Source organism: Somniosus microcephalus, chromosome 14 (assembly GCF_052327205.1).
Source record: "Somniosus microcephalus isolate GS21.2 chromosome 14, FLI_Smic_1.0, whole genome shotgun sequence".
Classification (NCBI taxonomy): domain Eukaryota; kingdom Metazoa; phylum Chordata; class Chondrichthyes; order Squaliformes; family Somniosidae; genus Somniosus; species Somniosus microcephalus.
In genome coordinates, this window is record NC_141000.1 from 107,287,697 (window position 1) to 107,359,785 (window position 72,089).

The 72,089-nt window shown below is 42.5% G+C and overlaps 1 protein-coding gene across 1 annotated transcript; it reads left to right on the forward strand.

Annotated features, from left to right (window-relative positions):
* Positions 1–20,097: 20,097 nt before the first annotated feature.
* LOC147107812 (uncharacterized) lies at positions 20,098–53,928 on the forward strand. Its single transcript, XM_086007142.1, has 7 exons — positions 20,098–20,736; positions 24,865–24,935; positions 33,026–33,251; positions 35,904–38,716; positions 43,660–43,881; positions 46,736–46,860; positions 50,849–53,928. Exons 1-7 carry the CDS (start codon positions 20,358–20,360, stop codon positions 50,853–50,855), a joined length of 3,843 nt encoding a protein of 1,280 aa, XP_085863268.1. The 5' UTR covers positions 20,098–20,357; the 3' UTR covers positions 50,856–53,928.
* Positions 53,929–72,089: the final 18,161 nt, after the last annotated feature.

The window sequence follows — 72,089 nt, forward strand, 5'->3', positions numbered from 1 at the left end:
AAGAGAATTCAAAGGATTTGCAACCCTCTAAGTGAAGAAATTCCTCCTCATCTCAGTATTAAATGCCCGAAGCCTTATCCTGAGACTATGTCCCCTAGTTCTAGACTCTCCAGCCAGGGGAAACAACCTCACAGCACCTACCCTGTCAATCCCCCTCAGAATCTTCTATAGCTCCAGGGTGACCAAGGCTGGGAATTCAACATCCAGGGGTATTCAATATTCAGGAAGGACAGGCAAGAAGGAAAATGCGTTGGGGTAGCATTGCTTGTTAAAGAGGAGATTAACACAATAGTAAGGAAGGATATTAGCTCTGATGATGTGTAATCTGTATGGGTAGAGCTGAGAAATACCAAGGGGCAGAAAACGTTAGTGGGAGTTGTATACAGACCCCCAAACAGTAATGCTGAGGTTGGGGATGGCATTAAATGGGAAATTAGAGATGTGTGCTATAAGTTCTATAGACTCTGGAACAGTTCCCATGTATTGGAGGGTAGCTAATGTAACCCCACTATTTAAAAAAGGTGGTAGAGAGAAAACGGGGAATTATAGACCAGTAAGCCTGACATCAGAAGTGGGGAAAATGCTAGAGTCCATTATAAAAGATGTAATAGCAGAGCACTTGGAAAACAGTGACAGGATCAGACAAAGTCAACATGGATTTACAAAAGGTAAATCATGCTTGACTAATCTACTGGAATTTTTTGAGGATGTAACTGGTAGAATAGATAAGGGAGAACCAGTGGATGTGGTGTATTTGGACTTTCTGAAGGCTTTTGATAAGGTCCCGCATAAGAGATTAGCGTGCAAAGTTAAAGCACATGGGATTGGGGTAAGGTACTGACTTGGATAGAGAACTGGTTGGCAGACAGGAAGCAAAGAGTAGGAATAAATGGATCTTTTTCCTAGTGGCAGGCAGTGACTAGTGGGGTACCGCAGGGATCGGTGCTAGGACCCCAGCTATTCATAATATATATTAATGATCTAGACGAAGGAACTAGATGTAATATCTCCAAGTTTGCAGATGACAAAAAGCTGGGTGGGTGTGTGTGCTGTGAGGAGGATGCCGAGAAACTCCAGTATGATTTGGACAGGTTGGGTAGATGCATGGCAGATGCAGTATAATGTGGATAAATGCGAGGTTATCCACTTTGGTGGCAAAAACAGGAAGGCAGATTATTATCTGACCGGCAATAGATTGGGAGAAGGGAAAGTGCAACGAGACCTGGGTGTCCTTGTGCACCAGTCGCTGAAGGTAAGCATGCAGGTGCAGCAGGCAGTTAAGAAGGCAAATGGTATGCTGGCCTTCATAGCGAGAGGATTCGAGTACAGGAGCAAGGATGTCTTGCTGCAGTTGTACAGGGCCTTGGTGAGGCCACACCTTGAGTATTGTATGCAGTTTTGGTCGCCTTATCTGAGGAAGGATGTTCTTGCCATGGAGGGAGTGCAGCGAAGATTCACCAGACTGATACGTGGGATGGCAGGAATGACGTATGAAGGGAGATTGTGTCGATTAGGCTTATATTCGCTAGAGTTTAGAAGAATGAGAGGGGATCTCACTGAAACTTATAAAATTCTAACAGGACTAGACAGACTAGATGCAGGAAGGCTGTTCCCGATGGTCGGGGAGTCCAGAACCAGGGGTCACAGTCTAAGGATAAGGGGTAAGCCATTTAGGACAGAGATGAGGAGGAATTTCTTCACCCAGAGAGTGGTGAACCTATGGAATTCTCTACCACAGAAGGCAGTTGAGGCCAATTCATTAAATATATTCAAGAAGGAGTTAGATATATTTCTTAAGGCTAAAGGGATCAAGGGATATGGGGAGAAGGCAGGGACAGGGTACTGAATTTGGATGATCAGCCATGATCTCATTAAATGGCAAAGCAGGCTCGAGGGGCCGAATGGCCTACTCCTGCTCCTATCTTCTATGTTTCTATGATTCAATGAGATCACCTCTCATTCTTCTAAACGCCGGAGAGTATAGGCCCATTCTACATAATCGTTCTCAACCCTCTCATCCCAGGAATCAATCTAACGAACCTTTGTTGCACTGCCTCTAAGGCAAGTATATCCTTCCTCAGATAAGGAGACCAAAACTGTGCACAGTACTCCAGGTGTGGTCTCACCAAAGCCCTGTACAATTGTAGCAAGACTTCATTACTCTTGTATTTATTCCAACCCGTTTGCAATAAAGGCCAACATGCCATTTGCCTTTCTAATTGCTTGCTGTACTTGCATGCTAACTCTCTGGCCGGAATTCTCTGGGGACAGGGGATGAGGGGTGGTGTGTGTTGGGGGGGGGGTGGGGGGGCGGTCAGCGGGTGGGATCAGTGGCAGGCCAGGTGGGAAATTAAAATTTTTGACAACAGGTCAGGAACCCGCTGTCATCCCATCGCAATGCACCTTTCCCAATGGCACGTCTGTGATCTCGGATTGGACCCATCCTGTAGAGGCGGGCGACCCAATTATAGCTATTATTGGCTTGTTGACAGTCCCTTAATAATGGTTTTAACCTTAACTTTTCACTTTACCTGCTCGTGGACCACGTCTGTTAACCTGAGGCGGGAGTTGAATAGCCATTGAATCAGTTGATTAGTTGACAGCTTGAAATGTACTATAAAAGCTCCCACCTCACAACTGGTCACTTTCCAAATGCAGAAGCTGTTGCTTACTCCATTTGGAACACCGACTGAGCTTTATGCTGGCTGTAAGTATTTGGTGGAAACTCTCCATCCAGTGTCACCTCATTGGAACAACATCTCTCACCATTGACAGATTGCTTCTTTCATCTCTACTTCACCTGCCATCTATTTTTTCAGCATGGATACCGTTTATACTGTTTCACCTTGGTCCTCAGAATCTGACCACGATCAGCCCCAACACCAGCAGCACCAGGCACACCAGCAGCACCAACAAGAACACCAACCTTCTCTGCAATCATCTGATGCTGCACAGGACAGAGGGTATCAGTACCTGACCACATTGTTGCCAGGGAGGCCAGGGATGGCCTCACCATGGCCAGATTTACTTCACCTGACGCTATACACCCTGGCTGCCACATGATGCGCCAGGTTGGCACCACCCCACACCAACACCATAAAGCATCCCTACAATGCCCAAGCCATTCCTTTCACACTCATCACCATTGCGGGGGGGGGTGGGGGTGTACCGTTATGTCTCACCATTCACTGCAACTCACTAAGCCACTTCCAAACGTTCACACAAATCTGTCCAAGAATGCACAGTGTTGAAAATAAAGGTTTCCAATGTTTGACAGCACATTAACAGAAACTTTACATGAACATTGGATAAAACACCCAAGTGGCTACCCTTGTGTGTTGTTAGTTGGTATGATTGGACTAGGATGAAGGTGAGTGTGAGGGGTGGCTATTGAGTTGGGGGATGTGATAATATAGAGAGGGATGGGTGGAAGTGCAAGGTAAGTTGTGTGAGTAAGGATGTGCAGGAGTAGGGTAGGAAAGACAGAGTGATGGGGATGTGATGAGAGGCACAGCAGGATGAAGGTGAGTGTGGCTTTGTACTAACGTTTCCTGATCTAATGAGATAATTGAAACACTTGCGGTACTGCACCTAGGTCCTCCTGACGACATCTCTGCTTGTGACCTCCTCTGTAATGTGAAACCAGGCTGTCTCGGTCTCCTGGGGAGGTCTCTTCCACCCATCAGAAGGGAAGAGGAACTCCCTGCGTGCTCTGACTCCCTCCATAAGCATATGGAGGGAGTCATGGGAGAACCTGGGTGCAGCCCTGCACCTCTGTGCAGTGCTTGTCAGTGTTTGCAGCACTTCAATGCTGTAGAACACTGACAGCACAAACGTCAAAAGTAAGGTGGCCATGGCCCATTTAAGGAAACCGGCTCAAAACGCGCCATGAATGATGTCACCAGACCTGCTCCATCTAATTGGGCCAGGAAACGCGCTGGGCGGTCTTAATAGGCCCCATTAAGGTACGTTCATTCTGTACGGCGGGATGGAGCCAGCAGCAGAGTCGGGACCCGCCACGGACATAGGCCGCACCCGACCCGCCAAGTTAAGGAAAATTCTGGTCTCTGTGTTTCCTGTACGAGGACGCCTAAATCTTTCAGAACACCAATATTTAATAGTTTCTCACCATTTAAAAAATATTCACTTTTTCTATTCACAGAATCACAGAAACCCCACAGTGCAGATAGAGGCCATTTCGGCCCATCGAGCCTACACCGACACATATCCCACCCGATCCCCGTAACCCCACGTATTTAATCCCCCTAACACTAAGGGTCAATTTTTATCATAGCCAATCAACCTAACCCGCACATCTTTGGACTGTGGGAGGAAACCGGAGCACCCGGAGGAAACCCACGCAAACACGGGGAGAATGTGCAAACTCCACACAGACAGTTGCCCGAGGCCGGATTCGAACCCGGGTCCCTGGCGCTGTGAGGCAACAGTGCTAACCACTATGCCACCGTGCTGCCCTATTCTTCCTACCAAAGTGAATAGCCTCACATTTCCCCACATTATACTCCATCTGCCATTTTATTGCACACGCTCTTAACCTGTCTATATCCCTTTGCAGGCTCTTTGTATCCTCCTCACAGCTTACGTTCCCACCTAGCTTTGTATCATCAGTAAACTTGGATACATGGCACTCGGTCCCTTCATCTAAGTCAAGGGGATATGAGTATAAGAGTAAAGACATCTTACTGCAATTACATAGGGCCCTGGTGAGACCACACCTGGTGTATTGTGTACAGTTTTGTTCTCCTTACCTAAGGAAGGCTATACTTGCCATAGAGGGAGTGCAACAAAGGTTCACCAGACTAGTTCCTGATTTGGGGGGATTGTCCTATGAGGGCAGATTGAGTAGACTAGGCCTATATTCTCTAGAGTTTAGAAGAATGAAACATACAAAATTCTTACAGGGCTTGACAGGGTAGATGCAGGGAGGATGTTTCCCTGGCTGGGGAGTCTAGAACCAGGGATCACAGTCTCAGAATAAGGGGTCGACCATTTAGGACTGAGATGAGGAGAAATTTCTTCACTCAGAGGGTGGTGAATCTTTGGAATTCTCTACCCCAGAGGGCTGTGGAGGATCAGTCGTTGAGTATATTCAAGGCAGAGATCGATAGATTTTTGAATAGTAAGGGAATCAATGGATGTGGGGATAGTGCAGGAAAGTGGAGATGAGGTAGAAGATCAGCCATGATCTTATTGAATGGCAGAGCAGGCTCAAAGGGCCAAATGGCCTACTCCTGCTCCTATTTCTTATGTTCTTATGTTCTTATTACTATAGATTGTAAATAGCTGAGGCCGAAGCACTGATCCTTGCAGCACCCCACTAGTTAAACCTGCGAACCTGACAATGACCCGTTTATCCCTACTCTCTATTTTCTGTCCATTAACCAATACTCTATCTAAGCTAATATATTAACCCCAACCACATGAGTCCTTATCTTGCATAGCCACCTTTTATGTGGCACCTTATTGAATGCTTGTTGGAAATCCAAATATACTACATCCACTGGTTCTTCTTTAACTACCCTTTTAGTTATATCCTCAAAAAACTCTAATAAATTTGTCAAACACAATTTCCCTTTCATAGAACTCCGATTCTGTCTAATTATATTATGATTTTCTAAGTGTCCTGTTACCACTTCCTTAATAATGGATTCCAGCATTTTCCCAACAACTGATGTTAGACTAACTGGCCTGTAGTTCCCTGTTTTCTCTCTCCCTCCTTTCTTGAATAACGGGGTTACATTTTCTACCTTCCCATCCACTGGGACCGTTCTAGAATCTAGGGAATTTTGGAAGTTCACAACCAATGCATCCACTATCTCTGCAGCTACCTCTTTTACAACCCTAGGATGTAGGCCATCAGTTTGTTGGCTTTTAGTCCTATTAGTTTCTCAAGTACTTTTTCTCTACTGATCTTAATTACTTCAAGTTCCTCGCTCTCATTAGCCCCTTGGTTCCCCATTATTTTTGGTATGCTTTTTGTGTCTTCTGCTGTGAAGACAGATACAAAATATTTGTTTAAAATCTATGCCATTTCCTTATTCCCCATTATAATTTCTCCTTTCTCAGCCTCTAAGGGACCAACGCTTGCTTTTGCTACTCTTTTCCTTTTTACTTTCTTGTAGAAGCTCTTACAATCTGTTTTGATATTTCTTGCTAGTTTACTCTCATTCTATTTTCTCCCTTTTTATCAAGTTTTGGTCATCCTTTGCTGGTTTCTAGAGCTCTCCCAATCCTCAGGCTTACTATTATTGTTCGCATCATTATAAGCCTCTTCTTTTAATCTAATACAGTACTATCCTTAACTTCTTTAGTTAGCCTCGGAGCGATCACTTTTCCCATGGAGTTTTTATTTCTCAATGCATATTCATTGAGAATTTTGGAATATTTCTTGAAATGTTTGCCACTGTTTATCTACCATCATACCTTTTAATCTAATTTCCCAATCTACCTGAGCCAATTTACCCCTCATACCTACGTAATTGACCTTATTTAAATGTAAGTTCTTTTGTGGAAAGTATTGTTTATTTTGTGTGGCTAAATACTGCTGATTCAGCTTGGATTAGAAAGTAACAGTGTTAATAGCTTGCAGATAGCAGAAACACAAACTAATCTGTTATCTGTCCAATAATTTGCCACCTATCAACTACTTAGAGGTCCAGAACCTAATAAAACAGTTGCACAGATGTAAATGACACTGAGCTTGCTTTTCATATTGGCCAAATAATTGGACTAGCTGACCATTACACGATTATAAATAGATGTGGATGTTCATATGGATATGGATGAGAAGAGCCAGTCAATCCTAGCTCAACAGTTTTCCATCACAGCAGTCAACCAGTTCTTAAATTATTCCAGGGTTTTGACTTTGCTACTCTATCCAAGTTATTTTCATCAATTGGCCACGCTGTGTGAAGAACTTACTAAATTTGCATTTCAGTAGTTTGAATCTATGCCCCTTGCTCTACTGTCAGCTTAAAGTTGTGTTTCACATTTACATTTTACTATCCAATATCTCCATAAGGTCATCTTTCAATTGCTTCTTTTCAAAGTAAAAATTCTAAATTTCTTCAGTCTTTCCTCATAGGAAAGGAGTTAGATATATTTCTTAAGGCTAAAGGGATCAAGGGATATGGGGAGAAGGCAGGGACAGGGTACTGAGTTTGGATGATCAGCCATCATCTCATTGAATGGCGGAGCAGGCTCGAGGGGCCGAATGGCCTACTTCTGCTCCTATCTTCTATGTTTCTATAGCTCAGTCCTCTGATACGAGGAATTAGTCTCATTACTCTTCTCTACACAGCCTGCAGGACTTGAATGTTTCCCTTATATTTCAGTAACCAGAACTGGAATCAGTGCTCAAGATGTGGTCTCACCGAAACATTGTACAGTTTAAGCGTGATTTTGTTTGAGTAGTACTTTACTGTTTTAGGTGTGTTGCTCGGTCAATTGGTGTTCTACAGTGATTGAACGTGCCGAGTGTTGAATCTACTAAAACCTTAAAAGGTAAATTAACTGGTCCCAGCTGGGATCTACGCTCAAAATAACACAGGTCAGTGAATCAGCACTACTATGCTGTAGCCCCGTCTCTGACCTGCACTCCGATCAGACATGGTGCCCAACTGGGAGTGAAGGATCAATGAATTTACCCTCAGAATTCTTTCAACTACACCATTAACTATTTTGACATTATTGGAATATGTGTATTGCCAATTTTTTTTAAAGTATAGTACGTTACTGTTTTAAATTGCAGCAGTCATTGTTTCACCCACCTATATATTTCGTACCAACCACTAATTATTTCAGTTTCACTCATCAGAGCTCTGGCTATTAGCAAAGTTTTGACAAGGTTCAGAACCTCAATTTAAGCACTTAGTTTTCATTTTGCCATTTTCATCTTCACTTTTACTTTTTTTAATCATCCTTGCTGGGCTGTTAAGTGGCAAGTAATATTCGTGCCACACAAGTGCTAGGCAATGATCATCTCCAACAAAAGAAAGTCTAACCAACTCCCCTTGACATTCAATGGGATTACCATCGCCGAATCCCCCACCATCAACAACCTGGGGATCACCATTGACCAGAAACTTAACTGGACCAGCCACATAAATACTCTGGCTACAAGGCAGGTCAGAGGTGGGGTGTTCTGCGGCGAGTGTCTCACCTACTGACTCCCCAAAGCTTTCCCACCATCTACAAGGCACAAGTATGGAGTGTGATGGAATACTCTCCACTTGCCTGGATGAGTGCAGCTCCAACAACACTCAAGAAGCTCAACACGATCCAGGACAAAGCAGCCCACTTGATTGGCACCCCATCCACCACCTTAAACATTCACTCCCTCTACCACCGGCACACTGTGGCTGTAGTGTGTACCATCTACAAGATGCACTGCAGCAACGCTTCTTCGACAGCACCTTCCAAACCCTCGACTTCTACCACCTAGAATGACAAAGGCAGCAGGCGCATGGGAACACCTTCACCTCCAAGTTCCCCTCCAAGTCACACACCATCCTGACTTGGAAAATTGTCGTAGTTCCTTCATCATCGCTGGGCCAAAATCCTGGAACTCCCTTCCTAATAGCACTGTGGGAGTACCTTCACCTCACGGATTGCAGCAGTTCAAGAAGGCGGCTCACCACCACCTTCTCAAGGGCAATTAGGGTTGGGCAATAAATGCTGGCCTTGCCAGCCACGCCCACATCCCCTGAATGAATTTTTAAAAAGGTGTTTTTACTGATAGCTGCAGTTACTAACAAAAGTTTATTTTCTATCAATGAAAGTCCCAGAGATTGGGGATATGTAATAGCCATATCCTTGAATTTAGAGATATGTATAGTGGTAATTCAATTATTATTCATCAAGAAACCCAGACATCCAGCATATTTTAGCGTTACTTTCTTTTTATTAAGTTTGCAAATATGTTTCTGTTCAATATGTTGATTTGTTGGAATGTGCAATTATAAGTTTGTTCAGAATGGACTAACAAACATTACTGCAATTGATTCTGTTTTACATAATAGACTAATCTATTTTCTATTAATCCCTCCAGAACTGTGGTAGTGGCTTTGCACCAGTATATGGAGCAATGTGTCTTCAGGCAATATAATGGCAATCTTTATAGAACATCTAACGAGTTGGCCAAGAAAAATAATGTTTGAATCAGGATATGCATCCAATCTGCCACATTTATACTTCAGCAACTTTAATCACTCCTGCTGAAGCTGAATCTACATTAAAACAGATTGTTATAGAAAATATAACCTTTGGCAAAAAATGTTTAATATATCAATCACTGATATACGCTGATGTGACAATATTTAGATGCTAAACAATGAAAACTTGAATAATTGGGGTAAAGTTTATGTTTCAAAGAGGGTTACACATTTAAAGGAGTAACATAATCACTGCACCTTTTAACAAGTTATTAAAATAACTGATCCATTTTATTAAAAATAACAACAGAAAATGCTGGAAATACTCAGCAGGCCAGGCAGCATCCATGGAGAGAGAAACAGAGTTAACGTTTCAGGTTTGGGACCCTTCATCAGAACTGGAAAAAGCTGGAGATGTAACAGATATTAAGCAGGTGCAGAGACAGCGGGGTGGGGGGGGGCGCGTTTAGGAGGGGAGGAAGGAATTGAAAGAATATATTGTGTTTATGTAAGAGGCAGGAAAGATAAAATGTTGCCAATGGGAATAGCAAAATCATACAGCATGAAAAATGGGGGCAGGGATAATTATCTGAAATTGTTGAACTCGATGTTGAGTCCGGAAGGCTGTAAAGTGCCTAATTGAAAGATAAGGTGCTGTTCCTTGAGCTTACGCTGAGCTTCATTGGAACAATGCAATAGCCCGAGGACAGAGAGATCAGAGTGGGAGTGAAGCGGAGAATTAAAGTGACAGGCGATCAGAAGCTCAGGGTCACCCTTACGGACTGAATGGAGGTGTTCCGCAAAGCGGTTGCCCAATCTGTGTTTGGTCTCCCCAATGTAGAGGAGACCACATCGTGAGCAGCGAATACAGTATATTAAATTGCAAGAAGTACAAGTAAATCGCTGTTTCACCTGGAAGGGGTGTTTGGGGCCCTGGACAGTGGGAAGGGAAGAGGTAAAAGGGCATATGTTGCATCTCCTGCGCTTGCACGGGAAGGTGCCAGGCAAAGGAGAAGGGCTGTTAGGGGTGATTGAGGAGTGGACCAGGGTGTCGCGGAGGGAGCGGTCCCTTCGGAATGCTGAAAGGGCATAGTGGTTAGCACTGTTGCCTCACAGCGCCAGAGACCCAGGTTCGAATCTGGCCTCGGGTGACTGTCTGTGTGGAGTTTGCACATTCTCCCCGTGTTTGCGTGGGTTTCCTCCGGGTGCTCCGGTTTCCTCCCACAGTCCAAAGATGTGCGGGTTAGGTTGATTGCCTATGATAAATTGACCCTTAGTGTTAGGGGGATTAAATACGTGGGGATAGGGTGGGATATGTGTTGGTGTAGGGGTTACGGGGATCGGGTGGGATATGTGTCGGTGCAGGCTCGATGGGCCGAAATGGCCTCTATCTGCACTGTGGGGTTTCTGTGTGTTTCTGTGTGTGTGTGAGGGGAAGATGTGTTTAGTGGTGGGATCATGTTGGAGGTGGCGGAAATGGCGGAGGATGATCTGTTGAATGTGGAGGCTGGTGGGGTGAAAGGTGAGGACAAGGGGAACCCTATCATGGTTCTGGGAGGGAGGGGAAGGGGTGAGAGCAGAAGTGCCGGAAATGGAACGGACACGGTCAAGGGCCGTGTCAACCACAGTAGAGGGGAATCCTTGGTTGAGGAAAGAGGAAGACATGTCGGAAGCACTGGTATGGAAGGTGGCATCGTCAGAACAGACGTGGCGGAGACGGAGAAACTGGGAGAATGGAATAAGGTCCTTACAGGAAGCGGGGTGGGAGGAAGTGTAGTCCAGGAGTCAGTGGGCTTGTAGTGGATGTTTGTCGAAAGCCGATCATCAGAAATGGAGACGGAGAAGTCAAGAAAGGGAAGGGAAGAGTTGGAGATGGACCATGTGAAGGTGAGGGAAGGGTGGAAATTGGAAGTAAAGTGAATGAACTTTTCTAGTTCAGAGCGAGAGCAGGAAACGGCACAGATACAGTCATCGATGTACTGGAAAAAGAGGTGAGGGAGGGGACCTGAGTAGGACTGGAACAAAGAATGTTCCACATATCCCATGAACAGGCAGGCATAGCTAGGGCCCATGTGGGTTCCCATAGCAACACCTTTAATTTGGAGGAAGCGAGTGGAGTCAGCAGAGAAGTTGTTCAATGTGAGAACAAATTCAGCCAGGCGGAGGAGGGTGGTGGTGGATGGGGACTGGTTGGGCCTCTGTTCAAGGAAGAAGCGGAGCGCCCTCAGGCCGTCCTGGTGGGGGATGGAGGTGTAGAAGGATTGGACGTCCATAGTGAAAAGGAGACGGTTGGGGCCAGGAAACTGGAAACTGTTAAAGTGATGGAGGGTGTCGGAAGAGTCGCGAATGTAGGTGGGAAGAGACTGGACAAGGGGAGAAAAAATAGAGTCGAGATAGGAAGAGATAAGTTCCATGGGGCAAGAACAGGCTGAAATGATGGGTCTACCAGGGCAGTCCTGTTTGTGGATCTTGGGAAGGAGGTAGAAGCGGGCTGTGTGGGGTTGGGTACTATGAGGTTGGCGGCCATGGAGGGAAGATCTCCAGAGGAGATGAGGTCAGTGACAATCTTGGAAACAATGGCTTGATGTTTGCTAGTGGGGGCATGGTCCAGGCGGAGGTAGGAGGAGGTGTTGGAGAGTTGGCATTCAGCTTCTGCACGGTAGAGGTCGGTTCACCAAACAACAACAGCACCACCCTTGTCAGCAGGTTTAACAATAATGTTAGGGTTGGATCAGAGAGAACGGAGTGCTCCAAGTTCAGAGGGAGGTAGATTGGAGTGAGAGAGGGGAGCAGAGAAATTGAGACGGCCGATGTCAAGTCAGCAATTAGCAATGAAAAGATCTAGAGAGGGTAAGAGGCCAGAGGGAGGGGTCCAAGTAGAATGAGAATTTAGAAAGCGGGAGAAAGGGTCAGCTGTGCGGGTGGGAAGACCACTGGCCAAAGAAGTGGGCACGGAGACGAAGACGACGGAAAAAGAGCTCAGCATCATGCCGAGCTCGAAATTCATTGAGATGGGGTCGTAAGGGGATGAAGCGCAGGCCTTTGCTGAGGACTGATCGTTCGGGGTCAGAGAGGGGAAGGTCAGAGGGGATAGTGAAAACACGGCAGGGGGTGAGATTGGACGAAGGGATGGGATCAGAGGAATGTGACTGGGAAGAAGGTTTCGGAGGGGCATTGGTGTACAAGAGCTGATGAAGCTTGCGATCCTTGACATCAGAAAGGAAGAAAAAAAGTTTTTGTTGAAGTGTCGGATGAGTCGAAGGATGAAATGGAACTGTGGACCTGGACAGCTTTGAGATAGAGTGCGCCGGTGTTGCTGAAGAGAGAGGTCGAGTGTGTTCATGTGGCGGCGCATGGCGTTAAGCGTGGATCTCAAGATGCGGCGAGAGCAGTAGTTCGAGGAATGATGAATATCGAGGAGATATTTGTAATCCTGGGTGGATCCAAAACATGAAGGGTGGAAGTTCAGTTGGAATCCACGTGGAATAACTAGGAACCGGAGACAGTTACTGAGGAAAGAGATGTGGCTGTGAAACCGAGTCTTGGCAGATACCTGATCAAACACGAGAGGGGAAACTGAAACCCCCCGCTGTCTCTGCACCTGCTTAATATCTGTTACATCGCCAGCTTTTTCCCGTTCTGATAACGGGTCCCAGACCTGAAACATTAACTCTGTTTCTCTCTCCACAGATGCTGCCTGGCCTGCTGAGTATCTCCAGCATTTTCTGTTGTTATTTCAGATTTCCAGCATCTGCAGTATTTTGCTATTGTGATCCATTCTATTAGCCATTTGCTTATCATGTTGATTTTCTTTTTGTTAAACAGAGATTACTGATGCCATCATCGTGAAGTAGAGTGTGATCAATTAATGAGCCACACCAGGTAAGGTCTGTTTGAATTGAGGTGAGTAGATACAGCTATTAATCCAGGTTGCTTCAGCATTCCTGCCATTTCAGATTTGGATACTAATAAAAATCCTGTTACACTGTTAAGCTCAGTAACTCTCTTCCAAGTAAATTCCTCTAATTATATCAATTGATAACTGATAACAACAGTAGAGATTCCTGCTCTAAGTGTCATGTATCCCATCAGGATTTAGAATCTTATAGTTAGAAACAGTGAGAAAGAGAAAGAATGAACTTGCATTTATATAGTGCCTTTCACGTCCTCAAGACGTCCCAAAGCATTTTACAGTTAATTAAATACTTTTGAAGTGCAGTCACTGTTGTAATATAGGAAACTAGTGGGGAAATTACTTGATATATTGCCATCTAATATAATGAAAGTGAATCAATACATTAAAATACTATACTATAATGAGAGTTAATAGGAGGTTATTTGGTACATTGGCATTTTGAATTTGAATAACATATACATGCATTTAGAGCTAATTTTTTTATGCATTCATGGGATGTGGACGTCACTGGCAAGGCCAGCATTTATTGCCCATCTCTAATTTCCCTTGCGAACGTAGTGGTGAGCCACCTTCTTGAACCGCTGCAGTCCGTGTGCTGATGGTACTCCCACATTGTTGTTAGGGAGGGAGTTCCAGGTTTCTGACTCAGCAACGATGAAGGAATGGCGATATATTTCCAAGTCAGGATGGTGAGTAGCTTGGAGGGGTACTTGGAGGTGGTGGTGCCCTTCTCCTTCTAGGTGGAAGAGGTTGCGGGTTTGGGAGGTGCTGTCAAAGAAGCCTTGGCGAGTTGCTGCAGTGCATTTTGTAGATGGTACTGCAGCCACGGTGTGCCAGTGGTGGAGGGAATGAATGTTTAAGGTGGTGGATGGAGTGGTAATCAAGTGGGGCTGCTTTATCCTGGATGGTGTCGAGCTTCTTGAGTGTTGTTGGAGCTGCACTCATCCAGGTAAGTGGAGAGTATTCCATCACACTGCTGACTGGTGCCTTGTAGATGATGGAAAGGCATTGGGGAGTCCAGAGGTGAGTCACTCACCACAATATACCCAGCATCTGAACTGCTCTTGTAGCCATTGTATTTGTGTGGCTAGTCCAGTTAAGTTTCTGGTCAATGGTGACCCCCGGGATGTTGATGGTGGGATATTTGACGATGGTAAAGCCATTGAATGCCAAGGGGAGTTGGTTAGACTTTCTCTTGTTGGAGATGGTCATTTCCTGGCACTTGTGTGGCATGAATATTACTTGCCACTTAACAGCCAAGCCTGAAAGTTGTCCAGGTCTTGCTGCATGCAGGCATGGACTGCTTCATTATCTGAGGAGTTGTGACTAGAACCGAACACTGTGCAATCATCAGCGAACATGCCCACTTCTGACCTTAGAATAGAGAGAAGGTCATTAATGAAGCAGCTGAAACATAGAAGATAGGAGCAGGAGTAGGCCATTCGGCCCCTCGAGTCTGCTCCGCCATTTAATGAGATCATGGCTGATCATCCAAATTCAGTACCCTGTCCCTGCTTTCTCCCCATATCCCTTGATCCCTTTAGCCTTAAGAAATATATTTAACTCCTTCTTGAATATATTTAATGAATTGGCCTCAACTGCCTTCTGTGGTAGAGAATACCACAGGTTCGCCACTCTCTGGGTGAAGAAATTCCTCCTCATCTCTGTCCTAACTGGCTTAACCCTTATCTTTAGACTGTGACCCCTGGTTCTGGACTCCCCTGCCATCGGGAACATCCTTCCTGCATCTAGTCTGTCTAGTCCTGTTAGAATTTTATAAGTTTCAATGAGATCCCCTCTCATTCTTCTAAACTCCAGCGAATATAAGCCCAATCGACCCAATCTCTCTTCATACGTCATTTCTGCCATCCCAGGTATCAGTCTGGTGAATCTTCGCTGCACTTCCTCCATGGCAAGAACATCCTTCCTCAGATAAGTCGACCAAAACTGCACACAATACTCAAGGTGTGGTCTCACCAAGGCCCTGTACAACTGCAGCAAGACGTCCTTGCTCCTGTACTCAAATCCTCTCGCTACGAAGGCCAACATACCATTTGCCTTCTTAACCGCCTGCTGCACCTGCATGCTTACCTTCAGCGACTGGTGCAGAAGGACACCTAGGTCTCGTTGCACTTTCCCTTCTCCCAATCTATTGCCGTTCAGATAATAACCTGCCTTCCTGTTTTTGCCACCAAAGTGGATAACCTCGCATTTATCCACATTATACTGCATCTGCCATGCATGTGCCCAATCACCCAACCTGTCCAAATCATACTGGAGTTTCTCGGCATCCTCCTCACAGCACACACGCCCACCCAGCTTTGTGTCGTCTGCAAACTTGGAGATATTACATCTAGTTCCCTTGTCTAGATCATTAATATTTATTGTGAATAGCTGGGGTCCTAGCACCGATCCGTGCGGTACACCACTAGTCACTGCCTGCCACTCGGAAAAAGACTCGTTTATTCCAACTCTTTGCTCCCTGTCTGCCAACCAGTTCTCTATCCAAGTCAGTACCTTACCCCCAATCCCGTGTGCTTTAATTTTGCACGCTAATCTCTTATGCGGGACCTTATCGAAAGCCTTCTGAAAGACCAAATACACCACATCCACTGGTTCTCTATTATCTATTCTACCAGTTACATCCTCAAAAAATTCTAGTAGATTAGTCAAGCACGATTTACCTTTTGTAAATCCATGTTGACTTTGTCCGATCCTGTCACTGTTTTCCACGTGCTCTGCTATTACATCTTTTATAATGGACTCTAGCATTTTCCCCACTACCTATATCAGGCTTATCGGTCTATAATTCCCCGTTTTCTCTCTACCACCTTTTTTAAATAGTGGGGTTACATTAACTACCCCCCAATCCATGGGAACTGTTCCAGAGTCTATAGAATTTTGGAAGATGACCAGCAATGCATCTACTATTTCTAGGGCCACTTCCTTAAGTACCCTAGGATGTAGATTATCAAGTCCTGGGGATTTATCGGCCTTCAATCCCGTCAATTCCCCTAACACCATTTCCCTACAAATACTGATTTCATTCCGTTCCTCCCTCTCATTAGACCCTATGTTCCCCGAAATCTCTGGGAGGTTATTTGTGTCCTACTTTGTGAAGACAGAACCAAAGTATGTATTTAATTGGTCTGCCATTTCTTAGTTCCCCATTATAAATTCCCCTGATTCTGACTGCAAGGGACCTACGCTTGACTTCACCAATCTTTTTCTCTTCACATATCTATAAAAGCTTTTACAGTCAGTTTTTATGTTCCCTGCAAGATTACTCTCATACTCTGTTTTCCCCCTCTTAATTAATCCCCTTGTCCTCCTTTGCTGAATCCTAAACTGCTCCCAATCCTCAGGTTTGTTGCTTTTTCTGGCCAATTTATATGTCCTCTCCTTGGATCTTATGCTATCGCTAATTTCCCTTGTTAGCCACGGTTGAGTAACCTTTTTTGTTCTATTTTTATGCCAAACAGGGATGAACAAATTCTGTAGTTCATCCATGAGATCTTTAAATGTTTGCCATTGCCTATCCACCATCAACCCTTTAAGTAACATTCCCCAATCTATCCTAGCCAACTCGCGCCTCATACCATCGTAGTTTCCTCTTTTTAAATTCAGGACCCTAGTCTCTGAGTCAAATACTTCACTCTCCATCTTAATGAAGAATTCTATCATATTATGATCGCTCCGTCCCAAGGGGTCTTGCACAACAAGATTGCTAATTAATCCTTTCTCATTACATAATACCCAGTCTAAGATGGCCTGCTCTCTAGTTGGTTCCTCAACATATTGGTCCAGGAAACCATCCCGTAAAAACTCCAGGAATTCCTCCTCCACAGTATTGTTACTAATTTGGTTAGCCCAATCTATATGTAGATTAAAGGCACCCATGATAACTGCTGTGCCCTTATTGCACGTGTCTCTAATTTCCCGTTTAATGCCATCCCCAACCTTAGCATTACTGCTTGGGGGTCTGTATACAACTCCCACTAACGTTTTCTGCCCCTTGGTATTTCTCAGCTCTACCCATACAGATTCCACATCATCAGAGCTAATATCCTTCTTTACTATTGTGTTAATCTCCTCTTTAACCAGCAATGCTACCCCACATCCTTTTCCTTTTTGCCTGTCTTTCCTGGATATTGAATACCCCTGGATGTTGAATTCCCAGCCTTGGTCACCCTGGAGCTATATCTTCGTAATCCCAATTAAACCATATCCGTTTACATCTATTTGCGCAGCTAATTCATCCACCTTATTACGAATGCTCCTCGCATTAAGACACAAAGCCTTCAGGCTTGTTTTTTTTAACACTCTTAGACGTTTTAGAATTATTATTTACTGTGGCCATGTTTGATTTACACCCTTGATTTCTCTGACTGCCACTTTTGCTTTTCTCCTTCCTGTCTTTCGCTTCTATCCTTGCTTCCCTTTCCTCTGTCTCCCTGCACAGGTTCCCACCCCCGTGCCATTTTAGTTTAAACCCTCCCCAACTGCACTAGCAAACACTCCCCCTAGGACATCAGTCCCGGTCCTGCCCAGGTGCAAATCGTCCAATTTGTACTGGTCCCACCTCCCCCAGAACCGGTTCCAATGTCTCAGGAATTTGAATCCCTCCCCCTTGAACCATGCCTCTCGCCACGTATTCATCTGAAATATCCTTCTATTTCTCCTCTGACTAGTACGTGGCACTGGTAGCAATCCTGAGATTACTACCTTTGAGGTCCTATTTTTTAATTTACCTCCTAACTCCCTATATTCAGCTTTTAGGACCTCATCCCAGTTTTTACCTATATCGTTGGTACCTATATGCACCACGAGAACTCGCTGTTCACCCTCCCCCTCCAGAATGCCCTGCAGCTGCTCTGAGACATCCTTGACCCTTGCACCAGGGAGACAACATACCATCCTGGAGTCTCGTTTGCGACCGCAGAAACGCCTTACAATAGAATTCCCTATCACTATAGCTCTCCCGCTCTTTTTCCTCCCGTCCTGTGCAGCTGAACCACCCACAGTGCCAGGAAGTTGGCTGCTGCTGTCTTCCCCCGATAAGCCATCTCCCTCAACAATATCCAAATTGGTATATCTGTTTGAGAGGGAAATGGCCACAGGGGACCCCTGCACTACCTGCCTGCGCCTACTACTCTGCCTGGCGGTCACCCATTCCCTTCCTGCCTGTGCAGCCTTTACCTACAGTGTGACTAGCTGATTAAATGTGATATCCACGACGTCTTCAGCATCACGAATGCTCCAGTATGTATCCATTCGCAGCTGCAGTGCCACAATGCGGTTTGCCAGTAGCTGCAGCTGGATAAACTTCCCGCACACATGGTCGTCAGGGACACAGGAAGTGTCCCTGATTTCCCACATAGTGCAGGAGGAGCATGCCACGGGGCCAAGCTTTGCTGTCACGACTTACTCTTCAATAATTTAAATTAAATTAAATCAAATCAATACCATTGAAGATGGTTGGGCCTAGGACGCTGCCATGAGGATCTCCTGCAGCGATATCCTTGGGCTGAGATGATTGGCCTCCAACAACCACAACCATCTTCCTTTGTGCTAGGCATGACTCCAGCCAGTTGAGAGTTTCCCCCTGATTCCCATTGATCTCAATTTTACTACGGCTTCTTGATGCCACACTCGGTCAAATGCTACCTTGATGGCAGGCTGTTCTACACTCCTCATTGAATGCTGCCTTGATGGTAATGGTAGAGTGAGGAATATGCTGGGCCATGAGGTTACTTGTTGTGGTGGAATACAATTCTGCTGCTGATGGCCCACAGCGCCTCATGGATGCCCAGTTTTGAGCTGCTAGATCTAGATCTAATGTACTAGAGATGAGTATTTTGTATAACTGTCTTGATAATAAGATGTTATAACAGATTCTGTTGGGTGATATGGAGTGCTTTTCTTCTTTGAGGTGGGAAGTTTGAACATTTAGGTCTTGTCAGTTATTTGGGTCATAGAAAGTACACTGCTGTCCAAGTTAAGGGCTTGTTCTTTTAGGAATATTTGTTATTCATTTACTAACATGTTACCTTTCCCAGTACAGAATATTTTAACAGTATCAGCCATGGCTCAGTTAGTAGCACTGAAGTCCCACTCCAGAGATTTGAGCACAAAAATCTAGACTGACGGCGCAGTACTGAGGGAGTGCTGCACTATCAGAGGTGCCGACTTTCAGATGAGACATTAAACCGAGGCCCCCGTCTGCTCGCCCAGGTGGATGTGAAAGATTCCATGCAGTATTTCGAAGAAGAGCAGGGGCGTTATCCTTGGTGTCCTGGCCAAAATTAATCCCTCAACAAACATCACTAGATAAACAGATTATCTGGTCATGATCACATTGCTGTTTGTGGGAGGTCGCTGTGCACAAATGGGATTCCACATTTCCTACATTAAATACGTGGGGTTACGGGGATCGGGTGGAATATGTTCAAAAAAGGGTTCACTCGAAACGTCGACTCTAATTTCTCTCCACGGATGTTGCCTGGCCTGCTGAGTTTTTCCAACATTTTCTGTTGTTATTTAATGACTTTAATATGTTTCTTTTGAAAGCTCTTCTACTGCAAAGCTGCTTCTCTTTTTTGTTGTTGGTCTCATCACGTTGGCAGAAAGCGAAAATAAAAGTATATATATTTTTTGTGTGGTGGAGGAGTGGAGGGGGGGTGGGAGGTTCAAGAACAAACAAAAAGAACAATTGCAAACTTTTCCTTTAATTTGCAGTATTGACCATGCACTGAAGACTCAAGTCTACTTGACTTCTCGCTGGCGCGTGGCGCCTTGCATCTCCCCCCAAAGCGGCAGGAGCCAGTGCTCGGCCAACCGACCTTGATCGTCAAGTGACGCTCGTCAGCGAGCCGCGCCCCGCCCCTTTCCCCATCTCGGAACCAATCGAAATATGTAACTAGCTCGGACCGTCCAATAGTCGCCTCGGAAAGGCGCGATTGGACGCCAACCATCAAGCTCGGTTGATTTGCGAGGTTATATAAAGGAGTCAGCGGCACGGCGGTGGAGGAAAAAAAAAGCCGAGTTGTCTCCGCGGCTTTTGGCCAGTGAGGGAGGTATTGAGTAAATTAATTATAAAAAGAGAGAGAGAGAGATAGGGAGTGACCGGCGACATTAATAACTCTGAGGAGAAAGATTTAAAAAAATTATATAAAAAAACACACCAAAGAAAGAGAGAGAGACAGAGAGTTGGGGAGGGGGGACGACAAAAAACTAATTTATTAAAAAAGAAAATAGGGGCCTGGAAAATGGCCGGCGACAGCGGCACGTACGAGGTCGTGAGCCGGTATTTAAAGGACGGGGATGAGCCGTGCTTCCCCGGCTCGGAGGGAATCGGTGGTGAGAAGAAGGAGGAGGACGACGAGGAAGAAAATTCTGGGAGTAATATCGACGCCGCTTCGGGCGATTGGTCGGCGGCCTCCTCCGGTTACGAACAGATAGACGGGACCCTGTACCGCAAGCGGCTGGAGCGGGGGGCGACCAGTTACACCGAGGTGCTGCTGGCCACCGCCGGGGAGCCGCGGCGCGCTGTCATCGCCTCCTTCCACCAGCAGCCGGCTGCCGGGCAGCGTCACTGCACCATGGAAGAGACCTACAGAAATGTTTCTGAAAACTATTGGTGGGAAGGTGGGTCCAGTCACGAATAAGTTCTCCTCCTTCGCCCTCTCTCCTCTCCTTGAAGGGGAGGAGGGATGATGTGTTCTTAAGTATCTAGATTTTTATTTAAAATCCCCCTTTCCTAATAAATGCACTTCTGTGTTGGAATGCGTTTGCCTGCCAAGGATCTCAAACTCTTCAACGGAATATTTCTTTCTGCAAACTTTCTTCCAAGAGACCGTGACAAGGGTTCCCTCCCTAGATCTGATGTTTTGTCATGTGATGACAGTTTTGGCTTGGTTCAAAACCTTGAGATCCTTAAAAAAAACCTTAACCTCGTGAAATGTTTGTGCCCAACTTATGGAATTTGTTGAGAAATTGGTTTGACATTTGAAGTGCTTGTTGGAGTGGTGACAACACCAGGTGCCCCCTTCACCATTTTTCAGCCAAGGAATTGTTCAAGTGGGGTGTGAACAAATATTGTCTAGCACGATTTCTAAACTTATTTTCCATAAACTGTACTCTTTCTGGACTTTTTCTTACTTTAAATTCCACCCGCACTATTAAACTCCTCTCGTCCCCATTTTTTGGTTTCCTTAGAGCTTTTCAGACCTAGAGAATTTTTTTTTGGGTGGGGTGGGGGCAAGGGGAAGATAATCTGTACCCATGCAGTAAACATTATTGTTATTGAACTGACTGCTCGAGATGCACAAGGGTGATTTGGGCTGATGCTTCTGCCCCCCCCCAGCTCGTTTCTGGGAATCTAGGCACTTCTCTAGAAGGTCTAGCCGAGATAGAGAACTCTAAGGAGTGATTTTTTTTGGGGGGGGGCGGGGTGCGGGCAATATGTTGTACTGCAAGAATGGTGTTAGTGCACCAACAAGCTGACTGAATATAAAACTGAAATTCAGAGATGGAGGAAATTTTGATTGTTTTAGTTTTGAGAGTAGCGCTTCCTGTGGTACAAAGGAAGTGATGCAGCTAGAGTTTCTGTGGACAACTTGATGACTTATGAAAAGGTTAATGATGTCATGTTTGTTTGGAAATATAAGCTATCTCCTGGTCAAACAATAACTGCTTTGTTCCATTGCATAACAATACGAATTGAATTATCAGCTATATGTTTGAAGTTCTCAATTGACTCTACTGAATTTGAGTTATAGAACTCTTGGCATTAATTACCAAATGTAAAACTATATGAAATCTCAATTCCTACTGCTAATTTAGGATGGAAATTTTATATTTTGGTAATTTGATGCTTTTTATGTAGTGGCTTATTGTTTAGGAGAGAAAATGTATCCGCAAAATGTTTAAAAGTCCATAATTGTAGCACCTACTTCAGTATTTTCTGTCACTAGTGAACTCTACAATTTAGGTAGCTCATTAAGAGCCTCTAGTGGTAGAAAACCAATATTGCAGTATTATGGTAAAAGCTGATTTCTTGTAAAATTCCAGAATACACTGAGAATAGAGTTCCTGGACCAGTATGCTCATAGAACAATTATTCAGGCTATGATTTGTTGCCCAAGGAGTTTGTAATCAGAAATGTGCTGTGGAATGGTAAGTAACACTCGAGATGATCTACAATTGTATGTGGCTCGGGTTCTTTAAGCCTTTTGAATACCAACTTTTCTTTCCACTTGCTATTCTGCAATACTAAATTCAGCAAATATTGAAAATATGCTATTCCATTTCATGTGAAGGACTGGCATGAATGGATGTAGGTTTGATCAGTTGGAGTCTTGCCAAGTGTGAATCAGCACCAAGAGGATGAGTTGACAGTAGTGGCTCATGAGGAGAAATGGGTCTTATGGGCATCTCCCAAATTTTAGCACTTGCAGCAAAGCTTTGGAACTTAATTTCTAGACCTTATTAGAGTAGGCCTTCCTTGGTCATCAGTTGAGACGCCGTGTATTTCACATCAGCAATGCAAGTCTTCAAACAAATAATTGGCTGCAGCAATTGCATACACGAAGTATTGGAGCATGCGGTATGTTTGCTGCTATATTGTGATGGCAATAGATTGAGTTTTCCCTTTTATTAGGGTTTATTCATCAATCTGCAGGTGCCTAGGAAGGAGTGGACTACTGTATGGATCAGAAGTCCCAGTGTTTCATCTGAAATAATGTCATCTTTTGACCATATCCCTGGAACCACTTGCTTCAAAAAAGCTTTCTCTCTGAAGTTTAAGGCTGCCTCCTCAACGATTGGCTAATTAGAGGAAATGCTTTCCAACCACTAGTGGGAATCTGAAATCCTTGAAGATCAAATTCATCATTCTTGTGTACAAGAAACCGTTGCTATTGTGGGCCACGATAAGGCTGCTGCTGGGATACTCTCATACGTATATACAATGGACTTTTTTGGAAAGTGAAATATCCAGTGTCACTTATGCAGTCTTAAAATTCCTATGCTTTTTGCTGATGACTAGATTGATCTTATGGAATCTTATAGCTGTCAAAATGCCAATGTATGTATAGGAGACGTGTAGTAAACGTGTTGCTAATATATTTAGGAAAATCAGAAAAAGAAAAATCCCGTGTCATGGTAAGTTGCTCCAGGATGAGCATCAAAGTTGTAATACAGATTTTAGCATAAAGAGTATAATTTTTTAGAGACAAAGACACTTCAATAATGTGAAAAAAAAACACTGTGAAATGTTAAGATCTTTCGAGAGTTGGCTGTATAGCTGCAACCTTGAGGTCCACAATATTAGCAGTAAAAGTCATGACGATCATGTAGATAACTTCAGTAATGTGTAAGGCCTGAAATGATAATTGAGCTCTTGGCACAGATCAATATGAAGAACATTTGTGAAGGATGATTTCAAAAAAAGAAAGTAAGAATATTTAGAAGAAAATGTAGAGAATCGGACAAAACAGATGGTAATTTACAAAGAAAATCCAAATATGCCAGAAACACATGGGTGAGATGGAAAAATAGGAATACTGTAAAATCAAAGGGAAATCCGAAAAGTGAAGAGACACTATCTTGTATCCAATTTTAGCTTCATCGAATAAAACTCTAAATGTCAGCACCAAGAATAATTTTACAACAAGCACTGTTTAGAAACCAATACAGGAAACTTTCTGGTATCCGGCACTGATGGGACCGAGCTGGTGCCGTACCATCAAAACTGCCGTAGAAACCAGCGCTAATGTTAAAACATACGGAGCTTTTGAGCTCCGTGTGAATCAACAAACCCTGTTGCTTAGCAACAGCTTCAAAACAGTCGGCCGCAGCTTAAAAGCGTCTCTGTAGCTAAGCAACAGCTTCAGCTAGACCTTGCAGAGCCTGACTGGGGAAAAAAAAGCAACGAGAAGTAAAAAAAACTTATAGGAAACGGCTCCTGAATTTTGCCGGTAGATAGAGCTTTCTGGACATTTAACCTCCGGTTAATCGAAAGTTTCCTGTAGTAGACAATGGAACACTGAAAATCCATGGTGTCAATCTTCTGAACAATGCAAGATTTTAGACACCTATAGTATGCAATTGCGAATGCATTGCTCTGTTTTACTGTTCTGGTTGTAGATTCCCTGACTTTGCTTTGATCATTTAAGAATATAGCGATCCTGGTGAGAAGAATATATCAGTCAAAACTCTAAGTCTACCATATAAGTTATGTAATGTGATCTGGAGTATGAACACATTCCCAGATACAAAGTTTAGAAGAGTGCAAGAACATAATTGTGGGTTCAGAAGTTCTACAAAATTCTTTTGGATTAGTTGTGTGATTTTTTTCCCCCCCACAGTACCATCAGAAGCTGCATGTAGTTTACATGGATGTTTGACAACATGATCTATTGACATTTCCTTGGAAGGAAGTGGTGTAACAGCAAATGTGCACTTGATGCAAGTGCTTCCTGACATGAATCTTGTCATTCATGTGGAAATGACTTATGAAATGATACTGGGTGGCCTGTTGGTGGCGCTGTCCAGGGAGAGTATAAATACTCGGGCATGGGCCCAGCTTGCTCAGGACATTCTTTAACAGGAACTAGTGAAGGACACAATTAGATCTCCATGTTGAAAAACAGTTGATTAAAGCCTTGTTTAATACTCAGACCAAGTGCCGAGTAGTTTTCTTACATCACTTCATGTAGTGTAAATAGTTTAACTGTATATCTTTTCTAATGCAACGTTATTAATCTTTTTTAGGAATGTTTCCAGACATCAGAGACTATGTCCAGGGATGCAATCAGTGTAAAGATGGGAGAGATAATCCTCTGGTAAGTGTTGGGGAAATAAGCAGATATATTAGATTTGATTATAACAGATGTATTGGTGGAGGGGTGGGATAGGCTATAGTGCAGTGTGATCATGTAAATTCACTAAGTTTGCTTTGCTTAACCAGTCATAATTTTCCTCATAGTTAGATTTTGAGGTTGTTTAGTCCATCATGTATGTGCTGGTGCTAGATCTTCATTTGGAGCTAAGTGTTTTAATCCAATTTTCCTGCCCTTTCCTTGCATTTTCAAATCTTTATCCAATCCTGTTTTAAATAATGCTATAACCTCTGCTGCAATTACCACTTGTGAAGCAACCCAGCTCTAATAACCAACAACACCAACTTGCATTTATGTAGCGTCTTTAACATAGTAAAATATCCCAAGGCACTTCACAGGACCGTTCTCAAACAAAATTTGACGTCGAGCCACATAAGGAGCTATTAGGACAGGTGGCCAAAAGCTTGGTCAAAGAGGTAGGTTTTAAGGAGACTCATGAGAGAGCGGTAGAGAGACGGAAAGGCTTAGGGAAGGAATTCCAGAACTTGGGGCCCAGGCAGCTGAAGGCATGACCACCAGTGGTGGAGCAAATAAAATCGGGAATGCGTACGAGGCCAGAATTGGAGGAGTGCAGCGATCTCGAAGGGTTGTAGGGCTGGAGAACGTTAGAGATGGGATGGGGTGAGGCCATGGAGGGATTTGAAAACCAGGATGAGATTTTTTTAAATCGAGGTGTTGTTGGACCGGGAGCCGATGTAGGACAACGAGCATAGGGGTGATGGGTGAACAGGACTTGGAGCGAGTTAGGATATGGGCAGCAAACTTTTGGATAAGATCAGGTTATGGAGGGTGGTAGATGGGAGGCCGGCCAAGAGAGCATTAGAATGGTCAAGTAGAGATAACCCTCTGTGTTTGTAGGTGGAGAACTCTTCAAATTTTCCCTGTTGTTCTTCTATTGACAATCCTGAATCTACGCCATGTGGTTGCAGATTTACTGACTAGGGGAAACTATCTACCCCTTAATACTTTTTAGCTTTAGAAAGCTTCTATTAGGTCACCCCTTAACATCTTTTCCAGTGGCAAAGGACCCAATTTTTGAACCCTTCATCATAACTACAACCTTTCATTCCTGATATTGTGAATCTTCCATGACTCCATTATACTTTCTTATAATGGGTGCTCTGAACTATAATGGGTGCTCTGAACTATAAGTAATACAGTTGTGGCCTAACCAAGATCTTGTACAAACTGAACATTACATTTGTCCAAAATGTATTACTCCACCGAGCGAGGGACCGCAAGGACGTCCGCATCACCCGCGCCATGACAGGAGCTGATGACTGCCGGACAGACCACCGCCTAATCCGCTCTGTCATCTCCATCAATGCAGCCCCAAAACCGCGGCGGCAACAGAAACAATGCTGCAGGAAAATTAACGCTGGAGCACTCAAAGACCCCGCTAAGAAAGCCCTATTCAGCCTGCGCCTCACAAACAACCTGACGACTCCCAGTGATGCAGAGACACAGAGTGCCCACAACGTCTGGTCTGCACTCAAGGCCTCCATAATCAGCACCTGTGAAGAGACGCTCAGTCACTCGACCAGGAAACACCAAGACTGGTTCGACGAGAATGACCAGGAGATCCAGGAGCTAATAAGCTGCAAGTGCAAGGCATTCCTGACCTGGAAACAGCAACAGAACTCGAGAGCAAGAAAGCAGCTCTACAGAAGCCTGAAGGCCGAGGTCCAACAAAAAACTTGCGACCTAAACAACAGATGGTGGGTGGAGAAAGCGCAGGAGATCCAGCAGCTAGCCGACAACCACGACGTGCATGGATCCTTTAGCGCAGTCAAGACCATCTACAGCCCAAGCACCCAAGGCCCTACCTCACTGCGGGCCAAGAACGGAGAGGTACTCATCAAGGACAGAGTGGCAGTCAGTGCCCGCTGGAAGGAGCACTTCGAAGATCTTAACCGAGACTCTGTCTTCGACACGAATGTCCTCAACTCCATCCCACAGCATGCTACTCGCCACCATCTCCGCACAATCGCAGCCCGGTATGAGGTTGAAAAGGCCATCCTTCAACTGAAGAATAACAAGGCCTCAGGAGCAGATGGAATCCCCGCCAAGGCACTAAAGCATAGCAGAGAAACACTACTGGCGCAAATTCATGAACTAATTTCTCTTATCTGGAAGGAGGACAGCATGCCAGGGGATCGCGGACGCCGTAATTGTGACCATCTTCAAGAAAGGTGACAAGTCCGATTGCAGTAATTACAGAGGAGTTTCCCTGCTGTCTGCTACAAGGAAAGTCATCGCAAGAATCCTCCTCAATCGCCTTCTCCCAGTGGCTGAAGAGCTCCTCCCAGAGTCGCAATGCGGATTCCGCCCACTAAGAGGCACAATGGACATGATCTTCACCGCATGCCAATTGCAAGAGAAATGCAGTGAACTGCACCAACCTTTGTGAGATCAAACCGCTGTTTGATCTCACAAAGGCCTTCGACACTGTCAACCGTGAGGGATTATGGCATGTCCTCCTCAAATTCGGCTGCCTCAAAAGTTTGTCACTATCCTCCGCCTGCTTCATGACGACATGCAAGCCGTGATCCTGACCAACGGTTCCACCACAGACCCAATTCACGTACGAACCGGAGTCGAGCAAGGCTGTGTCATCGCACCAACGCTTTTCTCGATCTTCCTTGCTGCAATGCTCCATCTCGCCCCTCTGTAAGCTCCCCACTGGAGTGGAGCTAATTTACAGAACAAACAGGAAACTGTTCAACCTCCGTTGCCTCCAGTCCAGATCCAAGGTCGTCCCATCCTCTGTCGTCGAATTACAGTATGCAGACGATGCTTGCGTCTGCGCTCACTCGGAGGTCGAACTCCAAACCATTTTCAACACCTTCACCGAAGCGTACAAGAGCATGGGCCTTACACTAAACATCCATAAGACAAAGGTCCTCTACCAACCTGCCCCCGCCACACAGTACTGCCCCCCGATTATCAAAATCCACGACAAGGCCTTGGACAACATGGACCACTTTCCATACCTTGGGAGCCTACTGTCAACAAGGGCAGACAACAAAGTCCAACACCGCCTTCAGTGTGCCAGTGCAGCCTTTGGTCGCCTGAGGAAGAGAGTGTTTGAAGACCAGGACCTCAGACCCGGCACTAAGCTCATGGTCTACAGAGCAGCAGTGATGCCCGCCCTGCTGCATGCCTCAGAGACATGGACCATGTACAGCAGGCACCACAAAGCACTGGAGAGGTATCACCAACGCTGCCTCTGCAAATCCATTGGCAGAATAGGCGCACCAACGTCAGTGTTCTTGCTCAGGCCAGCATCGAAGCTTTGACCACGCTCAATCAGCTCCGATGGACGGGTCACATTGTCCGCATGCCCGATACGAGACTCCCAAAACAAGCGCTCTATTCGGAGCTCCGGCACGGCAAGAGAGCCCCAGGTGGGCAGAGGAAACACTTCAAGGACACCCTCAAAGCCTCCTTGGAAAAAGTGTAACATCCCCACCGACACCTGGGAATCCCTGGCCCAAGACCGCACAAAGTGGAGGAGAAGCATCCGGGAAGGCGCCGAACACCTCGAGTCTCTTCACCGGGAGCAAGCGGAAGCCAAGCGCAAGGAGCGCACGTCAACCCAAGCACCCCACCCACCCGTCCCTTCAACCACCGTCTGGCCCACCTGTGACAGAGACTGTAGGCCCCGCATTGGATTAATCAGTCACCTGCGAACTCATTTTTAATGTGGAAGCAAGTCATCCTCGGTTCCGAGGGACTGCCTAAGAGCGAGATTACTCCACCATTTTTCTGCTTTGAACTGCACCTGTCACCTATCTGCCCATTCTACTAACACATCTGTTGCCTATAATCTCCTGCATTCTTCCTTGCAGTATGCCATGCAACCTAAATTAATTCCAGCAAATTTTGATATAGTTCCTCTTGTGTCCATGTCCCAGTCATCATTTATATAAATGGAAAACCAAAGAGGGAGGTCCCAATGTAGATCTCTGAGCACATCACTACCCATACCCACCAACCTGCAAAACATTCATTTAAGCCTCTGTTTTCTGGCCTCCAGCAATCTTATTCATACAACTGTATTCCCTTTGTAACAAGTATTTTATGTCCCACCCTATCAAATGTGTTCTGAAGATCCACATGTACAGCATCCCCCACATTCCCTTTTATACAGTCTGATTTCTTCAAATTTGAATTAAATTAGTCAAGTGCAACTTGTCATTTATAGGTCCACATCTTTCTAACTGTTTGCTAGTTTTGTCTTGCATCAGTTTCGCCACAGCCACATTAAAAGTGTGCTTTGGGTTATTTTACATCCATCTGAGTGCGCAGACTCTGGTTTAATGTCTCATCCGAAAGACGGTACCTCTGACAGTGCAGCACTTGCTTAGTACTGCACTGGCGTATAGCCTAGATTATGCTCTCAAGTCTCGAGTGGGACTTGAACCCAGAACCTTCTGCCACAGCGGACACCTGAACTTGTGAGTACTTATACTGACACCTGACATCTTGTACGTGAATGAGGGAATGGTAGAGATGCTTAATAAGTAAATCACCTCAGCTTTCACAAAGGAAGCTGCAAATGTATGAGTATCTGAAAAGGATGCACAGTCACTACTGTACATAAATATTGGGGCAGAATTTACAGTCTGAATATGCCGTCATACTGCCTTTGAAATGGACAGCAAGTTCCGACTTGACAGATCATCCGCTCCAACTGTGAAATCCTTAATGCTGCCGCAGAGTTGGGCTAATTGCCCACCAACTGCCCAGCAATTACGCAGTAAAATTTTACGCTGGTGCAAACGGGCACAGGGATGTGCAGCAGCTTGAAATATGCACCCGTCATGATAAAAAAAAAAAAAAAACCTTCAAAATAAATAATTTGCAGGGCTATGGGAAAGGACGGGGGAGTGGGACTAGCTGAAGTGCTCTAGCAGAGAGCCTGCATGGGCTCGACAGGCTGAATGACTTCCTTCTGTGCTATAACCATTCTATGATTCTATATCCACCTATCTCCTGATCCCAATACAATTCTACCAAGAATGAAACTGAATTAGTTCTTAATTTACTGGGGTGAATGAGACTAAAAAATCATCAATGGGCATCGGAGATTTCTACTTGCTGACTGGAGCACCGCCCCACGTGATCCCAGGTACACTTGCGTACACAGTATGCCCCAGGAATCCGTGGGACACTACGCTGCACTCAACTCCGCAGCAAAACACCGCAAGTATTCGAAGGAGGCAATTGGGTAAGTGCCGATTTCTTTCGGAGGTTGGTGGCGTGCTCCTTAGCTATGCCACCGACTGCAATTTCAGGGCCATTCTAAAGGAAACTATTAAAGAAGTTAATGGGACCAAAAATAGAAAGACACCAGGCACAGACGGTATGCATCCAAAAATACTGATGAACATTAGGGAGGAAGCATTAACCATAATTTTCCAAATAATCTATGGAAACTGGAATTGTGATAAAGGACTGGAGGGTCACAATGTTATACTCCTGATTAACAAAGGTCTAAAGGATAGATCAGAAAATTATGGTTTGTGAAAGCTGAGGTGATTTACTTATTAAGCATCTCTACCATTCCCTCATTCACGTACAAGATGTCAGGTGTTAGTATAATTACTCACATGTACAGGTGTCCACTGTGGCAGAAGGTTCTGGGTTCAAGTCCCACTCGAGACTTGAGAGCATAATCTAGGCTATACGCCAGTGCAGTACTAAGCAAGTGCTGCACTGTCAGAGGTACCGTCTTTCAGATGAGACATTAAACCACAGTCTGTGCACTCAGATGGATATAAAATAACCCAAAGCACTCTTCGAAGAAGATCAGGGTGTCTTGACCAATATTTATCCCTCAACCAACATCACTAAAGCAGGTGATCTGATTATTATCACATTACTGTTTGTGGGACCTTGCTGTGTGCAAATTGGCTGCCACGTTTCCTAGATTACAACAGTGACTACACTTCAAAAGTCCTTAATTGGCTGTAAAGCGATTTAAGACGTCCTGAGATTGTGAAACGCGCTATATAAAAGCAGGTTCTTTCTAAGTGGTCCCACTCATTCTTTGACTAACATTTTTTAAGCAGATAAGTAAAATAAAGCTTTTTACAACAACAACTTGCATTTATATAGCGTCTTTACTATAATAAAATGTCCCACGGTGCTACACAGGAGTGTTATCAAACAAAATTGGACACCGAGCCACAAAAGCTGTTCGGATAAATGACCAAAAGCTTGGTCAAAGAGTTAGGTTTTAAGCAGCGTCTTAAAGGAAGAGAGAGAGAGAGAGAAGTGGAGAGGTTTAGGGTGGGAATTCCAGACCGTTGGGCCTAGGCTGCTAAAGGCACAGTTGCTAATGGTGTAGCGATTAAAATCAGGGATGGGCAAGAGGCCAGAATTGGAGGAGCACAGAGATCTCGAAGGGTTGTATCGCTGGAGGAGGTTACAGAGATAGGAAGGGGTGAGGCCATGGAAGAATTTGAAGACAAGGATGAGAATTTTAAAATTGAGGCGTTGCCAATGTAGGCCAGTGAGTACTGGGGTGATGAATGAGCTGGACTTTCTAAATCACCAGAAATCCCGAACATTTGCTCAGTCTACACTACAGATTTTTTAAATTTAATTTGTGCAGTGCTGTATTAAAGGACTCTATTCTTGGAGGCAAATTTAGTGTCAAAATTGAGTCTAAAATCAAATCAATTCAGAGGGACCTAAGCTTTGGGTTAATAGAATCTCAGGAACATGTTGATTTTTACTAGAGTTCATGTACGCATTACTTTGAAGAACATAATGATCAAACGGGTCTAAACAAAAGGCTGATCATTAACAGTCCTACAAAACTATTGCAGAATTATTTACTTGTTGAGCAGTTTTTCTTGTGTTATGATAGTTGTATTGGTGACACAAAACTGTGATTTTTTTTTGTGTGTATTGAGTGTTTGTATTGTTTAGAGCCCAATGCATGTTAAAATTCAAAAACAATGATTAACGCTTATAATAAATTACATCCATTGTAGATCATAGATGTACCAGGTAGTGGTTCTTGTCTGTTTGTCCCATATGCTGTTTTGTTATATTAATGTGTTTCACCACAAAATGACAGGAGGTTAGTTTGTGGTTGTGATTTTCCAGTTGTGTTTGGGGCTGTCTGGGAAGGCTGCTAGCAGAGATATGATGATTTCCCAGATGGGAGGGACAGAGGGAAAATCTGAGGAAGGGTCAGTCAAAGCCACTATCGTGCATGTATTGGACAAGTTTGAGCAGCACTGCAGGGGCTCCCATGGTTGGGAAATGGTACTTTTGGAATTGGGAAAAGGAAGATGAAAGCAGAAATAACAGAAAATGCTGGAAAAACTCAGCAGGCCAGGCAACATCCGTGGAGAGAAAATAGAGTCAACGTTTCAGGTCAAACCCTTTGTCAAGACTGGAAAAGCACAGGAAATGAAATAGATTAAGAGGCCAGGCTGGGAGAGAACAAAAGAGAAGTGAAGAGACATTAAGAGGTATTCAAAACGAGACGAGATGGTGATAGGACTAGTGGAGACAAAAGACGGCTCTCGATTAGGTGTGAAATGTTCTGGCAGAATGGGAGACAGCTGCCATGTGGGAGAGAAAAAAAGGGAGGGGCCCTTTTCCCCCCTCCCACATGGCAGCTGTCTCCCATTTCTGCCAGCGCATTTCACACCTAATCGAGAGCAGTCTTTTGTCTCCACTAGTCCTATCACCATCTCGTCTCGTTTTGAATACCTCTTAATGTCTCTTCACTTCTCTTTTGTTCTCTCCCAGCCTGGCCTCTTAATCTATTTCATTTCCTGTGCTTTTCCAGTCTTGACAAAGGGTTTGACCTGAAACGTTAACTCTATTTTCTCTCCACGGATGTTGCCTGGCCTGCTGAGTATTTCCAACATTTTCTGTTGTTATTTCGGATTTCCAGCATCTGCAGTATTTTGCTATCGTACTAGTAGAAGATGAAAGCAGAAGTGACTCGGAATGAAAAGAAATATGTTGTAAAACAGTTAAATTTATATACTTTTTTTTGGCAGATTTCAGAAGAAAGGCATATAACTCATGAATTGCCTACACACGGCACCAAAATGCTCGAGAGATTGAACAGTCAACGTTCTAAAGGACTTTTTTGTGATGTAACTTTGATAGTGGAGAAAACATCCTATCCCGCTCACCGTGCTGTGTTAGCAGCTGTTAGTGAATACTTCCAGGATTTGTTTTCAGAGAAAGGATCTACTGCTAATAAAATTGTCGATTTGAAAGGTGAAGAACTTTTAAATAATTCTTTTAACATGTTTTATTTCTAGTGTCAGCTTAACCCAGTGATGATATACTCGCTAATGAGTCAGAAGGTCATGGGTTCAAGCCCACGCTAGGGAGTTGAACAGATAATCTAGGCTGATACTTCAGTGCAGCGCTGAGGGAGTGCTGCACTGTCAGAGGTGCATTCTTTTAGATGAGACATTAAACCGAGACCCTGTCTGCCAGTTCAAATGGATGCAAAAGATCGCATTGCACTATTTGGAGAGGAGCAGGGGACCTCCTCTAGTATTCTGTTCGACATTTATCCTTCAATTAACACCTTTATAAAAAAAAAAAAAACAACAGTTTGTGGGGCCTTGCTGTGGACTATTTCGCTGCTATGTTCGCCTATAAAACAGTGACTGCACTTCAAAAAAAAAAAAAAAAATCAGTTCATTGGCTGTGAAGCATTTTGGAACATCCAGAGGACGTGAAAGGCACTATATAAATGCAAGTTCTTTTCTTATTAGTACAGTACTGTACTTGTACAAGTGTTACAAAATGAGGTTTTACCATAATTGTGGCAACTGCATATATTTATTCATCTAAGCTTTGGTCAAAGCATAATCGCTGTTGTGTAGCTACAGACTGGCAGTAGAATGGAATAAAAACAGAAAATGCTGGAAATACTCAGCAGGTCAGGCAGCATCTGTGGAGAGAGAAACAGAAACAGAGTTGACGTTTCAGGTCGATCACCTTTCATGATGTAAGGTCATCGACCTGAAACGTTAACTGTTTCTCTACAGATGCTGCCTGACTGGCTGAGTATTTCCAGCATTTTCTGTCTTTATTTCGGATTCCCAGCATCTGCAGTATTTTGCTTTTGTGGCAGTAGAATGGCCTGTTTTTAGTATTCTAGGTTCTATTGAATAACCAAAGTTGACAACCAGGCTTTTAAGGTTTGAGGGTTTTCTCATACTGGTTGTAAAGGGCTGATTACTTGTGCTGTATGCCAGGAGTGTCCAACCTGTGAGCCCTGGCAACCTGACCTTTGAAGCCCAGCTAAGTCAATTCAATAAATAATAAAAATTCAACTAAAATCTATTAGAGAATTCATGAGAAACTTCCTTACTCCGAGAATGGTGAGAGTATGGAACTCAGTACCACAGGGAGTGGTTGAGGCGAATAGCATAGATGCATTTAAGGGGACGCTGGATAAGTACATGAGGGAGACTAGAAGGATATGTTGACAGGGTGAGATGAAGTAAGGTGGGAGGAGGCTTGTGTGGAGCATAAACACCGGCATAGACCTATTGGGTCAATTGGCCTGTTTTCTGTGCTGTAAAAGTTTACGTAATATATGCAATTCAGTTTGTACTTTTATTTCTTATTAACTGATTTGTTTGAATTTCATGGACCTGAAAAGTTCAGAAAGGGCTGTTCTGAGTGTTGTTGCCTCATTGGTAGATGAAGCCTGAATTAAAACGTCAAGATGTTTTGGCATCAGCAACTTGAGAAAAATGCAAATTAATGGGAACATGGATTTAAACGTTTTATGTGCCGCAAGGCCCCATGGTGTGGACCTATGTGGCCCTTCGCTATAGTTATTCTTTCAGCTTGGGAGTTTAGAAAGCCTTTTCTTATGTCGGAAGGCCAGCAACTATGGACTTGTATTGTTTCCATAGTTGTTAAATCAGGATGGTTGCAGTGGTTTTCCCCATTCTCGAAGCAACAGAAGATTAAATAAAACTGTACAAAATAACTGAAGTTAGAAAAATGTGCCCAATGTCAAATACATGTGAATTTCATTTCTTTGTGACTGACACCGTCGTACAAAATTTATATTGGAAACATTTAGTAGTCTCAATTTGTAACGCAGAAAATGGGTGTCATTAAATAACTTTATTTTCTATAATGAAATGATTACTTTATGGTTTAACTACTACTGTATTAAGCCACGGTACCTTTCTCGTGATAAAGTAGTTTAACTACTTTCATTGTTTAAATACGTTACATTCGGCTTTACAGAAAATGTTAGTAATATATATCCTGATGTTTATGATTCAAACAGAGCACACAGTGAAAATCAGTTTTGAAAGAATAGCGATGCCCTCAGATGTACACACAAACTTAAGGAAATGGAAACCAGATTGTGATATGCAATCATTGGATGGGATAAGCTGTTGCTTTTGTTTTTAACTGAACACCTGAGAGAAACTAGAAATGTAGATGAGAGCAATAACTGAAGTTTGAAAAATATGCTCTGTGGTGAAATGAGGGAGAATCAGTCCAACTTTTTCAGGAAAGATCTAAAATTCCAGTGTTCAGGAAACCTTTGAGGTGCATAGTGGGTGGTGGTCCTGGAACTGTTCAGATGAATTACCCTGCATGCTTGTCACATTACTGGATGAAGTCAAAATTTGTTGTTTGTTGATGGTGCCATCAGAAAATGTTGGTCTCTGTATAGGTTTCACAATTCAAAGGTGAAAGAGCTTTTCTTTCCTATTGTTTTACCTCCATTGTTAATGAAAATTCAAAACTCTAGTTAAAAATAGAATAACTATTGCTTGTACAAGCAGAATTTGACAAACTGAGTGCCAGGAAATTCACTGTTGTAATGAGATGAATTGGTGGAACAATTCTATATAATTATATTTACTCTTTGCCTTCTAGGTTTCAGCAGCAAGAGTTTCCTTCCACTGTTGGAATTTTCCTACACATCTTCATTGTCCCTGAAACCGGATTATTTTGCTGAGACATGTGCTTTAGCCAGACACCTACGGATTTGGGAAGTGGTTGAGATGTGTGCAGCACTGTACAAATTGCATGGAACTGGGAACAGTAAAGTACATAAGGAGGAAGGCAGCAAAGAAGAAAAAAAGGAATTTTCTTCATTTGAAGTTTTTATTGATCAATCTTTAACTGGACCTAGACAGAATGTTTCTGATATTTGCTACAAGTTTGGCCAGTTAGAAAGTGGAACAGCACAACAGAAATTGGATAATTTTGGTAGAAATGTATTTTCTCCAAGACCGCATTCAGCAATGATTCAAGGAGAAACGAAAGTCTCGGATTTTACTGTTAAGCTTCAAGAAATGCAGTCAGGATTTTTCAAAGACAAAATGACACCAGTACATTCTGAAAGTTCTGTCGATAGCCTTGGAGTGGAGACATTGGAAAGTCCCAGTAGACGATTTAAATTATTAGGTTTTTATGATAAAACTCCATCTAAAATCTTAAAAGTTAAATCCCTCTCTCCACAAAGGTGTCCATCTGCAAATAAAGCACTGAGTAACATTCCTAATTCTTTAGACCTGAAATTTGCCGACCTGTCAAGAAATGTTAGTCATCAAAGGAAATGCAGCTTTGAGAAAACTCCCATAAAGTCCAAACCACATACAAGAGTGTCAAAGCACTTGGATCATAATATTGCAGGCACTCAGGACAACTCTGGTTATAAAGGAGTGAGCACACATCTCCGATCACCTGTTAGACAAACGGCCACTGAAGACGAACTTCATTCTCTTAACACAACCGAAAAATACAAACTACTCAGTGTATTAGGGTTGCGGAGAAAAACTTCTGTTACTGATGGCGAAGAACAGGCTGGTTGGAAACAAAAAAGGAGACTTCGACAGCCTAAAGTAAAAAATTATTCACTGCTTACTGGAACAAGGAGAAGAAAAATCGGGAGTGCAAAAACTCAATTGCAAGACGACCAGGTTAAAGAAAAAGCACTTGCCAATTGCTTTGTTGTCATTGAAAAGATTCTACCACCAGTACAGAAACAAAAAAGAGACAATCAAAAATTAAACAAAACATTGTTTGCACTAAACAAATCTGGACCTTTAAGTCCTAAAAATAATTTGTCTCAGGGTCATACTGGAAAGGAAATAGTTTGCATTCCACCTAAAACACAAATAAATAAGTCTAAAGCTAAAACTAAAGAAGGCTGGAACTGTTGTCTTAACAAGAAAATCCTACAAGGGAATAAATGCAGTAAAGGCAGTAACAGTAGAACTGGTCCTTTAACAAAAAAATCACAAAAGTGCAAAACGAATCCAAGTATTTCTACAAAAGGTTCGAAGAATGGTAACAAGTTTTCTGCGATCTCTGTGGAGCAAAAAGCAGTGTTCTCAAAAACTCAGGCAAGTGTCAGCAAGGATACAAAAGGGAGTCCATTGACTAGAAAAAGCAGAAGATGTGCCACATATGATATACATGTAAAAGGTCCTTCCTTGCTAGGAAGCACTACATCTAAGATGTCACCTTGCCTGACAGATCATGGACATAGTGGCAGAGGGAAGACCAGACAGTCGTCCAATTCTACAGTAAATTGTAGAAAGTGTAAGTTAATGAACTTGGACTATAAAATGCCAAGTTGTCCACAAAATGCTGCTCTTCTGAGAAGATGCGTGTCAAAAAGAACACTACCAAGGCATAAACGATCATTAGATAGCCATAATTTTCATCAGACTCCAAAACCAGTGGAATTATTTTCTGATGACACTTGTGTGGTAGTGACATCCAAAAGTAATGCGAGGCAAGTTCGAAATGAAAATCCTTTAACCCAATTGTCTGCAAAAGCAGGAAATAATGTGAGAAAGTTTAAGGGGAAATTTGAAGGGAAAAAACTAGTTCCAAATGTTTACCAAAACACTTCTGGAGTAGGAAACGAGCAGAAGACAACAACTGGACTAGATAGGAAGCCGATAGGAAGCAACCGGCCAAATCCATCACACTTGAGATCTAAACAAGGGACAGAGAACCAAGAACATTTAAAAACTGCTTTCAAGGACCCAAGAAAGCAGACTCAAACCTCTTCAAGTGAAACACAGCAAACTAGAAGGAAATTAAAAAACACAGGGTGCCGATCTTTAGATGCTGAAAACCAAAATTTGGGTGCTTACTTGCACAGCATAAAAGCTGATGGAAATATTCCAGTACTGGGTAAAAGGAAACGCATACCTACACAGAAACTGATTGAAGCTGGTTTGTCCTTTGGATTTTTTATGTCCCCTCAGCATAAGAAAAAAATTGACAGGGTACCTGCCCGAACTAAAAGTAAACAATTTGATTTGTCTTCTAGTCGCACAAAAAAGGACAAACGTGCAACTAAGGCAAAGGGGGCTGCAAAAGGAAATTCCAAGATAGCCACTTCTAACAGAAGGGCGGCGGTCAATAGAAGACAGAATTGTTACACAACTGCGCCTAGCTTTGGTGGAAGAAAGTCGTCATGTTCAGAAAGGATGAAAGGAAGTGCAGCAGCAAAAATAAAGAAAATAAAACCCGTTGTCTTGTATGGAAAGAAGCTAATAAATTTAAACATTAAGAGTACACTGGGGAAAAAAAGGGCAAGATGTCCTGATGCTCATGTTAACACTACAAAGAAAAATACACAACTGTCTACCTCGCAGAAGGCAATAAAGTTGCAAAGAGTAGCCAGTGCTAGTTCGAAACTCATAGGTTCCAAGGACCTACCAAAGGTATGCTTCCTTTGTTATAGAGAATTAAGGGCAGTATTTTCAATCTAAGGGGTTGGATGACGAGATAAGCCATGGTGAAGATTGAGTGGTTAGTCATTTTATACCTAAGTTAATGAGGATCATCATAGTTAATTGAAGGTGTTATAAATAGAGGCAGAGAGTACAAAAGCAAGGCAGTTATGCTAAATCTTTAGAAATCACTAAAGCTGGAGTATTGTGTCCAGTTCTGTGCCCCACACTTTAGGAAGGAAGTCATGGTCTTGGAGATGGCGCAGAGAATTACTAGAATGGTGCCAGGGTTGAGGGACCTCAGTTAAGTGGAGAGACTAGAGAAGCTGGGCTTGTTCTCCTTGGAGCAGAGAAGGTTAAGGGGAAATTTAATAGAGACGTTCAAAATCATGAAGGATTTTGATCGAGTGAATAAGGAGAAACTGTTTCCACTGGCTTGAAGGGGCGGTAACCAGTGGACACAGATTTAAGGTCATTGGCAAAAGAGCCAGAAGTGAGATGAGATTTTTTAACGCAGCAAGCTATGACCTGGATCGCACTGCCTGAAAGGGTAGTGGACGCAGACTCAATCATTTTCAAAAGGAAATTGGACAAATACTTTATGGGGAGAAAATTGCAGGGGAGTGGGAGTACTGTAATTGGATAGCTCTTTCAAAGATCAGGCATGATGGGCTGAATAGCCTTCTCTTATGCTGTAAGATTCTTTGCTAACTTAAAGCAAATATAAAATCAATCTAGAGTATATTTCTTCTCTTAGATTCATTAATTCTGACACAGGGTGCTGAGGTCAAGTATAGAAAGGGCCAAATGCAGAATAAGTCTTGGTTTAGTGATACTACTTTGCGTTGATAGCAAAGTGGCAGTGTTTTGTGTGAATAGACTTGACAGTGTGAAGTAAGGTCCCGATGTGACTTTTAAATGGTCTGGATGGGCAGACCATTTCACACTTGGGCTTGACACTGTAGGGTGTAGTTCCAGTGAGGTCTGAATTTGTATTTAGAAAGTGTTCAGATGGTCCTTTAGCTCTTGGGACTTTATAAACTTATCGCAGTCTTACTAATCTTAGGACGTGGATGATCCTGCCCACTCTCCCCTAACTAACTACAGAAATAATGGAACTCTGCATGCATGTGTGAAATCCCTCTTAGCAGTCAGAGTATAGTTTGGAGTCAACAGCAGCCTGCAACATAACTGGTGTTGCCCTGTTCACTTTATAGCTGGTGTTCTCTGATTTGTCTAACTGAGTAGGTCTTTTCTACTTTTGACACAACCCGTTGGCACTACTTCAGAGTGCTTTTTGTGGGGAATGCAGTTCTTGGGTTGCTGTTGCCTATTCAGTACAGCTTCCTACAATGTAGGATTATTGATTGTTTCAAGCTAATAGTTACCTGTATAAAGTCACTGTTAAATACTATAACTTGGGTCATATTCAAAAGCATGGCCCATGTTGGCTTTGCAACAAATTACACACCATAGGAGTTTTCAAAATGAGTTTTTTTAATGTGTGTATTATCTTCAAAACTTTTAGAAAATCTAAAACATCTGCTTATGCCAAGTGACTGGTCTTGGGATTTTAAAATGTTTTTCAGGATGCATTTGTACTGCATCGAGTGAACTGATTGCGACTGCATTCACCTCTTATTTGGAGAACTAATTTTCAGACTCTTCCAAAACCCAGTCTTACTTACCAGGTTATCTCAGGGGGACTGGAATACAAAGTGTAGGAATTTCTGCTTCAGCTGTACAGAGCCTTGGTTAGACCCCATCTGAAGTACTGGCTTCAGTTTTGGACACTGCACCGCAGGAAGGACCTTGGAAGGGGGAACAGCGCAGATAAACCAGAATGATACCGGGGCTTAAAGGATTAAATTAGGAGGACAGTTGCATTAACTTGGCTTGTATTCCCTTGAGTATAGAAGGTTGAAGAGTGATTTAATTGAGGTGTTTAAAATTATAAATGGATTAGATAGGGAAGCTATTTCCTTTGGTGAGGGAATCCAGAACACGGGAGCACAATCTTAAAATTAGAGCTAGGCTATTTAGGAGTGAAATCAGATGGGACTTTTTCACAAAGAGTAGTGAAAATCTGGAATTCTCTTCCCCCAAAAGGCTGTGGGTGCTGGGCCAATTGAAATTTAAGACTGAGATCAATAGATTTTTATTCAGTAAGGGTAAAAAGGGATATGGATCAAAGGCGGGTAACTGAAGTTGAGGTACAGATCAGCCATGATCTAATTGAATGGTGGAACAAGCTCAAGGGGCCGAAAGGCCTACTTTTGCTCCTATGTTTCAAAGCACCCTAAAACCCACTAATGCTATTGTGCCGTGATATATTTGTGGTAATGTTACAATGCTCAAGAGAGCATGTGCACAAACTTGCAAAATTTACCAGCAATGAAAAATATTTCATACATTATTCTTGGGGACAATTATTTTATGATTATGCAGAACATTTCCGATCTTGCCTGCATTGCTGCTAAAATTCCCAAAGTGCCCTCACTCCAGAATACTCGGAAGTTTACACTGTGGTTTGAGATCTGCAGTTTGGCTGTGAAACCCTTCGGTCATGGAGTCTGCCTGGAGGAGGGTCAGAAATGAGTTGGCCTGCCCCAGCGTTGGCCTCTGCTGTGAGTGCGAATCAAATGTGTGGGTGGACGCTCTCACTTTCAGCGGAAAATAAAATGGGTGTGTTGTTTGTTCCCCTGACCGACCTCCATTCCACTGGAAAATCAGTAGAAAGAGAGCGGAGATTTTGGTTATATTCCTTTTTCATGCCTTGAGAAAATGAAAGCCCCAGTGTCTGATATATTCTAAGTTTAGTTGACACATGATCTGTATGAAGAATTTCTTGGAAAATCATTGCAGCCTATTACTGTGCATCTTTCTAGCATGCAAAACCACATACTTTTAATAAAAACAGAAAATGCTGGAAATATTCAGCAGGTCAGGCAGCATCTGTGGCGAGAGAAACAGAGTTAACGTTTCAGGTCGATGACCCTTCGTGATGAAAGGTCATCGGCCTTAAATGTTAACTCAGTTTCTCTCTCCACAGATGCTGCCTGACCTGCTGAATATTTCCAGCATTTTCTGTTTTTATTTCAGATTTCCAGCATCTGCAGTATTTTGCTTTCACATACTTTTAATGCTGCTTAATGGCAGGAGTTCTGCTCCTTGAAGGCGATACTAGGATACTGCAAATGGGTTTCTTGGCCAATAGTTTAGATATTGCTTGAGCTAGAATTTAGCTCCTGCCACTATCTCTGCATTACATAGCTGACCCTTCAATTAAAGTTGCAGTCCACTCACACTATGGGGGAAAAATTCAGTTGGTTGCGCCTCCCGTTAGCGCCTTAAGAGGGCGCTAATGGGATGCAACGCAACTGGTGCCCGGGCGCGGCACTGCCCACACCACCCGCAAAATTCAGCGGGCGGTTAGTGGTGGCGCTAACCGGTAGCGCCCTGCGGTGCTGTGCCGCTGGCGATGACGTCATTGGCGTGCGCAGCGCCACGCTCACGCCACGATCTTCAGGAGCACCCCCTGACTTACCACCGGACACTATGTCCGACGGGGTCAGGGGGGCGTACCTGCGGCCGGGGAGGCACAATTTAAAGGCAAGGTGCGGGGCGGCCATTTTTGTTGCTGGCCGCCTGCCAGCACCTGCCTGCGCTCCCGTCCCAGACCTCCTGAAACGCGCCCCCCCCCCCCCCCCCCGCGGAGTGCTGGCTGCGCTCCAAGAGCCCGGCACTTCTCTTGAGTGCCAGGCTCTTTTGCCTGCACTCCCGATCCCTGGGGGCCCAGCTGGGCCCAGGTTGCGCTGCACAAGGCCCCTCCCCTTTAAGAAGGGGAGGAAGGCCTGCAATACCGCGTGTGGCGCTGCGGCACATAACGCTGCAATATTGACTCACAGCGCCCCAAGAGGGATGCGGGGCGCCTCCAGTAGCGCCCCGCTTCCCTCTTGGGGCGCGACCACTCAATTTCTGGCGCGGGGACGCTAACTTTTCCAGGGCACTACTTTTAGCACCCCAGTGAAGAGGCGCTACTCAATTTTTAGCCCTATATGTTTAACGTTGGTGTGAGACAATTTTGGCTTCAAATTGCCGCTATGATTGTACAGTGTAAATTGGGTATTGAGGACTGAACTGACACCAGTGGATTGAGATTTGCCTTTTACAGGAAAGCACTTTGTACCAATATTGCAGATGTAGTGTGAATGTATCCTTAATGTTTCGAATAGCAGCTTGGAGGGAGCTACAAGGCTGCATGAGAATACAAATCTCGATCAAAATTGTGTGGAGTTTGCACATTCTCCCCGTGTTTGCGTGGGTTTCCTCCGGGTGCTCCGGTTTCCTCCCACAGTCCAAAGATGTGTGGGTTAGGTTGATTGGCTATGATAAACTGACCCTTAGTGTTAGGGGGATTAAATACGTGGGGTTCCGGGGATAGGGTGGGATATGTGTTGGTGTAGGGGTTACGGGGATCGGGTGGGATATGTGTTGGTGCAGGCTCGATGGGCCGAAATGGCCTCTTCTGCACTGTGGGGTTTCTGTGATTTCTGTGAAGTGTTTAAACATTGTAAAATTTTAAATTTATTTTTAACTGGATATATAAAATGGCAAGTTAGCCAGATGAGTGACCTATAAGTGATCCCTCTTTTATACAGAAGTCTATCTGTACTCCCAACAGCAGCAGAAAATGGGTACTGAGGAATACCAAGCAAAAGTGGCTTCCTGTGAAAAAGCAGATACATAACAGCATCAGGGAACTGGCAAAACAATCACTTGCTGTGTATATCTTTTGTTTCACTCTGAGGTGCTGTTCATATAATGAAATGCTAAATCTGCCAGCACAGCACATCCTTGAAATGGCATATGTTTTAATGGCAGGCCCATATGATTACATGTAATATTACTACAAATATATATATTCTTTTTAGAAATTGCGGGGAGCTGCACAAATCCTGAAGAAAATGCAGCCAAAAGTTAATGAAACATTAAAACTGACGACGAGAAAAAAATCCATAGCTGGAGAAAAAGTGAAAAAGACCAAAGCTTCAGAATCCCATACCTGCTATGAATGTAGCACAACATTCACAAATTGTGACTCTCTGTTTATGCACAGAGTAAGACACACTAAGGGAAAGCACTGGCCATGTCTGGTAAGTACTATGACTGTTGTCTGAACTTGTGCAAATAAGTTTAGTAATAAAGGAATATGGAGATCGAGCGGGAAAGTGGAGTTGAGGTTGATTATCAGCCATGATCTTATTGAATGGCGGAGCAGGCTCGAGGGGCCATATGGCCTACTCCTGCTCCTATTTCTTATGTTCTGATATTTTACTTAATGGGGGAAGGTGCCATTGGGGAGTATTCTTTTTCCGAGAACTCCCCTTTTATGCAAGAAGATAGCCTCAGGAGAATTTTAATGGACATATATTGCTGATATGGACACACTTGGATTATGCATCCTTCCTTGCTAGGCCACTCTGAGGTCATCAACTGGGTTATCCTGAAGTAGGTCTACAGTAAACACTAGACAGTGTGACTTTGGACCAGCCTCAAGCTGCTATCAAAACCCCGACTTCCCTCGACACTCTACAAAATCATGCAACCGCCTCAGAAATCTGCATCCCCAGCTGGTAACATGGTTTAGTGCGTTTAAACAGTTCCAGAATGGTTTATTAGCCAATTTGAAGTCACAACTCCCACAGCTCCCTATGGAGCTGCATAGATGCTCTGTAACATCCTAGAACAGCCAAGGAAAGAGGGAGCCCCAACTCATGGAACTCCATATCGGCAATAACATTTAAAAAAAATCCTGAAGCTTATTCTAGAAAATGGAGCTTTTGGCGTGATTAAGGGATGACATCTCCTTTAAGAGAATGCATGCGCCTTTTAAATAGTGACACTTTGGCCTCGATTTTAACTGAGCCGTGTAGGCGGGCTTGGAGGCGTGCGGGGGGTTAAAGTCCCAAATTCGGGGGTCCTGACACCATCCCGCCTCCATGTGAGTTTCAAAGGAGGCGGGTACCCGCCCCGCACTGGGACCCGCCTACCCGAGGCGGGAAGGGATTAGTGCCAGTTAACTGCCTGTTAACAGGCAGTTTTTAGCCTAATCCCTATTTTAAAGCTTGAAGTGTGGGATTCTCGATGGCTCCAAACCACGCCAAGTTAGAGTCGTCGGGTTGAAAGACTTGGAGGGGTCGAGAGGTCGGTGTTCAGGTGAGTGATGGGTGCATGAGTGCAAAGGTAAGTGTGTTTGGTGTGTCTAAAGTGTGTAAAGAAGTGTAAATTACCTGTACTTACCTTTTCAGCCTTCCTTCCTCTAGGTTTCGGGAGTCCATCATCTCACCGGCACAGAAAGCAGAATGGCTGCGATCTGTCAAAAGTGACAGCCTGCAGCTTTCTGTGCTGGTGAGATTTCTAACTGAGTCTGTGTAGAAGGACTCGGGTTAGAAGTAAGACTGTCGGTGTTTGACAGCTTCAAACAGCTGTGAATCACTGATATTTCATCTGTCAAAACGTCTTGACAGATGAAAGTTCAGTCTGTGACGTCACCTGTTGCCGGGTGGCCCTTAATTGGCCTGCTGAGCCCGCTGGGTGGGCTCAACAAGGTCAATCAAGTTAAAATCATGTGGATTGGCCGCATCTCAATGGAGGCGGGACTACAACCCCGAAAGTTGTAGTCCCGCCTCCTTCCTGACTTCTGAATGAAAATCACCCCCTTTATTATGTAATAAATCACTTAGGTTCGGGGAACTAACCATTTTCCAAAAGTGGGATGGTTTTCTAACTTTTCAGTTCATGTGCTGACACTGAAAATACTAATATTACAGTAATGAAGCTGTGTCAGAAATAGCATTATTACAAAAATGTGCATTAAGAAAAAAGTGAGGACAGTTTTAATTATGCACTTCTGTCCTTATTTTCATTTAAAAACATTTTTGCCATCAGTTCTTATTATCCTGTATAAGCATCTCTAACTTTTCTAACCAGTTGAAAGCTCAGGTATTGCAAATTAATATGGCGGCATCATGCGGTTTCCCATGGTCTTGATTTAAATTACATTGCATTGTTCTGTTATATTACAGGCATCTTTAACTTTTTGGCCCAGAAATTCGGGTCGGGGGAAAAATGTTTTAATTTTAATTAATTGACCACTTACCTCTTAAAATGCAAGCCCCCGACCTGCACTTAACCTTGCGCGCCGGCAGTTGAGCTCTGGGCTCCCGTGGAATTCCGCTCGGGGGCCTGGCCCAGTTGCTGGCGCGCTGTGCTTGCATGTCCCAGGGGCGTAGTTAGTGCGATGCGTCCCCTGGGATCACGTGAGCCATGGGCAGCCAATCGGAGGAGGGAAAAGCCCATTCATAAGATTGACAGGAAGACCTGTCTAAACTTATGAATACTCCGGCCCCAAAATAGTAGTAAACCTTCAAATAAATTTTTAAAAATCATCACACTTTTGAAATAAACTATAAATTACATTAAATAACTATTTTAAACAATAATTTAAATTTTTGAAAAAAATAATTTAATAAAAAAACGGGGCTAAAAATAAACTTACCTTGCTTTAAAGTATTTAAAAATAATAAACCTGTGGAAAAAATGTTTTAATTTTAATTAATTGACCACTTACCTCTTAAAATGCAGGCCTTGCGCCTAGTTTTTACATTTCTAAAATCTAATGACTTACCCTCACGGAAAAACCTGTTTTAAAAAAAAACGTAAGTTCAAAGCGCACGCGTTCGACCTCTGAACCCCTTCGTTCAGAGGAACGGAAGTGCCGGTTTCCCGCGCATGCGCAGTGCATCCAAGAAACCGGCACTTCCATTGGGTCCACGCGTGAGTACCCCGTGCGTACTCACGCGTTGGGACCCGAATTTCTGGGCCAATCAGTTACTGTAAACAAGTGGCCCTGATTACCTTAAATTACATCTTAGCACAAATGTTCTTGTATTGTCCATAACTCCTACAATTTCTAAAAGGTAACCTGTGGAAAATGTTTGCTTTTAGTTGTGTGATAAATCCTTCTTTCGCCGGAAGAATGTCCAAGTTCATCTTCGCTGTCATAGTGAGAAGCTGTACAGATGTAAACTCTGTATGACAGAATCAAAGAAAACAAAGTCATTTCAGTCCAAGTAAGTGTTAATATTTGTTGCTGTCTCCCTAACTGCTGAACATCAGATTAAACCACAATACAATGAATTCACAGAAAGACGGTGTCATTGTGTAATATGTAATGTAAATGTGTAACATCACAAGTTACATGGTCTTTTGGCTAATGTTTATCTGAAATTTTGGATTTTTAAAAATCTACCTTCAATTAAAAACATCGTCTAATACTGTTCTATCCAGTAACTTGAAGGGAGAGTAAACACTTCCTCCAGCATTTAAATAAGTGACAGAGCATCGTAAGCTGTCTGCTCAGCAGTGGGATGAAACTGAAGAATTTACACTTACTCTAGTCAACACCATGGGCCTGAATTTGCGGACGGCAGCTTCGCGCGGGCGAATGCCTCCAAACCACAAGAAAAGTACGAACCTACCTGATGGTCCCAGAGGTTCGTAGACTCGTGCTCCTGGACCTCTACGCATACACATGCATAAAGGCCAGATATCCCAGGGGCGCACATGGTTCGCAAGCAGCCCTGGAATCACGTGAGCCAGGCAAACCAATCAAAAAGGGGATTCCCATTATGTTTAAGGAGATTCCATTTACGTACGGAATCCCTATAAGCCTGAATCATAATCCCCTTAAAAACACAATTACATACCAGTTAAATAAAAATAAATCATACATGTTCAAAAGTAATTAAAATACAATTACATTTTTCAATTAATACAATTTTTCAAAAATAAATGTAAATGTTTTAAAGGGGCTAAAAATAACCTATAACTAATTTTAAAGTTTTTTTATGTTTAAGTAATTTTTTTTAAATGTTTAAAAATATTTATTAACTTTTATGCTGGTAATTGAAGGCCCTACGCCTGCTTTTACCAGGCATAAGAGTTTCACTGGCATTCGCTGGGCAGTAGTTGGGCAAATAGCCCAACTCTCCACCAGCAAATGTCCATTTCCTGGGGATGCGGATGTTCTGTCAAGCTGAAACTTGACATCGCCAGTTCCAGGTTTTCGCTCATGCGGAAACCCAGAACTTACAGGGCACTTACGGCCGCGTATGTGGTCATAAGCCCCGAAACATCATAGAATCATAGAATGGTTACAGCACAGAAGGAGGCCATTTGGCCCATTGAGCCAGTGCCGGCTCTCTGCAAGAGCACTTCAGCTAGTCCCACTCCACTGCCCTTTCCCTGTAGCCGTGCAATTTATTTTTCTTCAGGTACTTCTATAAGTCCCTTTTGAAAGCCACGATTGAATCTGCCTCCACCACCCTTTCAGGCAGCGCCTTCCAGATCATAACCACTCACTGCGCAAAAAAGTTTTTCTTCATGTTGCCTTTGGTTCTTCTGCCAATCACCTTAAATCTATGTCCTCTGGTTCTCGACCCTCCTGCCAATGGGAACAGTTTCTCTCTATCTACTCTGTCTAGACCCCTCATGATTTTGAACACCTCTATCAAATCTTCTCTCGATCTTCTCTGCTCTAGGAGAACAACCCAGCTTCTCCAGTCTATCCACATAACTGAAGTCCCTCGTCCCTGGTACCGTCCTTGTAAATCTTTTCTGCACCCTCTCTAAGGCCTTCGCATCCTTCCTAAAGTGCGGTGCCCAGAATTGGACATACTACTCCAGTTGAGGCCGAACCAGTGTTTTATAAAAGTTCAACATAACTTCCTTGCTTTTGTACTCTAAGCCTCTATTTATGAAGCCCAGTATCCCGTATGCTTTTTTAACTGCTTTCTCAACCTGCCCTGCCACCTTCAACAATTTGTGCATTTATACCCTCAGGTCTCTCTCTTCCTGCACCTCCTTTAGAATTGTGCCCTTTAGTTTCTATTGCCTCTCCTCGTTCTTCCTACCAAAATGTATCACTTTGCACTTTTCTGCATTAAGCTTCATCTGCCATATGTCTGCCCATTCCACCAGCCTGTCTGTCCTCCTTGAAGTCTATCCCTATCCACCTCACTGTTCACTATACTTCCAAGTTTTGTGACATCTGCAGATTTTGTAATAGTGCCCTGTACACCCAAGTCCAAGTCATTAATGTATGTCAAGAAAAGCGGTCCTAGTACCAACCCCGGGGAACACCACTGTGTACCTTCCTCCAGTCCGATAAACAACCGTTCACCACTACTCTGTTTCCTGTCACTTAGCCAATTTCGTATCCATGCTGCCACTGTCCTTTTTATTCCATGGGCTTCAATTTTGCTGGCAAGCCTATTATGTGGCACTTTATCAAATTCCTTTTGGAAGTCCATGTACACCACATCAACCGCATTGCCCTCATCAACCCTCTCTGTTACCTCATCAAAAATTCAGTCAAGTTAGTTAAACACGATTTGCCTTTAACAAATCCATGCTGGCTACCCTTAATTAATCCACACTTGTCCAAGTGACTGTTAATTTTGTCCCAGATTATCGTTTCTACAAGCTTCCCCACCACCGAGGTTATGCTGACTGGCCTGTAGTTGCTGGGTTTATCCTTGCACCCTTTTTTGAACAAGGGTGTAATATTAACAATTCTCCAGTCCTCTGGTACCACCCCCATATCCAAGGAGGATTTGAAGATTATGGCCAGTAATGCCACAATTTCCACCTTTTACTTCCCTCGGCATCCTAGGATGCATCCTGGTGACTTATCTACTTTAAGCTCAGCCAGCCTTTCTAGTACGTCCACTTTTATCAATTTTTAGTCCATTCAGTATCTCAACTACCTCCTCTTTCACCTATGACTTGGGCAGCATCTTCTTCCTTGGTAAAGATAGATGCAAAGTACTCATTTAGTACCTTAGCCATGCCCTCTGCTCCATGCGTAGGTCTCCATTTTGGTCCCTAATCAGCCCCACCCCTCTGCTTACTACCCGTTTACGATTTAAATGCCTATCGAAGACTTTTGGATTCCCTTTTATGTTAGCTGCCAGTCTATTCTCATAATCTTTCTTTGCCCCTCTTTTTTTCCTTTTCACTTAGCCTCTGAACTTTCTATATTCAGCCTGGTTCTCACTTGTATTCTCAACCTGACTTCTGTCATAAGCCCCTTTTTTCTGCTTCATCTTGCTCTCTATCTCTTTCATCATCCAGGGAGCTCTGGCTTTGGTTACCCTACCTTTCCCCCTCGTGGGAATACCCGAACCATCGCCTCTGTAAAGACAGCCCATTGTTCGATTACAATTTTGCCTGCCAATCTTTGTTTCCAATTTAACCAGGCCAGGTCCGTTCTCAACACACTGAAATTGGCCCTCCTCCAATTAAGTATTTTAACTCTAGATTGCTCATTGTCCTTTTCCATAGCTAATCTAAACCTTATGATACTATGATCACTGTTTCCTAAATGTTTCCCTACTGACACTTGATTCACCTGACCCACCTCATTCTCCAGAACCAGCAAACTGTATATAAACTGTAAATAAACTGTCCTATCTACATTGTGACTGGAAAAGTACACACATGATTTTGTACTTCCAAGTGTCACTGATAGATGGTGCTGTTATTTTAAAAAAAACCATTGCACCTTAAACCAATTTCTCTCGAGTCCAAATTATTTGGGCAATGTGGAAATTTGAAATCTTGTTTTCCAAGGGGTTGAAAAAAGTGGTTCATAAAAGGAAATGTTTTCATTTAAAATAGACCAGGAATTAGGAATAAGCAAGATTTTAATACTTGAACAGTAGGATATTATTTTGTTTATTTTTCTATCAATCTATTATGCTTTGCTAATTTACAGCATTAATAAATGAGCAGTTTTAAAGGTTTGCAATGTTTAATAAAAGTTGAATCAGCGTGAAATTGTGTTTACATAAAATTGATGTTTTCTGGGTATTAGTTGAACAAAATATGCTCTCTTGTATGGGTCAGAAATGGTTTTTTTCCCCTTGTTTTTAGATTCAAGTAAATAGTTAAATTGGAAGTAAGTTTGTGAAATATTTTATTAGGAACGGTAACTGAAAAATCTCTGCTGTAGATAGAATCTGCCAAGATATGTAATTTTTTTCCCATTTGTTGCAGGCGGTGAGAATGATCAGAGTGGTGTATGGGCCAAAGAATTCAAATGGCTATAGTTGTGAGCTGGAGACTGTGGGGATTGAGAATCTAATTCATTTTAATACATCCAAATTTATGCTACCATTCAAAACAACAGGAATTATGAGAAGATAGGCTGAATTTCATGTACACCCTGGTGTTTACATCTCCATGAAAAGATTAAATATCCATTGGGTCCCTTCCAACGTAATCATCCCTCAATGAGCAAAAACTGTGAAGAAAAATATTCCCCCCACCCCACCGCAAAAAAAGTCACGCCATTTTAAAATTATGTACCAACTCTTAAAAGTGAGTTGTCTTGTTGTGAAAGTAAAATGATCAATTCTTTGTCCCAAAAATGAAATCTCAGCTGATTTTTTTTTTCTATCCAATGAGTGTACATACCTTGACTGCAGCACTTGTTTTTTACCCTGTGGTCTACTACTGGTTAATTTGGGATGGATAAAAACTGTGCCTTTGAAATTAATTGTGTACAACAACAAAATATATGGCGGTTACTAAAGCCCTTCCGTGGGCATAAAATAAAAGCATGAATGATTTCTATGCACTGGAGCTTGGAAACTAGTAACTTGATAGAATAGGAATCTTATTTGGTGTTGATCTGTGGTTATAGTCATGTACTTGCTGATGTAACCATTACTGCTACAATGAAGCAATTGTGCAAAACACTGTAATGTTTTGTAGATAACTGGATATAATTACTGTTGTAAATATTGCAGAAAAATGTATGTTCAGTCTATATTTAAAAGAATGTGGTTACCCAATCAACTGTCTACATTTAACTCCTAACAAGTGAACAATCTTATTTCATTCATGCTATAAATTTATATTTATGAAACTAAACATATAGCTGCAGTTTTCACTACTTGAATATTTTTAAGACGTGTTCTTAACGTATCTTTAAACTGTTGCACGTTTTATTTCAAATAGAAGTATACCAGCTATTTTTAATAAGGGAACTTTTTGAATTTTTGCAAAAAAGGTGCTTCCTGTTTTAAGTCTTGCAACAGAAAAGGCCAGTTAATGTTTCAGGACGCTGCTTGATCTGCTAATCTAACCAGTTCAGTGGTATGTGATTAAACATTTTAAACATGTATTCCCACCCCCAGACACACACACACTCTTTCTCTCCCACTCAGGTTTTGTTTAGCTGGATGTATTCTAGAGAGAAATAACATTAAGATGCAAGTTTGACTTTTTGTATCATTTTCACCTGTATAATTTCTTACAAAGTCATTGTGCATGCTGGATTAGCAATTTTTAATATTTTAATGAGTTTAAGGCTAGTCTGGAAAGACTGGAACAATCCTCTCATCTCAACCTTGCCTTCGTTTTAACATGTTGATATTAGCTAGGAAATTTGAAACATTTGTACTGCGGAATTAGGGTTAATTTGTCTTTGCACCATTGTTCACTCACCTGTGGTCTAGTTTCCAGTCAGTTATATTCTCTTGAACTCCATGCATATGTGCTCCTTTCTGAATCTAGTTATATAAATAGACTACCCTCTAAATAAACTCTTTACTTATTTGTGGAACAGGCAGTCTTGTGGAGGGGGAATGAGAATGGGCCTTGTAGAAATTGGAATATTAAAAATTTATTTAAAATAGTCATAGCTGAAGCTATTTTATATCAAAATTATTTTAGCGCCTCTATAATTTGCTTTTAAAGAAAAGAATGCTTTGTATGTTTGGTTTTACTTTGTCAAGCTATGGGTAGCTGCCTAAACAGACCATTAAAAAGGGATAGGATGGCCTTTTAAATGTGAACTACAAATCTAACACGCTAATTAGTTTAATTGAACAAAGGAAAACTTTGCTGCACAAGTCATTTTTTGGTTCCAAAAGCTATCCTAGAAACCCTCTTGATACATATATAATGTGTTTCTTATCCTTTTACTGTATGATTCTTTAAACTAAATTTTATTTGAAGGGAAAGTTACCTGAATACTCAAAGCACAAATGCTGAACAAAGTGCTTTTAACATGATAGATATACCTCCAGTTTATCATGGTTTTTCCTCCTTTAGTCTCAGGTTCAGTGTATTCTGTTACAGGGCTTTATATTTTTTTAAAAAACTGCTTAAATTTAAGCCACAATTATGAAAATGTTCTTAATGTAGCTGGTGTGTTCCTTATGCACTATGCTTGCTTTTTACAGTTTTTTTCCCAGGAACAATGAGTAGATTATTCTTGTATGTAGTGATGTGCTACTGTATAGTGACTTGATTCCTTACAAAAAAAAAATCTTCCTTGAACTGTTAAATATTTACTGTTGAGGTTGAATTTGGTTCCAATTCCAAATATTTTAAACTTTCTAGGAATGTAAATTTTGTATGAACATTAACATCTGAAATTTTGTACATAAAAAATTTTAAGGAATTTTACAGTTGAGGTTTTTAGAATATAGTTTTGAAAACCCCAATGAAAGATGAATGAAATGCTTTTTATTTTACTATTTTGTAATTTAACTTTTGCCAGGTAGATTGAGAATAGATTTTTAAGTAAAAAGTTTTGATCTAATAAGGTACTTGTTACTATGTATGTTTCACAGATTTATGTATGTGATTTTCACCATTTTTAATCAAGGTATATATGTAATGCTGTATGTACCTGTTGCACACACTGTTCAAATGCTATATGCTGCTTTTCATATCAACTTACAGGACTTCACTTTTACCTCTACTATGTCTTTGATCATACTTATGCAATTATATAAAAGCTGTAAAATATTTAAAATGGGATGTTTATTTCATAACTTTGCTTTACATTTGCTGAGTAGAATAAAACACACAACCTTGTAAATAAAACCATAATGTGAAAGTATCCACAGAGTAAAGTAAGGTTTCAGTTAAATATTACCTGCATATAGTTTCTGTGGCTACAGTTTTAGTGAAGTGAAAATTGCCGTACCTTCAAAACTGCAGAATATATTTCGACCTATCTGTGAACTTAGTTTCCAGGTGGAAGCTGGTCCCTGTCTAATTGTTTACTTTGTTCCTTTTATGTTGAGTATACAGAACCAATAAACATTTTCCTGAAGTAATCTGTCTGTGGTTCTAGTTCAGCTGGTAAACTGACTTCTCGATCACTTCCCTTTTATTCCTCACCATACCCCGCCCCCCCCCCCCCCCCCCCCCCAAACAAACAAAAACCTGGGCCATCATTATGACTGGCACCCTTATCAGTCCTGTATTGAAATACAGTATTGAAAAGCCCAGTACCACCGGCTCCTAAGCCCTTACAGTATTGCGTTTTCTGTTGCTTGTTGTAGCTGGGTCATTGATGGCATCCAGGACGGATGCAGATCTTAGAATGGCAGTTGTTTGGAGACTTTGCCCATTGGGTACGTTAGCTAGGCAAGTCTTTCTGGCACCACAGCCGCCTAACTATTAATTCAATGATGCTTAATTCTAACCTGAATATGAATTTTTTGACCATTATATTACTACTTTGCGGTTTTATTTATAGTGCTTAATTTGTATTATGGAATTTTTTAGTGAAGGAAAAGATTTTTAATTATCAGGGGTAGATTGCATAAATTATAAGGTAGGCTATGCCTGCAGCATGAATATTGTATCTAACGCCCAGATTTAACAGGTGTTAAGTGAAATTGGAGAAAACCTGAAAGTGTTGCTAAACATTTAAAATTGAATACCAGCAGCATCATTAAAATAAGGCGTGTAAAATTTTCGGTACATGGTAAATTCATTGCTTGTCAATTTAAAAAGGCGGCATGGTTATAATTGAAATGGAACACCCTATTGCAACTACTTTAAAAAGAGGCTTTTGAACAGCTTAGTTTTGTGTTATGAGTAAATTTCATTGCTCTCGAGTACTGTAAACTGACTTTTATTTGTGGAAGTTTATAGCTGAAAAGTTTGCATTGTGTGTTAATGCATGCTGGATTTAGAAGTTCACATGTTAAACAACAAATTTTTTTCTTGATAAACATAGTCATCAACGTTCCAGCATCGGTTTGGAGGTCCCGCGCAGGCCGCTCACCTGCTTTTCAACAGAAGAAACCGCACATGCGTGGAAATTTGGGCTGCGTAGCCAGTTAAAGGGACCGTGCACCTAAAATAAAAATTAGAGGGAACGTTGGCAGTCATGTGTCAATCTTACATGAACATTAGTATGCATCAAAGACCGGGTACAATTCACACTGATTCATTTAATAGAAAGCTAAAACCAAATAAGACCCTGGGCATAAAATTGAAACTAAATAACTTATAATAGACACTAATCTAATAGAATCTTATAACACAGAAGGAGGCCATTTGGCCCATTGTGCCTGTGCCGGCTCTCTGAAAGAGCTCTCCAATTAGTCCCACTTCCCATTCTTTCCCTATAGCCCTGCAAATTCTTCCACGACAACTATATGTCCAACTCGCTCTTTTGAAAGTTACTATTGTATCTGCTTCCAGATCATAAAAGAAAAATTCTCCTCCGTTCTCTAGTTCTTTTGCCAATTATCTTAAGTAGGGAAGAGAGTAGAGTAACAGTCAGAGATTGTGCTTTAAGTACGACCGGTGAAGGGAAAACTGAAAGATGTAAAGTGATTAAACCAGGAGAGAGAAATAAACGTGAGTAAAACATTAGAGCTGTAGGACAAGTTAGGGTGTGGCCCAAATAAGTGTTCTTTATACAAACGCACGGAGTGTAAAGAATAAATTGAATGAAGTGCAGGCACAAATTCAACTTGGAGGGTATGACATGGTAGCCATTACTGAAACATGGCTGTAAGACGATCAAGCCTGGGAACTAAATATACCAGGTTATAAGGTCTACAGGAAAGATGGGAAATGATAGAGGGGGAGGAGTAGCCTTAGTGATTTAAGGATGAAATCACTTCAATGATAAGGGAGGATATAAAGGGAGGTAAGCAGGCAGTGGACACGGAGTAGAATTAAGAAATAGGAAAGGATTAAAGACTAGTGGAAGTTGTGTGTAGGCTCCCTGGTAGCAGCTGTGAAGTGCTAGATTGTATAAATGGAGATTATAAAAGCATGTAGCAAAGGCAGCGTGGTTTTAATTTGGGATTTTAACTTTCATATAGATTGGAATAAGCAGACTAGCACATGTCAGAAAGATAATTAATTTCTTGAGTGAGTCAGGGATAGTTTTCTGCAACAATATATCCTAGAACCAACAAGGAGGCATGCCATAATAGATTTAGTAATGAGTCAGATTTAATTAACAGCCTAATGATGCATGAACATTTATCTAACAGCGATCATAGTATAATCGACTTCAACGTAGCGTTTGAAAGGGAGAAACACGAAACAGCTACTAAGATTGGAGAATTAGGTAAGGCTGACTTCAATACGATGAGACAGAGACTGTCCACAGTAAACTGAACAAATGTGTTAATGGATAAAACAGAAGATCAGTGGGAGGTGTTCAAAAAAGAATTTAATGTAATACTGAATAAGTTTCTACCTTTAAGAAAAGAAAGACTTACATTTATATAGCACCTTTCATAACCACCAGATGCCCTAAAGTGCTTTACAGCGAATGAAGTACTTTTGACATGTAGTCACTGTTGTAATGTAGGAAATGTGACAGCTAATTTGCACACAGCAAGCTCCCACAAACAGCAATGTGATAATGACCAGATAACCTGTTTTTTAGTGATGTTAATTGAGGGATAAATATTGGCCAGGACACCGGGGATAACTCCCCTGCTCTTCGAAATAGTGCCATGAAATCTTTTACATCCACCTGAGAAAGCAGAGAGGGCCTCTGTTTAATGTCTCATCCGAAAGATGGCACTTCCGCCAGTGCAACGCTCCCTCAGCATTGCACTGGATTGTAAGGCTAGATTTTTGTGCTCAAGTCTCTGGAGTGGGACTTGAACCCACAACCTTCTGACAGAGGCGAGGTACAGCTGACCCTGCAAGGGGCAAGAGCTCTACTTGCCCAAAAAAAGCCATGGATGAGGTAAGAGACAACATAAAACTAAAGGAAAAAGCAGACAAAATGCAAAAAATAGTGCAGATCCTGGCAAATGGGAAAGATACAAAAAACAGTAAAGGGTGTCAAAACAGCTAGTCCGAGCTACAAAAAGGAAGTATGAAAAGAAACTTGCAAGGGATATCAAAACCAACACTTTTTTACAATTATATTCAGTAAAAGAGGATGGTTAAGAGGAATGTGGACCCCTTAAAAACTGGTAACAGTGATATTGTCAATGATAAGGAAATGGTGGACATTTTGAATATTTACTTTGTGTCAGTATTTACAGTAGAGGAAGAGGATAGTATGCCGGAAATCCCAAGGAAACTAAGATGAATCAGATACAGGGTATCAACAAAATTAACCTAAGCAAAATAACAGTAATGAAAAAAATAATGGCATTAAAGAGTGACAAATCCCAAGGACCAGATGGTTTCCATCCCAGGCTTTTAAAGGAAGTAGGTGAACACATTGCAAATGCCTTAACTATAATCTTCCAAAGTTCTCTCGATTCAGGAACAATTTCTTTAGATTGGAAAATTGTGCATGTCACTCTACTATTTAAGAATAGTGAGAGGGGGAAACCAGGGAATTAATAGACCAGTTAGCCTAACAACTGTTGTCGGGGAAATTACTAGAGTCTATAATTAAGGATAGGGTGACTGAACACCTTAAAATTTTTAGCTGATCAGAGAGCCAGCATAGATTTGTGAAAGGTAGGTCAAGCCTGATGAACCTGATAGAATTGTTTGAAGAAGTGACTTACGTAGTGGGCAGGGAAATGTCTATGGATATTATTTTTGGAAAAATATGGCTAGAGTGCAGTTTGTCACTGAGTGCAGCTTGGAATAGAGTGTAAACCTGCGAGTTTGGTGAGCAAGGGAATGAATCTTAAGGGTTAATCTCTTTTTTAATAAAAGTCTTGTGTGCTTGCAATTAGCATTTTAAGTTTCTTCCAGGCTTGGGCAGGGCCAAGCAAGCTCTGTGCTAGAGAGCAGGTGAGATTAGTTAATTAATTAAATGGTCTAATCTGGTTCTGTAGCTGCCAGAGAGCTCACTCATATGAATCTCAGTAATATAAATAAGGGAGGCTAGAGTGCAGCTTAGAACAGAGTGTAAACATGTGAGTTTGGTGAGTAAGGGAGTTAGGTGAGGAGGGGAGGGAGGTGCTTCTTGCTTCTTTTTCTATCTTTGTCAGCCTCCAGGAAAGCAGAAGTTAAAAAGTTGCATGGGAGGGGACAGAGAACCAGCGGGAGTTTGGCTCTATGAAAACCCCCAACCGCATTCAGAGAAAAATAAAAGGTGACATCACAGGGAAAAGGGTAAGGGATTGGTTGGTGAGTATTTTGCTCACTTATCTTTTAAAGCCCAGGAAATGTATTAGTAATTGTAAGGTTTCATTAGTATTAATAAAGTTTACTAGCAGTAATAAATCTTATTGGGTGTAGTAGGGTTTATTATTAATTAATAAAAAATAATGAATTAAGACACAATAAAGATGGCAGGGCAGGTGATGTGTTGTGACTGCAGGATGTGGGAGCTCCTGGATGCCAGTGTGATCCAGGACAAACATCTGCGGTAAGTCTCTGCGGCTCGAGGAGCTTCTGCTCAGAGTTGATGAGCTGGAGGCCGAGCTGCGGACTCTGCGATGCATCAGGGAGGGGGAAAGTTACCTGGACACTTTATTCCAGGAGGCAGTCACACCCCTTAGGATAAGGTCTTCTGATTTGGTCAGTGGTCAGGGACAGGAGGATGTGACTGCGAGTGAGGCAGGTATGGGGACTCAGGAGGTAGAGGAGCCTCAGCCTTTGCAATTGTCCAACAGGTTTGAGGTTCTTGTGGCCTGTATGGATGAAAGCAGTGGCTGCAGGATGGATGAGCAAACTGACCATGGCATCGTGGTACAGGAAGCCATTCAAGTGGGGGGAGTTAATAGGAATGTTAATTGGGGACAGCATAGTCAGGGGGATAGATAGAGTTCTCTGCGGCCAAGAGCGAGAGTCCAGATGGCTGTGTTGCCTGCCCGGTGCCAGGGTTCAGGACATCTGCTCTGGGCTGGAGAGGAACTTGCAGTGGGAGGGGGAGGAGCCAGTGGTCATGGTCCACGTAGGTACCAACGACATAGAATTAGGAAAGAGGTTCTGCTCAGAGAGTATGAGCAGCTGGGGACTAAATTAAAAAGCAGAACCTCAAGGGTAATAATATTTGCATTATTACGTGAGCCACGAGCAAATTGGCATAGGGTAAATAAAATTAGAGATGAATGCATGGCTCAAAGACTGGTGTGGGAGAAATGGATTTCGATTCATGGGGCATTGGCACCAGTACTGGGGAAAGTGTACCGTTGGGACGGTCTTTACCTGAACCGTGCTGGGGCCAGTGTTCTGGAGAGTCATATAACTAGGGTGGTAGAGAGGGCTTTAAACTAAACAGTGGGGGCAAGGGATCAAATTTGGGAAGATGTGGTAAATCCAAGTGTAGAGACAAGGCAAGAGAGAAAGGTATTAATATGGAAGATGACAAACAGACTGTGACAGGAAGGGATAGAGAGTGCAAATCTAAGAGTAAATCAACAGATAAGGCTAGAGGTTACAAAAATAATAAAAGGACAAAACTAAAGGCTCTGTATCTGAATGCATGTAGCATTCAAAACAAACCAGATGAACTGATAGCGCAAGTAGAAATAAATAAGTACGATCTGATAGCCATTACAGAAACATGGCTGCAGGATGACATAGATTGGGACCTGAATATTGAAGGGTACATGACATTTAGGAAGGACAAGAAGCTAGGAAAAGATGGAGGGGTGGCTCTGTTAATTAATGATGGTATTAGTACAATAGAGAGGTATGACCTAAGTTCAGGAAACCAGGATGTAGAAGCGGTTTGGGTAGAGATGAGAAATGATAAAGGCAAGAAGTCACTTGTGGGAGCAGTGTACAGGCCCCCTAACAGTAACCACACGGTAAGATGGAATATAAAGGAAGAAATAATGGGAGCTTGTCAGAAAGGTATGGCAATAATCATGGGGGATTTTAATCTGCATATAGACAGGAAAAATCAGATGGACAAAGGTAGCCTAGATGAGGAGTTCATAGAATGTTTTCGGAATAGTTTCTTAGAACAGCATGTTCTGGAGCCAACCAGAGAGCAGGCTATACTACACCTGGTATTGTGCAATGAGATAGGATTAATTAATGACCTCATAGTGAAGGCACCCCTAGGTAGCAGTGATCATAATATGATTGAATTTTACATTCAGTTTGAGAGAGAAGAGTGGGTCCAAGACTAGTATTTTAAACTTACATAAGGGCAATTATGAGGGCATGAAAGCAGAGCTAGCTAAAGTGAACTGGCAAATTAGGTTAAGGGATAGGTCAATAGAGTTGCAGTGGCAGACATTTAAGGGGATATTTCAAAATACACAGAATATATACATTCCAACGAGAAAGAAAAATTCCAAGAGGAGGACCCACCATCCGTGGTTAACTAAAAAAGTTAAAGATAGTATTAAACTTAAAGAAAAAACATATAATTGCGCAAAGATGGGTGGCAGGTCAGAATATAAAAAACAGCAAAGAATGACCAAAAGATTAATAAGGAGAGAAAAATTAGAGTACGGGAGAAAGCTAGCTAGAAATATAAAAACAGATAGTAAGAGTTTCTATAGATATTTTAAAAAGAAAAGAGTTAACAAAGTGAGCGTTGGTCCTATAAAAAGTGAGTCTGGGGAATTAATAATGGAAAATAAGGAGATGGCAGTTGAATTGAACAGGTATTTTGCATTGGTCTCCACTATAGAAGATACAAGTAACATCCCAGAAATAGCTAGAAATCAGGAAATGGAAGGGAGGGAGGAAATCAAGAAAACTACAATCACCAGGGAAGTGGTATTGAGCAAATTGTTGGAGCTGCGGGCTGACAAGTCCCCAGGCCCTGATGGACTTCATCCTAGGGTCTTAAAAGAAGTGGCTCGTGAGATAGTTGATGTGTTGGTTTTAATTTTCCAAAATTCCCTAGATTCAGGGAAGGTTCCATTAGATTGGAAAATAGTGAATGTAGCTCCCTTATTCAAAAAGGGAGGGAGACAGAAAGCAGGAAACTACAGGTCAGTTAGCTTAACATCTGTCATAGGGAAGATGTTAGAAGCTATTATTAAAGACATTATAGCAGGGCACTTAGAAAAGTTCAAGGCAATCAGGCAGAGTCAACATGGTTTTGTGAAGGGGAAATCATGTTTAACCAATTTATTGGAGTTCTTTGAGGAAGTAACATGCTGTACTTAGATTTCCAGAAGGCATTTGATAAGGTGCCACATCAAAGGTTATTACAGAAAATAAAAGCTCATGGTGTAGGGGGTAACATATTGGCATGCATAGAAGATTGGCTAGCTAACAGGAAACAGAGAGTAGGCATAAATGGGTCATTTTCTGATTGGCAAGATGTAACGAGTGGTGTGCCACAGGGATCAGCGCTGGGGCCTCAACTTTTTACAATTTATATAAATGACTTGGATGAAGGGACCGAAGGTATGGTTGCTAAATTTGCTGATGACACAAAAATAGGTAGGAAAGTAAATTGTGAAGAGGATATAAGGAGGCTACAAAGGGATATAGATAGGTTAAGTGAGTGGGCAAATATCTGGCAAATGGAATATAATGTGGGAAAATGTGAAATTGTCCATTTTGGCAGGAAGAATAAAAAAGAAGCATATTATCTAAATGGTGAGAGATTGCAGAGCTCTGAGATGCAGAGGGACCTGGGTGTCCTAGTGCATGAATTGCAAAAGGTTAGTATGCAGGTACAGCAAGTAATTAGGAAAGCTAATAGAATGTTATCATTTATTGTGAGGGGAATTGAATACAAAAGTAGGGAGGTTATGCTTCAGTTATACAGGGCATTGGTGAGAACACATCTGGAGTACTGTGTACAGTATTGGTCTCCTTATTTAAAGAAGGATATAAATGCATTGGAAGCAGTTCAGAGAAGGTTCACTAGACTAATACCTGGAATGGGTAGGTTGTCTTTGAGGAAAGGTTGGATAGGCTAGGCTTCTATCCGCTGGAGTTTAGAAGAGTAAGAGGTGACTTGATTGAAACATATAAGATCCTGAGGGGTCTTGACAGGGTGGATGTGGAGAGGATGTTTCCTCTTGTGGGAGAATCTAAAACTAGGGGTCACCCATTTAAGACAGAAATGGGGAGAATTTTTTTCTCACAGAGGGCTGTGAGTCTTTGGAACTCTCTTCCTCAGAGGGCGGTGGAAGCAGAGTCTTTGAATATTTTTAAGGCAGAGGTGGATAGATTCTTGATAAGCAAGGGGGTGAAAGGTTATCGGGGGTAGGCGGGAATGTGAAGTAATCGGATCAACCATGATCTTATTGAATGGCGGAGCAGGCTCGAGGGGCCAAGTGGCCTACTCCTGCTCCTAATTCGTATGTTCGTATGTATTTATATGGACTTCCAGAAGGCATTTGATAAAGTCCCTCATAAGAGATTGTTGACTAAGGTTGAAACCCATGGAATTGAGGGCAAATTAATGACCTGGTTAGGGAATTGGCTGAGTGGCAGGAGACAGGCAGTAGGGATAATGGGCAGGTACTCCAATTGGCAGGATGTGACTCGTGGTGTCCCACAGGGATCTGTGTTGGGGCCTCCACTATTCACTGTATTTATTAATGACTTAGATGCTGGGATAGAAAGTCACATATCCAAATTTGCTGATGACATAAAGATTGGTGGCATTCTAGGCAGTGTAGATGAAAGCATAAAATTACAAAGAGATATTGGCCCAGTAATTCCGTTCCAAACGCGTGAGTACGGTCGGGGTACTCACGCGTCTGGCCGGAGGAAATGCCGGTTTTCAGCATGCACAGCGCATGCGGGGAAAACCGACATTTCCTGTCCTCTGAACGAAGGGGTTCAGAGGCACAGCGCGTGCGCAGTGAACTTCGTCGATTTCATTCATGGATTCAGTGAGGTTAAGTCCTTACAACTTACACATTGAAAAAAGCATGTGTAAAGTTGCTCAAGAGGCTGCGGAGGAAGATATATTTTATCGTGGAGCTTCTGAAAGGCAATATTTTTGTTTGGGAAAGGGAGGAAAGTTATTTTAAGAAATGCTGAGGTAAGTTTTAAAGTTTTATTTTTTTTTAAACGGGTTTTCAGTACTGTAGGTAGAAGGAGCAATTGTGGCTGTGTGAATTGAATTTGCTGTGTTTATTAAATGTGAAAATGACTGTTCTAAAATGAGTAATGTAACATTTCCAACATTTTTAAGAAAGAAACTTTTCATCAGTAATATATTCTTTTAAGTAATTATGCAAAAGGTGACACCCATATGTTTCCTGCGCCTTTTCCCTCCCCGTGACTGGAGCCCTATGCTGCCACTTGAAAGACCAAGCTATCATCTGTCCTTTTTGCGGCGCCTTGGACTTCTCATTACCAATGATGAGCAGGCGCTGCGCCTCCACCTCGTTGAGGAGATTGCTGAGGTCATCATCAGTTCAATTGTGAGTTCTTTTAATGCTGTGAATTGTGCTCATTCCAGCCATTTCACGTTGCTAATCGGAGTGGGCCTTTGGCGTAGCGGTAGGATCCCCGCCGCTGGGCCAGACGGGGTAGGGTTTCGAACCCCGCTCCAGACAGTCCCGGCAAGTGGAGTCGGAGCTCCGGCTCTAAATTCTGGGTTGACATCCAGTGGGATATTTGCGTCCGTGGGTGTGGGTGGCCCCCCCTCCTTGTATAGCTTGTGGGAGCCCGTAAAACCCTCCCGCCATAGTACTAACCACCCTAATGGCTGGTACAAAGATGGTTACGGTCACGGAAGGAGCGTTAATCATGGCCATAAATCCTTCCACCACTTCATACAGTTCCCCAAAGGGAACAGTGTGAAGACACGTATGACGACGACGTTGCTAAATAAATAAATGGAATGAAAAAATTCTTTCAGGGCTTTTAAAAGTCTTTAAATTGCTTTAATTCTGTTTAAAACTACTTCAGATTCTTCAAAATAATGTAAACGTTTTTAAAAGTTTATAAAAGTTACCAAAAGCTTCATAAAAATACCAAAAACCTATTTAAAATGCTGCTCTCCATGTAAAAATGCTTTGCAGCTTGTGGGAAACATTGGGGGCGTGTCCTATTAAACTGAGACCTCAAGGGGCGTGTCTCAGTTGCACAGCGCGCTCCAGGCTTCGCGCTGGCTGCACTCCTGGACGGCGTGACGTCAGACGCTGCCCGGGATTCTTCTCTTTCAAAAAGGAATTCCAGGCGTCCCTGGAGGTGAATGGCAGGCGCGTCGGGTAAGTGCAGATCGGGGGCTTGCACACGCGGCAAGCCCCCGATCCGAATTTCTGCCCCATTGATATATTAACTGATAGTGCAAAACTGTGGCAAATGGATTTCAGTGTAGGCAAATGTGAGGTCATCCACTTTGGACCTATAAAGGATAGAACTTTCTAAAAGGTGAAAAGCTAAACAGTGGACACCCAAAGAGACTGGGGTCCAAGTACATAAATCATTAAAATGTCATGAACGGTACAGAAAATAATCAAAAAGACTAATGGAATGCTGGCCTTTATATCTAGAGGAATAGAATACAAAGGGAGTAGAAGTTATGCTACAGCTATACTGTACAAAACCCTGGTTAGACCACACCTGGAGCACTGTGAGCAGTTTGGGCACCACACCTTAGGAAGGATATATTGGCCTTGGAGGGAGTGCAGCGTAGGTTTACCAGAATGATACCCGGACTCCAAGGGTTAAATTACGAGGCGAGATTACACAACTAGGGTTGTATTCCCTGGCATTTAGAAGGTTCAGGGGTGATTTCATCAGGATATTAAGGGGAACAGATAGGGTAGATAGAGAGAAACTATTTCTGCAGGTTGGGGAGTTTAGGACTAGGGGGCATAATCTAAAAATTAGAGCCAGACCTTTCAGGAGTGAAATTAGGAAACACTTCTACACACAAAGGGTGGTAGAAGTTTGGAACTCTCTTCCGCAAACTGCAATTGATGCTGGATTAATTGTTAATTTTAGACCTGAGATTGATAGATTTTTGTTAACCAAAGGTATTAAGGGATATGGGGCAAAGGCGGGTATATGGAGTTAGGTCACAGATCAGCCATGAACTCATTGAATGACAGAAGAGGCCCGAGGGGCTAAATGGCCTACTCCTGTTCCTATCTATCTCTTCTGGTTACTGCCCCACTTGCCAATGGAAACAGTTTCTCCTTATTTACTCTATCAAAATCCCTCGTAATTTTGGAACACCTTTATTAAATCTCCCCTTAACCTTCTCTGCTCTGAGGAGATCAATCCCAGCTTCTCCATGTAACTGAAATGCCTCATCCCTGGTATTCTGGTAAATATCTACACCCTCTCCAAGGTCTTCTTCCTAAAGTCTGGTACCCAGAATTGGACACAATACTCCAGCTGAGTCCTAACCAGTGACTTATAAAGGTTTGATAGCAAAATACTGCAGATGCTGGAAATCCGAAATAACAACAAAAAATGCTGGAAAAACTAAGCAGGCCAGGCAACATCCGTGGAGAGAAATTAGAGTCAACGTTTCGGGTCAAAACCCTTTATCAAGACTAAAGAGGCACAGGGAATGAAATAGATTAAGAGGCCAGGCTGGGAGAGAACAAAAGAGAAGAGGAGACATTAAGAGGTATTCAAAACGAGACGAGATGGTGATAGGACTAGTGGAGACAAAAGACAGCTCTAGATTAGGTGTGAAATGCGCTGGCAGAATGGGAGACAGCTGCCATGTGAGAGAGAGAAAAAAAGGAAAGGTTGGGGGGGGGGAAACCAAAACAAAGGTGTGGATAAAAAAATAAGTGAAAATGTAATAGGGGCCGAGGTTATGATCTGAAATTGTTGAATTCAAAATAGACGAGTTAATGGCACAAATAACTACATATGGGTATGATCTTGTGGCCATTACAGAAACATGGCTGCAGGGTGACAATGCCTGGGAATTAAACATACCAGGCTATTTAACGATCAGGAAGGACAGGCAGGAAGGAAGGAGAGGTGGGGTGGCTATGTTAATAAAGGAAGGAATCACTGTAATACAGAGAAATGATATTGGGTCAAAAGATCAGGATAATGAGACAGTTTGGGTGGAGGTAAGGAATAATAAGGGGAAAAAAACACTAGTGGGCGTAGTCTATAGGCCTCCGAACAGTTGCAACTCTGTTGGACGGAGTATCAATCAGGAAATAGTTGAGGCTTGTAATAAGGGAACATCTATAATTATGGGGGATTTTAACTATCATATTAATTGGACAAATCAAATTGGGCAGGGCTGCCTTGAGGATGAGTTCATTGAGTGTATTAGGGATGGGTTTCTTGAGCAGTATGTAACTGAACCGACCAGGGGGCAAGCAACCTTAGATCTGGTCCTGTGTAACGAGACAGGATTAATTAAAAATGTCCTAGTAAAGGATCCCCTTGGAATGAGTGACCATAACATGGTTGAATTCCATATTCAATTAGAGGGTGAGAAGGTTGGATCTCAAACAAGCGTGCTAAGCTTGAATAAAGGAGACTATGAAGGTATGAGAGCGGAATTGAGTAGAGTGGATTGGGAAAATAGATTAAAGGGTAAGACGATACATGATCAGTGGTGTACATTTAAGGAGTTATTTTACAACTTCCAAAAAATATATATTCCACTGAGAAGAAAAGGGTGTAAAAGAAAAGACAGCCATCCGTGGCTAAGTAAAGAAATTAAGGATAGTATTCGACTAAAAACAAGGGCATATAAGGTAGCCAAATCTAGTGGGAGGATAGAGGATTGGGAAAACTTTAAAAGACAGCAAAAAATAACAAAAAGATTGATTAAAAAAGGGAAGATAGATTATGAAAGTAAATTAGCAAAAAATATAAAAACAGATAGTAAGAGTTTTTATAGTTATATAAAAAGAAAAAGGGTGGCTAAAGTAAATGTTGGTCCCTTAGAGGATGAGACCGGGAAATTAATGGTGGGAAATATGGAGATGGCAAAAACACTGAATGAATATTTTATATCAGTCTTTACAGTAGAAGACACTAAGAATATCCCAACACTGGACAAACAGGGGGCTAAAGGGGGGGAGGAGCTAAACACGATCAAAATCACTAAGGAAGTGGTACTCGGTAAAATAATGGGACTCAAGGCGGATAAATCACCTGGACCTGATGGCTTACATCCTAGGGTCTTGAGGGAAGTGGCGGTAGGGATTGTGGATGCATTGGTAATAATTTTCCAACACTCCCTGGACTCGGCAAAGGTCCCGGCAGACTGGAAAACTGCTAATGTAACACCCTTATTTAAAAAGGGCAGTAGACAGAAGGCTGGAAACTATAGACCGGTTAGCCTAACATCTGTGGTAGGTAAAATTTTGGAGTCCATTATTAAGGAGACAGTAACAGGACATTTGGACAATCATAATTTAATAGGACAAAGTCAGCATGGTTTTATGAAGGGGAAGTCATGTTTGACAAATTTGCTGGAGTTCTTTGAGGAAGTAACGTATAGGGTGGATAAAGGGGAACCAGTGGACGTAGTGTATTTAGACTTCCAAAAGGCATTTGACAAGGTGCCACACAAAAGATTATTGCTTAAGATAAAAAATCACGGGATTGGGGGTAATATTCTGGCATGGATAGAGGATTGGCTATCTAACAGAAGGCAGAGAGTTGGGATAAATGGTTCATTCTCAGACTGGCAATCAGTAACTAGTGGTGTTCCGCAGGGGTCAGTGCTGGGTCCCCAACTCTTTACAATCTATATTAACGATTTGGAGGAGGGGACCGAGTGTAACATATCAAAGTTTGCAGATGATACTAAGATGGGAGGGAAAGTAGTGAGTGAGGAGGACATAAAAAACCTGCAAGGGGACATAGACAGGCTAAGTAGGTGGGCAGAGATTTGGCAGATGGAATACAATACTGGAAAGTGTGAGGTTATGCACTTTGGCAGGAAAAATCGTAGAGCAAGTTATTATCTTAATGGCAAGAAACTGGAAAGTACTGAAGTACAAAGGGATCTGGGGGTCCTGGTGCACGAAACTCAAAAGGTTAGTATGCAGGTGCAGCAAGTGATTAAAAAGGCCAATGGAATGTTGGCTTTCATTGCTAGGGGGATAGAATATAAAAATAGGAAGTTATTGCTTCAGTTGTACAAGGTATTGGTGAGACCGCACCTGGAATACTGCGTACAGTTTTGGTGTCCATACTTAAGAAAGGACATACTTGCTCTCGAGTCAGTACAAAGAAGGTTCACTCGGTTAATCCCGGGGATGAGGGGATGGACATATGAGGAGAGGTTGAGTAGATTGGGACTCTACTCATTGGAGTTCAGAAGAATGAGAGGCGATCTTATTGAAACATATAAGATTGTGAAGGGGTTGGATCGGGTGGATGCAGGGAGGATGTTCCCGATGGTGGGTGAAACTAGAACTAGGGGGCATAGTCTTAGAATAAGCGGCTGCTCTTTCAAAACTGAGATGAGGAGGAACTACTTCACTCAGAGGGTGGTAGGTCCATGGAATATGCTGCTCCAAAAAGCTGTAGAAGCTACATCATTACATAAGTTTAAAACAGAAATAGACAGTTTCCTAGAAGTAAAGGGAATTAAGGGTTACGGGGAGCGGGCAGGAATTTGGTTCGGATCGGTCATGGCCCTGTGGGTAGCGGAGCGGGCCCAGGGGCCGTGTAGCCTGATCCTGCTCCTATTTCGTGTGTCTAATTCTGTTAGATTCAGGAAATGGTTCTGTGATAGTGGATTGGCGGTTAGGATCAGATCAGCCATGATCTTATTGAATGGCGGAGCAGACTCGAGGGGCCGATTGGCCTACTCCTGCTCCTATTTCTTATGTTCTTATGAATTCGATATTGAGTCCGGAAGGCTGTAAAGTGCCTAATCAGAAGATGAGCTGCTGTTCCTCGAGTTTACGTTGAGCTTCCGTGGAACAATGCAAGAGGCCGAGGACGGTGAGGTCCGAGTGGGAATGGGGCGGTGAATTAAAATGACAGGCGACTTATAAAGGTTTAACATAATTGCCTTGCAGAAGATTGTGGGCAGAGGTTCTGACCACAATCTCTCAAATTTTCTTAGATATTAAAGTTGTGCCAGAGGACTTGAGGGCTGGCAACATAAAACTTCTGTTCAAAAATGGATAAACCAGGTAACTATAGACGAGTCAGCTTAACATTGGTAGTGACTAAGCTTCTACAGACAATAATATGGGATAAACAAATAACTGGAAAGACATGGGTTAATTAAGGACTGAAGCATGGATTTATAAAATGCAAGTTGTGTCCAGCAAATTTAATAGAATTCCTTGAGGAAATAATGGAGTGTAATGATAATAGAAAATGTAGTAGATGTGTGGATTTTCAAAAGGTGTTTGTTAAGATTCTGCATAGGAGGCTCATTGATAAGGTTAGGGTGCATGGTGGAAGTTGGTTATTAATGGATGTTTTTTGGACTTGAGTGATGGAAATAATGGAATCCTACAGGGATCAGTGTTGGGATCATTGTTATTGGCCTTGGATATAGGGGCACAATATTGACATTTGCAAATGACACAAAAACATGGAGTGTGTTTAGCTGTGAAGAGGACTGTAAATTATTTCAGGAGGATATAGATGCCAGTTAAAATGTAATACATTGGAACAGAAGTAGGCCATTCAGCCCCTCGAGCCTTTTCCGCCATTCAGTGAGATCATGGCTAATCTGTACCCTAACTCCATCCACCCGCCTTGGCCCCATATCCCTTAATACCCTTTGGCTAACAAAAATCTATCGATCTCAGATTTAAAATTATTATTTGAGCTTGCATCTACTGCTTTTTGTGGGAGAGAGGTCCACACTTCTACTACCCTTTGTGTGTAGAAGTGTTTCCTAACTTCTCTCTTGAATGGCCTGGCTCTGATTTTTAAGGTCCCCTTGCCCTGGTCTCTCCCGCCAGCGGGGAAAAATATTTCTATCTATCTAGCAATGTGAGCTGATGCATTTTGGGAAGAAGAATGAGAGGACAAATACACTAAATGGCAAAACTTCTAAAAGAAATAGAGGACCAGAGAAATATAGTGGCTCAGATACACAAGTAGTTATATGTGGAAGGACAAGTTGATAGCTTTTGCTAAGCAACCAAACCTGATTCGAGAAAAGTTATGCTACACAATCTACCAGCAAGCTCTGTACAAATGCATAACCATCTCCATCCTTTGCCAGCATGAACTACTACATCCATTTCAAATCCTCTACTTTTGAAGTGCCTTGATACGTGACCTCCGTCTCCCATTTCAGGACTATCCATAAAAAGGAAATTTGATGTGTTGCAGTGATTTTGCATAATGTCACTAGTGCTAGCCAAGGTGTCCCTAGCCATTGTTATGTAGCTGGAACAGGCTGAATCATATTATTGAGGGCAAGTTAGATATCCAAAGTGCAAATAGGAATGCTGGCTCTACAGTTAACCAAAAAAGCTTTGCGTCTGTTCCGCTCTGCTACACACACAGGTGTTATACAACACATTACTGTATTCGCTGCATTAATACAACTCCTTTTACTGTAGAGAAACATTCCAAGGACTTCACAGAGGCGTAATCAGACTAAAATGGACATTGAGACGAATGAGATATTATTTGGGGTGACCAAATTTTAAAAGCTTGGTCAAATAGGTAAGTTTTAAGGTAGGCCTTCAAGGAGGAGAGGGTGGTGGAGGAGTTTAGGGAGTGAATCCTAGACCACTGAAGATACAGCCATGGAGGGAGGGAATGCATAAAAGGCCAGTCAGAAGAACAGAGTGAGGGGGTAGGGGGTTGTGGGGCTGGAGAAGGCTATAGCGGTAGGGAGGGGGCAAGGCCATGATGGGATTTAAATGTGAGGATGAGAATTTTAAATTTGAGGCGTTGGGGGACCGGGAGCCAATGTAGGTCAGCAAGAAAATGGGGGATGCATGAGCAAGGCTTAGTGCAGGATAGGATACGGGCAGCAGACTTTTGGATGAGCTGAAGTTTACAGAGAGTGGAGAATGGGAGGACGGCTAGCAGAGCATTGGAAGAGTCGAGGCTGGAGGTGACGTAGGCATGAATGAGGTTTTTGGCAGCAGGTGGGCTGAGGCAGGATAGAAGAAACTTGATCTGTTGCAGTTATACTTATTGTATGAGAGGATTTTCACATCCTTAGCTGTTGTAAGCTGTGCAGACAAATCAATAATGTTCTCTATAATTATAAGCCAGCCTCATCCTACCATCATAATAAATATCACCCTTTTAAGTGCATCTCATGCACAAGGTTTGTTTTGTGAAACAAATTCTTGCCATCTGATTTGTAATATTAAAATTTTTATACACTTCTGTTTTTTACAAGTTTACAAGTTAAATTGATGGTAGTTACTTCTGTACCTGACCATATGTACTCATCATGAAATCACTAATATTTTTAAAAGGTATCTTTCATGCAGTTGCAATTCATTTCAAGTTAGGTTGAAATATTTCTCTCATTGAAGAAGCACATTCTCTACAAATTGATACTTAAATTTCCAGATTTCAGTGGGAGATTTTGGGTTTCAACCCGATTCTTTGCTATCCAAATTGGGAAGACAAGCCTCTCGAACTTTAGCTAGCACAGATACAGAATAGAAACTGAAGGATTGACAGAAAAGAGAAAGGGTTCAAGTTAAATTGTTTAAGAAGAGGCTGAAGAGGTAGACAGTGGTTTATAATGGTCATTGAACCTCTACAACCTGGATGGAAAACTAATGTGAATGATAGGGGGAAAATCATTTCAGTGGTTTTGGTTGAGGCATATGAATGTTACTGGGAGAACTCCCTGTTTTTTTCCAACTAGGGCTATGGGACTATGCTATGGAATAACACTGTGGGACATTTTACTACATTAAAGGTGCTATATAAATGCAGGTTGTTGTTGGGATCTTTAATAATCACCTAAATAGGCAGGCCTGGCCTTCAGTTTACATCTCAGCTGCATGTCAGGGCCTCTGACAATACTGCAGTCCCACAGCATTAGCCTAGTCTTTTAAGTAAGGCTTAAACTCATAACCTTCTGACTGAGAGGTGAGCATGCCATAGAAACATATTGTTAACACTTTTAACAATCAAATACAGCATTTGGGAAGGAACAGACATGGTCACAAAGGCCAAAGTAGTTATCTAAGTTCCATATGAAAAGCAGAAAATCTGACTCACATCCACAAGTTGCCTCAAAACATGACTGGTGCTGAAA

What these genes read in the sequence shown, in the direction of transcription:
- LOC147107812 (XM_086007142.1), top strand. Translation starts at nt 20,358, where the DNA reads ATGGCCGGCGACAGCGGCACGTACGAGGTCGTGAGCCGGTATTTAAAG. An exon ending in TAAAATTGTCGATTTGAAAG is followed by an intron (nt 33,252 to 35,903) that starts GTGAAGAACTTT and finishes TTTGCCTTCTAG; the next exon opens with GTTTCAGCAGCAAGAGTTTC. An exon ending in GTTCCAAGGACCTACCAAAG is followed by an intron (nt 38,717 to 43,659) that starts GTATGCTTCCTT and finishes TATTCTTTTTAG; the next exon opens with AAATTGCGGGGAGCTGCACA.